This window comes from Quercus lobata, chromosome 12 (assembly GCF_001633185.2).
Source record: "Quercus lobata isolate SW786 chromosome 12, ValleyOak3.0 Primary Assembly, whole genome shotgun sequence".
Lineage (NCBI taxonomy): Eukaryota > Viridiplantae > Streptophyta > Magnoliopsida > Fagales > Fagaceae > Quercus > Quercus lobata.
Window position 1 is genome coordinate 20,296,064 of NC_044915.1, and position 56,425 is coordinate 20,352,488.

The window sequence follows — 56,425 nt, forward strand, 5'->3', positions numbered from 1 at the left end:
TTAGAATGAGGAACGACAGTGGACTGTTGAGAACCAGAACGAAGAAGAATGTTAAAGGATCGAAGGAAACCATAATGATAAAGAATCAGATAGCCAGGCTAATAAGAGGACAAGAGCGTTGAAAGAAAACTCGTCCAGAATGAAGAGCAAGCTCCGTAACATGGGGAGGAAGATGGACGAGCTCAGGAATGCAGTACAAGACAGAGCTGTGGAGAACCTAGACGGAATAATTTGAAGGACAGATTCACCATTCACCACTGAGGTGTTGAATCGCCCTCTCCCATCAAAGTTTCGCCTTTTTTAGCTGGAGTCATTTGACGATTCAAGAGATCCCTTGGATCACATCGAATCGTCCAAGACTTTGATGTTTTTGTAGATGACCCTAGACGAAGTAATGTGCAGGTGTTTCCCAACAATGCTGAAAGGCGCAACCAAGGTGTGGTTCGTCAAGCTACCCTCAGGTACTATTGCAAACTTAGAGCAACTCAGCAAGGGTTTTGTTCGTCACTTCATTGGAAGGCAATGACACAAGCAGCCAACTGGGCATCTTCTCAACATTTGCTAAGCAGAAGGAGAATCGTTAAGACAATACGTGACACGCTTCAATAAAGAGTTGCTGCAAGTGAACAAAGCGGAAAATCAAGTTATCCTGGTGACCTTCCAAGCAAGATTGCTACCAGGAGATTTCTTTTTCTCAATCACCAAGAGTCCACCAAAAATAGTGGCGGAACTACTTCACAAGACCCAGAAATATATGAATGCAGAAGACGTGGTGACCACTAAAGGAGTGACGACCAAAAGGAAGCGAGACGAAGGAACTAGTTACAACCCTAATAGGAAGAAGGAAGCACAAAGCACTGGACATGCAGCAAACAAAAAGAGGAACCTCCTAGATCTTAGGCCTAAGTTCACTAACTTCACTCCCCTAGTGATGCCAATTGAGCAAATATTAATGCAGATAAAGGACAAAACCTTTCTACAATGGCCCAGACCAATTTATGCTCTAGTAGAAGTAAGAGATAAAAGCAAGTACTATAAATTCCACCAAGACCACGGACATCACACTGACGAATGCAAAGATCTGAAGGACCAAGTAGAAACCTTGATCCGTCAAGGGAAATTACAGAAGTCTGTACGAAAAAAGGTGTTGTGTAGATGACAACAGAGGGACGAGAAAGATAAGGAACCAAAGACGGGGGGCAAGAAGGCCCCCATAGGAGAAATAAGGATGATCTCAAGAGGATTGGTAGCGAGAAGATCCTTCAAGTCACTGAAGAAGGCATATGCAAAGGAAGTGAACAGTGTCCATTTACGGTTCCCACCTTCAAAAACGCCTAGATGTAGCGAACTAGACATTGTCTTTTCAGAAAGGGACACTCGCGGCATCAAACAGCCCTATGACGATCCACTAGTAATAATGCTTAGAATTGAAGAATTCAACATTCATCGGGTTCTGGTAGACAATGGAAGCTCAGCAGACATCATCTATCTACCAGCTTTCCAACAGATAAAACTGAGCAAGGAAAGGCTTCGACCATTCACTTCCCCATTGGTAAGTTTCACCAAGGACATGATCATTCCTAAAGGTGTTGTTAAACTAACCATAATTGCAAGCAATAATTCAATACAAGTCTCCAAGGAGATTGATTTCCTCGTGGTAGATTGCCCATCGACATACAACATTATCCTTGAGCGAGCAACACTCAACAAGTTGAAAGCGGCGACATCAACCTATTATCTAAAGGTGAAATTCCCTACAGCCCATGGCATAGGGAAATCAGAGGAGACCAAGTCCTTGCAAGGGAATGCTATCAAGCCACCCTAGTGTCAGGGAAAAATCATACGTGGATGATAGACGAACCTAAACCAATCCTCGAACTATTAGAAGTGCCACAAGAGGTTGAGGTCGTCCCTGGAGATCCATCCAAGGTTTTGAAGATAGGATCTACACTTTCAGCCTCAGAGAAGACAAAGATAACAACCTTCTTAAGAGAGAACTAAGATGTTTTTGCTTGGAAGCATGAGGATATGCTAGGAATCGACAGGGAAGTCATCCAACATCGTCTTAACGTTAATCCAAGGTGCAAACCAGTGTAATAGAGATGGAGAATATTTGCACCTGAACATAATACGGCAGTAGCAGAAGAGGTTGAGAAACTCCTGGATGCGGGTTTCATAAGAGAGGTGTTTTACCTTAAGTGGCTAGCCAATGTGGTGATGGTGAAGAAGAACAACAGCTAGTAAAGGATGTATGTCGACTTCACAAACCTCAACAAGGCATGTCTGAAGAATAGCTTCCCCTTACCTAAGATCAACCAATTCAACTGCCATACACAGGCTTTTAAGTTTCATGAATGCCTTCTTTAGCTACAATCAGATCATGATGGACGAGGAAGATCAAGAGAAGACCGCATTCATCACTAGCCAAGGTTTGTACTGTTAGAAGGTGATGACTTTCGGACTAAAGAACACTGGGGCCACGTACCAGAGGTTGGTAAAGTGCATGTTCTCTCAGCAAAAAGGAATAAATGTGGAAGTATATGTAGACTATATGCTGGTGAAGAGCAATGACGAAGTAGATCACCTGGACGACCTAAAGGAGACCTTCAACACATTACGTAAGTATAAAATGAAGCTGAACTCAACGAAATGTGTTTTTGCTATTTCATCAGGAAAATTCTTAGGCTTCATGATATCTCAACGTGGCATAGAGGCTAATCCAGACAAGATAAAGGTGACATTGGAGAAAAAATCCCTAAAGACAGTGAAGGAGGTGCATAACTTGACGGGAAAAGTTGCAGCCCTGAACAAATTCGCATCTCGGGAAATAGAAAAATGTATGCCTTTCTTCAAAGTCTAAAAAAAGGCCTTTCATTGGATTGACGAATGCAAAGAAGCCTTGATGAAGCTAAAGGAGTACTTGACACAGCCACCATTACTAAGCCTTTCAATAACAAGGGAGAAGCTACATCTTTATTTGACAGTATCTAGCACAGCGGTGAGCTCGACTCTGATCAGGGAAAAAAAGGATATATAGAGGCTATTACACCAGCCAAGCATTTCAAGGAGTCGAAGCAAATTACCAAAGGCTAGGGAAGATCGCCTTCGCCCTAGTAGTAGCCTCCAGAAAACTCCGCCACTACTTTCAGGCACATTCCATCGTCGTCATAACAGACCAACCGATAAGAAAGATGATGAACAAGATAGACGCAGCAAGGCACCTCGTCCAATAGGCCATAGAGCTTAGCCAGTTTGACATAGAATATCGACCTCGGGTTACAACCAAAGCCCAAGTCCTTGCCGATTTCATTGCAGAGTTCACTTACCCTTAAGAAGAAAAAGAGCCCCAAAATAAGACATGGATGGTCTAAACAAATGGGTCTGCCACCAAGAAAGCTGGAGGATTAGGTGTAGTAATATCACCAAAGGGAGAAATCCTGAAGTACGCGGTCAGATGGTAGTTCCTAGCAATAAACAACGAAGCTAAGTATGAGGCACTTCTAATAGGGTTAAGTCTTGCAAGAATACTAGAAGCCAAGACCCTCATCGTCCAAGTAAGAGGAGATTATTAAGCAAAGGAAGAAAGAATGCAGAAGTATTCGAAGATCATCCAAGAACTCCTGCAATATTTCAACAGCGTCAATTTCCAGCAAATCCCTCGAGCAAAGAATGCTGAAGCAGATTTCTTGGCACGATTAGCCTCGTCAAACGACCATGGCTTGTCTCTCGAATTATGCATGGAAACAAAAGGACAACCTAGCACGAAAGGAGAGCAGGTGATGAAGATACAGGAACAAGATGAATGGATGACTCCCATTGTCCGTTACTTAAAGGAAGGACGACTCCCAGAAGATAGGAATGAAGCATGAAAGGTACAGATCAGAGCTACTCGCTTCATCATTATTGACGATGTCTTATACAAACAAGGACACTCCCTCCCCTATCTCTGATGTGCTAATAAGGAAGAGGCCGACTACGTACTACGAGAGATACACGAAGGAATCTACGATAACCATACGGGAGTAAGGTCTCTGGCAGGAAAAGCACTCAGAACAGGTTATTACTAGCCAACACTAAAAAAAGACGCACATAACCTCGTCAAAGCATGCGACCAATGCCAACACTTTGTGAATGTCTAAACACGACTAGGGGAGCCAATGACGCTGATAACCGCAACTTGGCCTTTCGCCCAATAAGGGATTGATATAATAGGACCACTCCCTATGGGAAGGAAGCAATTTAAGTTCCTCATCGTCGCAATCGATTACTTCACAAAGTGGGTGAAAGTCGAGCCAACAACGACGATCATAGAAGCCAATATCACCAGCTTCATATGGAAGAACATAGTCCGCAGATTCGGGATTCCTAACGTAATCATATCGAACAATGGGAGGCAGTTTGACAATCCCAAGTTTCGAAAATTTTGCCAAGACTTAGGCATCAAGAATCACTACTCTTCCCTAAGACAGCCACAAGCCAATGGTTAAACGAAAGTGACGAACAGAAGCCTGCTGAAAATTATCAAAACTCGGCTTGAAGGGGAAAGGGTACATGGCCTGAAGAGCTGCCTAACGTTTTATGGGCGTATAGGACAACCACAAGAGTGCCAACAAGGGAAACACCATTCAGACTGACGTTTGGAACTGAAGTCGTCGTACCAGTGGAAGTAGGCTGACAAGCATCCGGATCAAAGCTTATGAAGAGCAGAGGAACCAACAAGAACTTAACAACAATCTGGATCTGATCGACGAGGTGAGAGACGAAGCTATGAAGCGAATGGCAAAGTACAAGGGAGCAATGGCCAAAATATAAGGTGAAAGTGAGAAGATTTGACATAGGCGACCTTGTCCTTAGAAAAGTCTCGCAGGTGAGTAAGGACCCATCCCAAGGGAAATTAGGAGCCAACATAGGAAGGACCCTACAAAGTAATTCATCATTCCCAAGAAGGATCATAATACCTGAAGACTGTGGACAGCCAAGAACTGCCTTGTCCATGGAACATAGAACACCTAAAGAGATACTATCAGTAAGAATCCCCAAGTATTCCAAAATGCTTTTTTTTATTTAGATGTATTTTCTTCTTTATTATTGTTTACCATCCATAAAATAAGGAATATTTTTTCTCTCTATCAATAAAACATTAGAAGAAGTACTATTCAAAAATTATTTTCGTAGATTTTTCCATTACAAACTATTGGCCAAGTCATCATTGATACATAACTTAGAAAAAGTTATTAATACATAATAACGTCATCATTCATGCATGAATTAGAAAAAGTTATTAATACATAACAACATCGTCTTTATACATGGATTAAGAAAAGTTATCAATACATAACAACATTGTCATTTATACATGAATTAAGAAAAGTTATTAATACATAACAACATCATCATTTATACATGACTTAAGAAAAGTTATTAATGCATAACATCGTCATTTAAACATGACTTAAAAAGAAGTTATTAATTCATAACCACATTGTCATTCATATATGACTTAGAAAATGTTATGTGAAAAACTCATTTTCATCCCCACATTTTCACACGATTCCCACTTTGTTCCCTAACTTTTATTTTCACCGCTTTTAGTCCTTATCCTGTAAAACGCGTCTCGTTTTTGTCCCTGTCATTACATCAAAGACAGAAAATGCACACGTGGCAAATGGAGCCATTAAAATAATAATAAAAAATGTTATTTGGCATTAAAAAATGCCACATCAACATCTAAATTAAAAAAATTAATTTATTAATTTTAACTAAATTAAAAAATTAAAAACTAAAAATCATATGAATTGAGATCTAAGTGTGTCTTGAACAAGAACAACAAGAATACAAACCTAGATCCAAAAACACAAACCCAAAAATTTAAAAAAAAAAAAAAAAAAACCAATAATCTTTGTCGCAAAGAAAGTTTCTGCTTCTCTTGGTTGCAAGAAAACACAGGCAAATGTAGTAAGCTACAACTTCTAACATCAATTTATTTTTGTGAGCTAAGAATTCGAAACCTTCACTCTACAAAGCTTAAAGACTAATATTTAGCTCAACTGGTAGAAGTTATTCACTTTTTTTTTTCTTCAAAACCCAGAACGAAAAAGAGGGTTTTACTATAAAGAAAAGAACAAAGCTTTCACTTTCAAATTATTTTCCTACATTTTCTCAGCAACCAAACAGAGAATGCTTTCATTTCTACTCTCTTTTTCCAAATTTCTCGACTAACCTAGAAAGCTTCCTTACCCATTTCCGCTTGAGAAATCGAAGAGCTGCTAGGACTCCCTTCCAGATGTGCCATTGAAGACCAAACAAACAAACAACGTCGTACAAAGGAAAACAGTGAAGAAGAAGAAAATAAAACCCAGTAAACGAAAGCAAGCTCAAAGGTTAATCCTTAAGTATCAGTAAATCCTTTATTTATTTTTTTGCAACGCCGTCGTTGTCGCTGTCTTCCAAACAGTCACTGAGCTTGGCTTTCTCCATTGCTCTCCATCCTAGCCGGCGATTCTCGAAGCCCTTGGTGGTGATCGTTAAAGCTTCTGGCTCTTTGGATGCAAAGTCGACGGTTTTGGTGGCGGAGAAGCTCGACAAGGCTGGGCTGAAGCTCAAAGAGTTTGTTAACGTGGATTGCTCTTACAATCTCAATCCCAAAGAGCTTTGCACCACGATCTCGCTCTGTAATTAAAACCCAAATCTTTCATCTTCTTAGTTTGCTAATGTTAGATCTTTCATCCTGTGTTTTCTTGCAACCAAGCGTAGCAAAAACTTTCTCAGCGACAAAGATTTACTGGTTTTTTTTTTTTTTTTTAATTTCTAGGTTTGTGTTCTTGTTGTTCTTGTTCAAGACACACTTAAATCTCAATTCATATGATTTTTAGTTTTTAATTCTGTTTTTAATTTTTTTTATTTAATTAAAATTAATTTTTTTTTAATTTAAATGTTGATGTGGCATTTTTTAATGCCAAATAACATTTTTTATTATTATTTTAATGGCCACGTTTGCCACGTGTGCATTTTCCGTCTCTAATGTAACGGTAGGGACAAAAACGAGACGTGTTTTTCAGGATAGGAACTAAAAGTGGTGAAAATAAAAGTTAAAGATCAAAGTGGGAATCGCGTGAAACTGTAGGGACGAAAATGGGTTTTTCACCAAAAAGTTATTAATACATAACCACACCGTCATTCATACATGACTTAGGGTCCGTTTGGTTGGAAGAGTGGAAAAGTGGGATGATGGAAAATTAAAATTAGTGGGAGGATGGAAAAGTGGGAGGATAGAAAAGATTTAGTTTTCCCTCATGTGTGCTTGGTTGGAGAGGTGAAAAAGTGGGAGGGTAGGAAACTTTTTTGTTTGGTTAGAGAGAAAAAAGGGAGGATGGAAAATGTAGTTTATATAAATTGACTATTATGTTCTTGTTATATAATAGTGGGAAAGTGAGAGGGGTAGGTGAGTATAATAAAGTGGGAGTATTTGTGTAAAATGTATTTCTCATCACTTTTCTCTTCTCATTTTCCTCCAAATTTGGGAGGACAAAAAAAATGGGCCCAGGAGGGAAAACTTTCTCTCCTATTTTCTTTCCTCAATTAAACAGTGGAAAACAACATTTTTCACCCTATTTTCCATCCTCCCTATTTTCACCCCAACTAAACACACCCTTAAAGAAAGTTCTTAATACATGACCACATCGTCATTCATACATGACTTAGAAAAAGTTATTAATACATAACTACACCGTCATTCGTACATGACTTAAAGAAAGTTCTTAATACATAACCACATTGTCATTGATACAAGAATTAAAAATGTTATTAACACATAACGGCATCGTCGTTCATACATGACTTGTAAATGTTATTAATACATAAAACATCGTCATTAGAGCAAGATATCAATACATGGCTTAGAAGAAAATCACTCTTACTAACGACATGGTCATGAACACATTATTGTTAAAAAAAAGAACAATGACGAAGGAAAGTGAGCAAAGCTAAAAGGTAAGAGCTAACGATAAAAATATAAACATACTCAGTACCTAAGTAAATTGTTTGCTCAAAACATACGAGCCCAAGAGATTGTTCAAAAAGAAGATACACTCAAAACAACGAGCCCAAAGGAACATAGTTTTTGTCTTACGAAAAAAAAAGTTACAAGGAAAAGCAGAAGATGATGGGTCAACAGCAGCAACTTCACCACCTTCTCCAACTCCCTCTGCGGATTGACGGTCATCTAATATCTCCTTCTCAACGGCCTCCATGTCAAGTTTTGAAAAGTTCAAACCAGGATGATGCTTGGCCAATACTTTCGGAAAAGCTCAAAACCTTCCACATAATTGTCGCACAGCTTGTCCGAGTATTCATCAGAAATTTTAAACTTCTCCACTGCCTCCAAGCCAGCCTTCTCAATCTTTTGAAGAGCCTTATCTACCTACTTATCCTTTAGCTTAGAAAAGGCCCTCTCAGTGTCGATGCTCTTCTCTAAAGTCTTCAGACGATCCTTGTCTTTCTTGGCCTCATCAACAAGAGTAGAGATCTGACCCTTAAGTGGCTCATTCTTAGTAGAGAGGGACTCTACCTTGGACTACATCATCATATACTTCTCTTCATAATCCAAGTACTTCCCAAAGATCTACAAGGATTCGCCCAACACCTACGTAAAAGAAAAAAGAGGCGTTAAAGAAGAGAATACAAAAAAAGAAGAAGGAAAAATTTTATTCACAGTTCATACCTACATGACCTTATGCACATGAGAAGATATCAACTCTTGAGACGGCTTCACCCCCAAGGGTGAAAGTTCGTCAACTGATATTGCCTCATAAGCCTTTAGAACTGCAGCTCCCGCATCATCCCAAAAAGAACTTGTGGGAGCCTTGACCTTTCCTTTGGCTTTGGAACCACCATGGGTAGAAGCAATTAACTCCAAAGAAGAAGTAGGCGAGGCTGGGCGTTGGGACATGGACTTGGCAATGGGTGAAGTCACCATGGGATCGTCCTTAGATGGTTCCATATCCCTTTGGCATTTCCTCGTCAAAAGGCCACTAGTCAAGCTAGCCCTAGCCTTCTTCTCCTAAACCTCGACCAGTTTCGCCTTGTTGAACCTGGTCGTCATTCCTGAAAAAGAAAAGAAAGAGACGGTGATTCCTAGCAAAAAGAAAAAAAAAAATAGAGTCAGTGTGCTTACTCTTCTTGACGGTCTCAAATTCTCAATGTTCTTTCGAACTTTGTTGGAAGGTTTTGGACCAAGAAAATGAAGAAATAGAGATTGGGGAGAAATAAGCTCCTCAAAGTCCTTAACAAACTCAAGATAATCTCTAACCCTCTTAACACGAGTATGGTACCTCTTCTTTAGATGAGGGCGAATGGAAGCTGCAAAAACAACAACACGTGCACATTTATCAGTACCACATCCACTTAGAAAAATTATATACATATCAAAGAAGTTAAACAAAAAGATGCACTAGGCACAGGAGTACCCCAACAACTGAACAATTTAGGAGTGTCATTTGGATCCTCACCCAAAATGAACTCCCAGCCATCACCAAAGACAAAGAAAAAGTTGGTTTTTCAATTTTGGAGAGATGAGAGGGAGTCAAGAACCAACCTTGAACTCCTACCCCATGGTTTAAACTCCTAATAGCTCGGATCCTTGGACTTTCAAAGACAATAGAAGTGCAGAAATTCGTCTATCCTAAGGATGTCTCCGTCATTGACAGACATCCATATCACCATACAGCATGCCACTATTCTCCACAAGTTTGGCACTATCTGGGCTAGGGCAAGTTGTAAGAAGAAGAAAAGCTCTCTAATGAAGGGATGGATGGGGAAACGAAGTCCACTGACAAAGTCAGCCTTATAAAAGCACACTTCGTCAACGTAGGAGTGACAAGCCCTATCGTCACCATCAAGGATCCTAATTTTTGTAGAAGAAGAGAACTGGAACCTATCTCTAATCACCTTCTCGTCCTTCTCCCTAAGAGAACAACATATACCCCCAGCTTTATGAGGGCGACTTCAAGGGCCCCACGGTCCTTAGGCGAAGACAAGCCTATTTCAAGCTCACTAGACCTAACCTCCTCACCAAACATTATCGAGGTTTAAGCAACTCCTACTGAACGGTGAATCAAGGGAAAAAGAAAAGGCAAGATGGACCTATAAGAACAATCTCTCCCTACAAAGGATCCAACCCTAGGACGTTTCCTACCTAAAGACTCAAGCAAACCACACAGATAAGCAAAAAAGAAAGAAATAGAAGGGCAAGCCAACCAAACTAAGGAATGATCTACCATAAGAACACAAAAATAAAAAGGGGAGCTCAAAGAGACTTACCAGAAACAAAAAGGAGTTGATGAGAAAATACTCAGAAGAGGAAGAAGAGCTCCGAGCAAACGAAATGTCACGAAGAGAAAAAATGAAGTGAAAATGGAAAGAAAAGAAAGGGAGGGAAAAAAGCAAAATAAATAGAAGATCGTGCATGGGAAAATGGAGATGAATTGACACGAAGGAGATATCCTAACCGTACACATGTCACGCGGCAGAGGAAACATTAACTCGCAATAAATGCACCGAACACGGAATACAAAGTGATGGAAGGTTATGTTCTTATCTCGTCTCAAAGACGAGAATACGAACAAGGAGGTAGCTAATGAGTCAAAAAATAACCTGGGATCGGCATCCCATTAATGACGATTAAAGCAAGCGTTACACATTTATTGTGCGCATTGATGATGAAACATAACGAACGAAGCAACGGTAGCAATTGAGTTATGCACTTTAGAGCTCCCATTAATAACGTACTAGCCGTTAAACATAAATACAAACATTCATTTTCCATTAAGGCAAAGAACAACTATAAAAGAAAGGAGCAATAGAATCTAAAGGTATACACAAATACTCATCCAAAAATCACTCCAAGCCAACTTCTCTTTAAACAGATTTTCTCCCTTTCTGACTTAAGTATCGGAGTGTTTTTGGCAAACACCACACTGGTGTGTTCTATTTCTTTCCAAAGCTTTCTTGCAGGTTTACATCGGAGGCACAACCAACCGTGGGATCGTCCATCCATTGAGATGAGGATCTCAACTGCTGATTTTTCACATCATTAATTTACTTGCATTTTAAATGGTTCACATATGTACTACAAGAAATAAGATTACAAATTTGTAGATAAAACCCTACTCTCCTTAATGAATGAGTAGGATTGTGTTTAAATACTAATTTGGTTTACTTACATTTTTAATGCAAATTAGGTGTAAATGAATGGTTCACATATATCCTACAAGAAATAACATTACAAATTTGTGATAAAACCCTACTCTTCTTAATGAATGAGAAGGATCGTGTTTAAATACTAATTTGGATTACTTGCATTTTTAATGCAAGTTAGGTGTAAATGGTTCACAGATGTTCTACAAGAAATATAACATTTACAATTTTGTAGGAATGACAATGGACTGCAGAAAAGACTAATTTACTTGTGAGTAGGATCCAGATGGACATTAATAACGGATGGTTTTTTTTTTCTTCCTTCTTTTTGCCTCTTCCATCTGTGCCAAAAAGTAAAATGTTTGGACTTTGAAGCTTGTAAAATATATAGAGGTGGTAAAGATGGGGAGCATAGGATTAAGGTGGAAGAAGAACATGTAGCCGGCCACTGCCATTGTGTTGTACACTTGTACCTTACCAGTAAAAAGTACACAGGCTTAAGCAAGAAAAATTGTTGTTGCACACTCACAATAGTGTCCTCTACATACAAATTTAAATTTTTTTTTAGATACCCACAATAAAATGTGAATAGTAATAGTGTGCACAAAAGATATATATACTAGTAAGCAAGGTCGGACTCTAGATTTTAAGCCAGCCGGGGTCAGAGTATAAAGAAAAAAAAAAACTCTAAATAGGCATTCATATAGTATTAAAAAATTATAAGTACACAAAATCGTTATTTCTAAATATATTAAGATGCAATCATTTACCAACAAGGACAAAAACAAAAACAAAATAATGTTTTTTTTTTTAATACTAGGCTAGCTAGGATTTTTTTTTTTTTTTTTTTTTTTGAAGTTAGATCATTCGCAGTGGTATTGCTAAAAATTTTAGCTTTTAGCATCTCAAAAAACTACTTTATCTATTTTACCACCTCACCTTACAATACACTCAATATCAAATGTTCTATTTTTTTTTTTTATCATTTCATTTAAAATAATATAAACAGCTCTTTAAAAAAATAAAGAAATAAAAAGAATTTGAGTTTTTTTAATTGAAAGAAGAGATATAATCTTAATAAAATATTTTATTTTATTTCTAACAATTTGCTAAAGTCAATTGATATTTATACCAATTTATTGTAGTTGCAAAAAAATTAGTTTTAGTTTCTCCTATAACACATGATTTTTGGATTCTTTGGTGGTAAAATAGTTTTTTTTTTTTTTTCATTTTTTGCTAAAATACAATTGCCATTGTGAATGTTCTTATTGTTTTTGTTAAGTTTTAGGTTAGATAGTTGCTATTTGGGTGAAACTAATTAGACTTATTGAGGAAAATGAGGGCCTAAGGTTTTGGGAGGGAATCTAACTACAAAAATAAGATATATATATATATATATATATATTAACTAAAAGAAATTTGGACCTAGGGGACCTGGGCCCGACCTAGGTCTGTCCTTGCTAGTAAGTACAGTAATCACTACTCAAAAAAATATTGAATAAATTAATTGAGGTGCTCTTTAAATAAGTAAATATTTGAAATTCTTGTCTACATCCATACCAATTGATCAATTAAGTTGTCATTGAAAAATTGTCAACTGCTGTATTAATCTGTTAGTTATCAAATATGAATCAAAAGAATGATACCCTCTAATGTAATACAAATAGCGACAGATAAGAGAGGTAGGAGTTGAACTTCAAATATACAGCAAAAAATACTATTATTATTGAGCTATCACTTAAATTCCAACACTTTAGTCATTAGACCAAGGAAGAGAAATGTTCACGAAAAATAATGTGCTAAACTTTACTAATGGTGACTCTTACCTCCAAATATTGGTTCAAGAATGTGCTAAACTTACTAATGGACATAGGCAAACATGTTTCCCCTATGTGGAAGATACATGGTTGGATCCCATCATTAAGCTCTTTATATAAACTAATTTCTGTGGACTTTGTGAAACCAAGTGAACAGTTTAATTTCTTGGATTCTGTTGGAGTGATTATCACTTGGATATATAGCAAGACCTAAACTCTTTTGTTTCTGTGGGAAGAATAGTGGAATGAACATTTTCTTATCAATATGGAGTCGGTGAATTTACTTATGTTTCCTTCATTTGTCCTCTAGGAAAAAGCAAATTTACCCTAAACAAAAGAGTTATTTTTTGCTACCAAATGAAAAAGGGACACCAAAGATTCTATTTCAATAAGTAGTATAGATAAACAAACAAACAGATAAATGAATAAATTGGTCACTTATTGTTAATAAACCAAAAAAATACTCATCACAAAGCCCTTTTAAGTTTTTTACTCTTTTAGCAGGAAGGAGGGAAGGCACTTTGGGTTAGCCCATAGTTTCTTAAAACGGCCTGGCTCTTAAATCTTAATGTCATGACTAGAGAGGCCGACTTAACTCAAGTTTGCTGAATTAAACTTTGGAGGGACTGGGCTGGGGTATGGGAAAAGGTTACCTCTGACTCGGTTTGGAAAAAACTTCCTCCAAACCACGACTTGGTTAAAAAACTATTTATGTGTACTTTTTAGTCATATATAGTTTTTTAACGAGTTATATGACTTGTTAAAATAAACATATAGATAATTTTATAAATCGTTACGCAGTTGGTTGAAGGAGATTTTTTCAAATTAGTTTGGATAAAAAATTTGTAAAAAAAAAAAAATTATAGTAACAATACTAGCTATGATGACATAAAAAAAAAAATATATATATATATATATATATATATGTTCTTATAATGGATGGATTAATAATAAAAAAGTATATAAATTGAATAATTTTTTTTCAATAATATATTAAAATTGAAAAATAAAATAAAAATAAAAATTTCTTGACAAGCACATGTGAGAGGAGGGAAGACTCCTCCCATAGAGGTGAAAATTTTCTCAATCCGGAACCAATAATTATTCATAGTAAGAAACGATTTTAATAATACATAATACAAGAAATGTACTTGCTTAGGGCTCGTTTGATACATGTGTTTAAACACATATTTTCAATTTTTAAACATTACACGTATTTTCACACTTTTTCACTCACACATATTTCCAAAAAATACAAATATTACTAGAACAACATTACCAAACGAGCCCTTAGAGTCTTTAGACCATGTATCAGTCTTTTTCTCCACTTTAAATTTTCTGTTACAATTTAGTCAAAAAAAAGCATTCAAAGCCAATCTTAGACAGAATCATGATGAAAGACGTTTGCATTTCTTGGACAAGAGCAAGTTTACAACTAATCAAATTTGACAATTTTCTGCTAAACCAGTTTGAATCATTTATACGTATTTCTTAGACAAGAGCAAGATGACAACTAATAAAAAATGCCAGCATTTTCTTCCCTTGGTAAGTACTGCCACGATAACAGTTAATATTTAAATTACAGGTCCCCAAGTCAGATTAAGGAATTTCTAAAAGTACATTACAATCATCTGGGATCATTTATAATAAATTCTACTGCTATTACCACAACTAGACGTACAAAATTGATCTGGATACCTTTTCTAAACCTATAAGGGTTACAAGCAAGATATCAAAAATCATTTCCTTTTCAATAAAGAGGACCCTTTCTTCTTTCTCTTAGCAGAGTTTGTGCTGTGTCTGCTTCCACTACACTTGGGACAAAACCAGTCATCCTCTGGGACCTCTTGAAGTGGAGGATTACAACAATCTATGTGGGTACCAACCCCACAACCAACAGAACTACTTTCATTACCACAAATCAACATGACCTCCCCTTTATCATGAGAGCCACAAACTGTGCAGGCTATATCATTACTACCATTATCATCTGATGGTGTGGAGTCTGTGGACTCCTTGACAATCTCTTCTGCCTTGCTCTGCAGGTAAGCAAATGACTTCTCTGCCCAAGCATGAGTGTTGTATAGAACATGTTTGTCAAGGGAGTACCCAGGCTTGCAAACATACTCGACTATGTAATCAGCTAGAACACAGGGTATCTCATGTTTCATAAACTCCTGGACCCACAAATCAACAAGTGGCATGCCGGGGCTGATAATGGCAAAGTCAACTCGATCATTAAGAAATCGGGTATAAGGAGGAGAAGTTGCCAATATAGTCCCATCTCCAGCCTTCACAGCACGCTTAAGAGTATCCTGTTTGATCACACAAAATGAGATTTATCAAATAGAGTCTACAAACTGTAGTGCCCACTAATTAAGTTCGTACAAGATATATATCCTTTGTAGAATATATGGGAAAATTTGCAAGCAAAAATTGAAAAATGAGATTTTAACAACATACCAAAGTTGGTGCTATGCATTCTCCATATATGATAATGCGCATTCCATAAAATGCACCATGACCTGTTTTCTCCCTCATGTGCCGCCACTTCCTTGGAGCCTCCAAATTGATGGCACCATCTTCATTTAGGCCATTTTTGTACCATTCGTAAGATTCCTCAGCCAAAAATCTTCCTGCCTGACTACAAGCAGTTAAATAATCAGTCTTAAGAATCCACCTGCATTCAAGATTGAATCAATTAGAACATTTGAACATCTATTCAAGATAACAAATCCTATGTAGCATATAGCAAGTTATCCCGAACTTCTCACAAGAATGGGCAAAGTTTTACAGTGTCCCCCAGATCAACGGGAGAATAAACCTTGATGTAAAAATACTATTTTTCTTGGCAAATAAAACACCAGTTGGAATTCAATCAAATAAGTTGCCATTGTTATGCAAAGTTTTGAACTTATTTACATACCTTCCAGATGCAACAGCAGCAAAGAACTTCTCTGTCCTGCGAATTGGGTCTGGGGTTATGAAGTGTGTAGCCTGGTATGACCATTGATGAGAATCTCGGCAAAGTTTTCCTTTCAAACGTCTAATAACTTGTTGAAACTCCTTTCTCTGTAGTTGATGTCCACTCAATATAAACCATGCAGGTTCAGTTTTCACTCTGTTTGGTATATCTCTTGCTGATGTTGAAGAATTTGGACTTACCTTCCCTGCCTTTTGATTGACCTTCCTTGGTGTCATATTAGAATTAACAGATGATTTCCCAACAGACTCTTTTCCCTGACTTATATTTTGAACTGGCTTGTTCTCCTTCTCCGCTTCAACAGAGTTCTCTGACTTATTTGCGGGAATGGAGCAGCTCTTAGTTTTGGTAGAAGGAAGCAACACTCTTTCCTCCTTTTCTGTCCCAGTCCCCTCACTGTTCTCGGTCACAGTCTCTTCACCATCCTTACCTTTCTTAGATTTCATTATATCCATCTTCACCTTGGTTCTACCTATAGGGCGCTTTTTCCCTTTATTCATCTTCCCTTTCACACCATCTCCATCTAAGGTTGATTCAATATGTTCAAACTTCTTGTCACAAACTGCTTTTTCTGGTTCACTTCCCTTGGTGCCTTCCTCTAAAGCCATCACATCATCATGCACACTATCCTTGCAGTTATTTGTTATATGCTGCGTCTTGTCTGAATTCTCTTCCATGATTGTATCTTCTTTATCTGTCAATGTAACCAGCCCAGACTTCTCTTCACTAAGTGGCTTCTCCAACTCATGTTCAAGCCTGTCCTCTGGAGCCTCAGTTTCATCATCCATCAATTCATTGTTATTCTCTCTATCATCCCCGGACTTCAGGGCATCTCTCATCTCCACCTCCTTCACTGGTTCAATGTTATCAGTTGGAGGAGATATCTCAAGCAGCATAGAAACAGAGGACTTCTCATGATCTGCTGTCTCTTTCACTCCAACAGAATGAACCACAGCATCATTTTGGGAGGTAGCTTTATTTTTTTGTATATTATTAGTAGTTGACTTATATCTTGAACCCAGAGTCTTTCTGGCAGCCATCTTCTTCCTAATTGGTTTTGCAAACAAGTCATTTCCTCCTTCAAGCATGCTCAAATTGCCAGGCTTGTCAGATTTCAGAGTCTCCAATTTTTTGTTACTGGGAGAAGACTCCACATTTTGCTTCTCATTCTCTTGCTTCCCTTTCTCTCCAACTACAGATTCCCCCATATCAAAATCTACAATGTCAGGCCTGGTGTATGAGGCAGACTTTCTTAAGCTCTGCAAAGATGATTGAGGTGTCTTCTCATCAACAAAGTTACCTTGCCCAGTCTTTGTGGTCACAATTTCGGAGAAAGGCATATCACATGTTAATGACTTCTCACAAGGAATTGAGGTTTTGGTTGTTAATATCTTAGCGAATGAGTTTGGTGCAGCATTCGGATTAGCAGCCTCATCCTTAGAAAGGTCATTATTTCCCAGTGGAAAATAGCTGTTAGTTCCACCGGGACCATCAATCAGAGTGGTTAGTTCCAATACCTGAATTTTATCACCCACCACTGGACTCCTTGTGATGCATGGTTTCACATTAAGACTCACTTTTGGTGATTTAAAGCCACCACAAGAAACATCCGCCGTCCTCTTTTGGGGTAACAAACCACTTGACTCTCCTCTATCAACTAAATTAGTTTCCTCCATAGATGTTTCAAGATGACCAGAGCCAAATCTGTCTGTCACTTGTTCCATCTTCAAGGAAAAGTTGTAAAAATCATCATTGACTTTACCCAGGGGCATTTTAGAATAATCACTTAAATTTCCTAATACTTCTCCAGAGTACATTGGAATTGAGGATCTCCTTAAAGGACTAAACTTGCCATCACGCTGAGTTGACCTTTCGGCACTTCCAGGAGTAGATTTCAAGTCATTTCCCACCTTTGAATGATCTGGAGTTCCATCAAGTGGGTCAGGTAGCTCATCAGAACTAGTGTTCTGACGGCGAAGTGCTTTAAGAACATCAAAATTATCAAAGCTTGAAGCTTGACCAGGTGATTTCTCTATTGTATTATCAACATTCAATGGACCCTTTGGTGCAATCGAAAGTTCACCGACTGATCTGGGCGGCAATTCAGAGGTTGTTGATACCCCAATTTTTGAATTATGAGGACTCTTATTCATGTCTTTCCCCCCAGAGTGCCTCACAACAGTGTCTCCAGCCTCTTCTTCAGAATCCTTAGCCTCTGCTTCCAATATCTCCAACTCATAGCCACTGTTCAGAAAAATGCATTCAGTAGATAAATTGCCGTGGTATTCATACTTCAATTTACTCATATAGGCAAGGAGCTCAAGAAATGGAAAACAAAAAAAGCAAAACAAAACAAACCATCAGGAACAACGCAAATGTCAGTGTATTCAAAATTCTAAAAATAACATTAAACACATTGATATATGTTGCATCTATTGCAGCAACCAACCAAGATGCTTAAAACTATTCTTATTTTGCTTAATTAAGAATATCAGTACCCATCCACACAAACAACTTCTGCAGAAATCAAGGGTCAACAGGTTCTCACAGCATGTGTGTCAAGGTGAAATCTCCTTCTAAACCCAACATATGGCATTGGAATGCAGAGGCCGAAATGGCTAAATACCACCCTTTTGCAAAATATTTTGCAATATACCACTATTTGTGAAATATTTAGCAATCTACCACCTTTTTGAGACTCGAATTTCTAAAATTCAAGTTTTTTGTATAACTCAAGTTCCATAAACTCGATTTCTTTGAAAAAATAGCCTTCAAAATTGCTGAAAATTTTTTGATGGAACTCGAGTACCATCAAAAAATTTCAAAGTTTTTCCATGGTACTCAAGCTCCAAGAACTCAAGTACCCAAAAAGCAATAGATCCCTACATATTTCTGAAACAGCAATAGATTGATATATGTTTCGGTAAACAATGCTATTGTGCCATTTTGGCCGGAATGCAGATGTAGTTTGGGTCAACAAGCAGAATGTATTATTTCTTCCTTTCTCCTCTTCTTTCTTGAATTATGGTAGAAGACCAAAAATAGGATCCAGAAATATTTCTTAATAGTTCAATTGTGTATCACTCAGGTCATGCAATGATGGGGTCCAAGGCTCCAATAAGTTCAATTGATCATAAATTTCTTTCTTCGTTTTCTGTTTGTCAATCCATCTTGTAGTTTTATGGGTAAATACACAAAATGGTGGTACCTAAGGATAGGATTCAAGGGCTGTTATTGATCCCAAAAAAATAATTTTTTCAATAAATGAACACAATAATTAAAAAGACTAGCTTGTAAGTTGTAACTCGTGTGATGCACTAGATTTTTATTTATATCAATTTTGGTTTTAAGTATATGTATTCTCAATCTAACAAATATACATAAATTAATAATATAGTTTATGTATAATTTTTAGATATCAACTTGGAGTAAATAATTTGTAACAAAAACCTTAGTTCAATAAAATAAAATATATTAAGAACTATTTTCCTCTAAACCAATTTGGAGGAAAGTTCCTCCAACACATTACGTGACAACTCAAAAGGCTATCCACATGTACATTACATGACCTACTTAATAGTCATGTGACTTTTTTACATGATTTAATGAATCATGTGATCTAATACATGTAGATGGTCCTCTAAATTTTCAAGTAATTGATTGGAGGAAAAGTGCACGTGTATAGTCTTTTGAGTTGCCAGGTAGTGGATTGGAGAAACTTTTGTCCAAACTGATTCGTGGGGAAATCATGTCGAGGGATAAATACTTGTTACCAAAAAATAAGGGAGAACATTGATTTATTTTTTAAGTTTAAGAGGAGATTATAACTACACCATAGTTAAGGAAGGGAAGTTCAATATGCTTATTAATTAATGAAATATTAATAATAACAATAGTTAACGTATATAATTATAATATTAGTAGGGGCGTCCGGCGTCCCTACTAACCACACTTTGCATTAAAATATTTGGGTGGTTGTTGTTATTGAATTAATTGTTTTCTAATTAAAAAAATAAAGGAAAAATGACATGTAGCGAAAGTACAAGCCTTAACACAGCCATGTGGCATACTTTTGGCGTTTTGGAGGGTTTTTAGATCTGAACTTTCTCTAAATTGTAGCTTTAGAAGTTTGATTTCTTTTCATTGTAGTTTAAAAAAAATCCTAACAAAGGGGGAAAAAAGTACTTCTTTCCAATGAATCTGATGCGAGAGACGCAAGAAGATTATTATTTAGTATTATTTATGTTTGCAAATCAATTGTATTTTTATGTTTTAGGTCCTATTAGTTTATTGGGCTATTAATATTTTAATTTAGGAGCAAGGTTATTTTTGTAATAAGGCAATTAGGGTTTCCTAGCCAATTAGAACTAGGGTTTAGCAATCCTTTGTAAGCAATCTATTATACCCCTTGAGGAGTTAGTTGATATTTTGATGAATAAAAAAAATGGCCGTTTGGTCTCTTTGGGTCTGGTACTGACTCCAGGTCTACCCTAGGTGCTGACTCCTAAAGGTTTCCTCGCTTGGTGCTGACTCCAAACCAAGCCTAGGTGTTGACTCCTAAGTCATATCCCTTTATTTTATTGTTGTTTCAGTTTTGTTCTGGTTGTCCTGCGTCATATTTGGTATCAGAGCAAACACCAATCTATTTGACGCATCGTCGTAGTCAATCCATATCTAGAAAAATATCATCAAAAAAAAAAAAAGGTGAATGGAGGTTTTTTTTTTTTTTTTCCTGCCACCAGAAGGTTACCCAACAAACCCCACGACCAAACCTGGTCAGGTTCTTTCAAGAAGTTTCTTCACATGCCACCACCCATTGGAAAGCCAATGCTGTCATCCCTCGTCTGTCAGATCACACCACGGTGAGCCCCACCACCATCCTCTTCTTGATATTGCGCCACCATGACCCTCAATTGCCCAGCACCATGCCTCCGCAATCCCTCCATAAACTAGTGATTCCATCTCAAAGGTAACAATGACTAGCCTTTTATTTAATTTTTTTTTTTTTTTTTTAAAAAGTCCCTTATTTTCTATTCAAACTCTTCCCGATCATTTTTAATTTGCAACCCCATAGTGTTTTCCCACTAAGAACAACTTGACCCGGCCCATCTGAAATAAAGAACTCAAATTAAAACCCATTAAACTACCTGACCCAGCCTAAACAACAAACTCATTGTACACTGTGACACAAGCCATATTGCCACCAGTAACATAAACAAACCCTTGCCTGACCCATTTGTTAACAAGCCCAAAGCCCACATTTTACAACACCAGTTTTCTTTAAAAAAAAAAAAAATACAAGACCCAGCCCACGAAATCCAAACCTATCAACTAGCCCAATCCCAGCAAATATCCGTCTAGAGAACATCACACCAGGTTCTTGTTCCAACTGCCAACTATTTGTTGAAGCACTATTTTAGAGAATCATGGTAATATTAGAAGCACCTTATTTTGATGGTTGTAATACTTATCCACGAGATTTTGTTAACTGGATGAATGGGATGGAGCAATTTTTTGATCAAACAAATTTTGCAGATAACAAAAAGATTAGGTATGCCAAGTTGAAGTTAAGAAGTAAAGCACAAAGGTTTTGGGAGAATCTTGAATATTTCCGCTATATGAGGTATGAACCTACCATTAGTGTGTGAGAAGATATGAAAGAAAAGTTTTGTGATGAGTATTTGTCACCATACTATCGAGCTAAGTATCTACCCCAATCTCAATGTGGTACTTTTCAAGTTGAAGCAAATACAATGAGTCCTCATCCTCATCCCATTTCATGTCCTCAACGCACTTTTGAACAATTTACCAAGGAATTAAAATAATTATCTGTAAAGCTCATGAAAGATGTTCAAGACAGGATTGCTCAAATGAAGCAAAAGAAGACTCAATCCGATTCAATTGAGAAACCAAGGATACTTGATCACAATGAACTTATTGCTGCCCCCATAGAAGACAACATTGATGATGATATCTTGGTCATGGAGAATCCTCCAGCAACACCAAAGTCTAATGTTGACACAAACGTACATGCCTCAACAAGTGTTGCTTTAACATGCGTGCAAAGAAATGAATATATTGAAGAGCAGCAAGGTGAAGAGATGGTGTCTAAAGAAAGTATTATGTTAGAGGGTGCACATGATGTGATATTGGAAGCTAATGAATCTACTTTTGATCAGCCTTCCATGGTGCATGAAGACAAACAATTTGCTAAAGTGGAGAAAGTGGATAATATAGTGCTTACAATGGTTCAAGATAAAATTATGTTGATTCCATACATTAATTTTGTTATTCCAGAAGAGTTTGACATAGTGGAATTCAAGGTTTTTCTTTTCTCTATGCTCCCTAGAATGATTCCAGACTTGATGCAAGTGTTACTTGTCAGCATCCTAATCCTTCAACACTTTAGAACTCAAGGTCGAGTTTTCTCCAACCAGAGATGATGCGAGAGACGTAAGAAGATTATTATTTAGTATTATTTATGTTTGCAAGTCAATTGTATTTTTATGTTTTAAATCCTATTAGTTTATTGGGCTATTAGTATTTTAATTTAGAAGCAGGTTATTTTTTTAATAAGGTAATTAGGGTTTCCTAGTCAATTAGAACTAGGATTTAACAATCCTTTATAAGTAACCTATTGTACCCCTTGAGAAGTTAGTTGATATTTTGATGAATAAAAAAAATGACCGTTTGGTCTCTTTTGGTCTGGTGCTAACTTCATGTCTACCCCAGGTGCTAATTCCTAGTGGTTTCCCCGCTTGATGCTAACTCCAACCTAGGCCTAAGTGCTAACTCCAAGCCAGGCCTAGGTGCTGACTCCTAAGTCATATCCCTTTATTTTATTGCTGTTTCAATTTTGTTCTGGTTGTCCTGCGTCAGAATCAGGAAGAACACTGCTTGATTTTTGAAGTTTAAGGGGGCATTACTACTGCATCATAGTTAGGGGAAGTGCAATTTTCCCATTAATTAATGCAATATTAATAATAGTTAATGTATTTAAGTATAACATGAATATCAATTGAGTTTTTAGAAAACATAATAGGTAGATAGAATGCGTTTGGATTGGGATGAAAACTTCTGCGTTTGCGTTTTTTTTTTTTTTTTTTTTTTTTTTTTTCACGCGTTTTGAGTGTTGCGGCTACTGTTCATGCACTGTTCAATGAACAGTAGCCGCAAACTTTGACTTTTCAAATTTTTTTGGACCAATCACAGCACATCGTGTATTGTTCACGAACCCACAAATTTCACTTTTCAGCAACTTTTTCATTAAAAATGGGTCCCACGATACTATTCACACATTTAAAAATTATTTCACTACAGTGTTTTTCAGTTTTCAGTTTTCAGCTGTATCCAAACGGACCCATAGTGGGAGAGAGGGAGTTCAAAAGTGGGGGGTTTGAACCATAAGACATGAGGCACTACGAAGGATGCCATTAATACTGAGCTATCACTTGAACAGATGAACCTAGAAAAGAGAAGAAAAAAAATGACACGTGGTGAAAGTCTAGGCCTTAACACAACTATCTGACATACTTTAGAAATTTCTAGGGTATTTAGAACTGAACTTTCTCTAAGTTTCAGCTTTTACATTATCATATAAGATATCATAAAGAAGGAACAAATATACCTGTGCATGCATGCATAGTATGTAATTAGCTTCTCATCATCAATCATAAAAAAAAATAATAATAATAAAAAATAAATAACCCCAAACCCCCCCCAAAAAAAAAAATACCCTTTTGATGCATGCCATAGAAGTAGCACATTCAAACCCACACAATGTCAGATTCACATGCCTCACCTCTTGTTATAGTTAAGTTCCGGCAGAAGCTTCCAATCCTTTAAGCTGCAGAAAAATAACAGGCCAATCAGATAAAGAAAACCTCAATTCATAAAAAAAGACAGAATCTCATTTTTCAAAGATTCTGAAACAGATAATTTTGTTCATCCTATAGGCTTCAAAATTTCAAAACATAAAAGAATGATAGAACCTCAACATACCAATCTTCCAACCATCGATGACTGACAAGCTTTATCGCATGGATTTTTTTGGCAAGTTCATACTTCTCACCTACATAAAATAATAGACTCCATTAAAATTTAGTGCCACTTAACTACTCATAGTCCACAAAATTCAGATGTAAAGTGTTCAAGAAACCTTAAACCAGATATACCAATAACTCAAACTAAATAATTCACAAACAACCTTCAATTTAATATTATAAATTGATTGTGGCAAAACTTCCCAAAATTAATTTTCTCCAAGTGTCTCTCATGTCATTCAACTAACAAAAACTGCCCATCAATATAAAACAACTTTAAGAAATTTTGCATGAAAAATAATTTGTTAATGCCTTGCAAAATCATCTAATCAAAATTTATTCTATAGGGCCCGCATGTGAAGTCCAATATATTGTTTGGGTAAAAACAATTTTTAATTTGGGTTGAGATCTTAAGTATAATAGTTTTGTAGTTTACTATTCTAACTACAAGTACTAATACCGCTAACACAAGAGTCCTCATACATATGTGTGCTCAATGTACTCGAAGAATAGAAAGAGTTTCTCAATGAAATATTAAGTGCTCAGTATTAAGGCATATTGGCCTTATTATTCTTTTATCCTTTTCTCTTCTCTCTTCCCTTCTCTTTGATATTTTTGTCACAATTCACAAACACTTCTCGTGCAGTATTCACAGTTTGCATAAAGATTCAAGTTTCATTTCTTCATACCTCTTTGTAACCCTAAATCAATTTGCTCTTCCCTGTGATACCATAGTCATTCTTGAACAGTAACCCTTCTTTCTAAAGTAACTAAACCACAAATTCATAAAACCTCCCAACCCTAAGCCTGCCACAAGCAAAGATTTACCAGAATTTTGCAGTATTAATAGAGCAGCCACTCACACAAAGTCCACCATAACCGTATAATATATTGACCACAAATTTCAATCCTAAGCCATGTTTGGATGCCATTTTCAGACTTAGATCAACTGACGCATTCCACTAATCATAGGATCATGACTACAATAGAATTTCTTTTCTGAAAAACCAAAAAATAAATGAACATGGCTCAGAAATATACGGCTTCTGCTCACTCAAAATGCATAACAAGGCTACCTAAAAAACTATGCAAGAAGGAAATTCCATTGAGGAACACCCAGGAAAACACACACTCTCACTAAGAAAGGAAGATTAGTAAATGCAGCATGATATGAAATCGTAAATCATATTTCATTGTATACACCCTTTGTTACTGGGAACATGAGAAACGCACCCTCAAATTTATAGCATATGAGATGAGTAACCTTGTTTGCCACCAATGGCTTAGAGAATTGAGCACCCATCAAGTTGACCATTGTCTGATACGAAAAACAAATTCAATTCGTTATGTCCTTTCAAGAAACCACTATCTATAAATAACTACTTGTAGGAACTGTACTCAAAAATATAAAGCAGCAGCAGGATGAAACAGGCAAATGCATACCATAACGTCATCTCGATCTTGCCGCTGATAGCCAGTTAAGCATATGATTAAATTTTTTGCACCCGGTATACCATTCAGATCTTTGAGTGGCCTGTACATGATCTGTTAAAAAGTATACATAAATATCTAATACTAGTACACAGTAATACAAGAAAAGAAAAAAAAACTTTTAAGTATCCAAAAGAAAACATAGATTAAGAGCTTTTTTTGTTCACTGATGGTTTCTAAAAACATGGGTGGACACAAATTCTTTATTAAAAAAAACTTTAAAGTTTCACACGAGTCCACCCAAATCAAAAATATAATTGTAGGCAATTGTGCATGATGTTGATGTCTAATCTCCCTTATGTGCTTTGATTCAAATATTCATATACAAAACTATGAAAATAATTCCAAACTTCAAAAATCACAATAAGCAAAATCTCCCCTAGCTCATGCTGAAATTTTTTTACTGTGAATGTGAATGAGATATATTCAACTATGTGCAATTGTCTTACATTTAAAGAGAAAGTTGCAAAATCAATCATAATATAAGGAGGATAAAAAAGAAATTTTAAAAAAGTAGCCCATAATGCTTTTAAGTTATAGCAATATATAACTTCAGTCTTTTTTTTTTCTATAAGTAACATATAAATTCAGTCTTTTTTCAAATATACAAAGAGAATTTGATAAGAAACATACTGAATTGGCATCAACGGGCATTCCGATATCAAAGGTATGCTCAACCCATAATGCTGTCACAAGAGTCTTACCATCATTTCGAGCCGCAATACATACAGGATTATCCTAAGCAATTCGACAACAAAATATAAATTAAATAATAAAACAGAATTTTGAAATTAACAATAGACTGAAATGTACTTTGCGTCCCTAAAGTTTAATCCAAGTTCAGTTCTTATTTCTTAGAATTAAAAAGTTACAATTTTATTCTTTATGATGTTAAAAGGTATCAATTTTTTCTGTTCATGAGATGTTAAACTTACTCCAGATCACATCAACTTTTTATCATGCCACATTACCACTGCATCTACCAGGTATGCAATTATTTTACAATGAATATGTTAACAGATGCCCTTGTGTATTTGTTCATAACGCTAAAAAGGGGTCCCAAGTAACAAAAAACTAATAAACAAATATCCTTTAAACTAAAGTGGCTCAACCCCCCTGCAGAAAAAGTCAATCAATTACAACACAAAATTCAACCTTAACCAATGTCCTTGGGTACTCTTTGTTTAACAACTATTGAAATGTGACATGTTATGATTGGCGTATAATAAAAATAATGTTAGTTACGAGTCCAAGTGAAGATACCTTTGCCCCAATCACTACTTGTCACTAAAATAAGTTACTAAAAAAGTTATGAATTTTTATGAATAAAGCAAAGAAAATAATACCTATAAAAATTTTGAAGTACCAAATTGAGTGACAAAACTTGGAATAAAAAGTATATTTCAACCTAAACAACAATAATAATCAAAGTCCAAATTAAGTGAAAAGAAACAACAGAATAGGACTTACATAAACAATCTTATCGACAATTACATGAGTACAACTTTGGTTGTACTGACAAACATCAACTCCGCCGCCATATACAAGTTTACACCGAACCTAACATAATTGCAACATTTTTATCAATTAAATAACAGCAACGTCAAAAATAATCTGTAAATAAATAAAAAATTTCCATTTTCAGAGAGAAAGAGAAAGACCTTGTTTTCATTGACGGGATCGAAGCCGAAGAGAACGAAACGGACACCGAGAAACGCACTGGACGGAGAATTGCTTTCCATTGAAACGAATTTCTCTTTGAGGAAATGAAGTGAAGGAGTATGCAATGAGAGTTTAAATACGAATCTGAAGCGTAAGATGGAAGAAGAGGAAGAAGGGGGTTCTGTTTTGTTTAGTAAAGTATATAATATAAAATAAAAACTTGTGGAGGAAGACTGAAAGAGATAGTGAGAGAGGGAGGGAGATTGTTTTTTGTTTCACTGATTTTTGATTTTTGGTGCACTGGCGGGACGACTAAAACATTGTCACCACGTGGCACGTCGGATTTGAGACACGTTTTGAGCTCAAGTTATTGATTGTCACCACAATTCACAAATACGCTATTTCCAAACAACTATCTCATTAAAACATGGGTAAACTATCATATATGGTCCCTATCCTTTATAACATATTTTAATTTGATCCTTAATATTTTATTTGTGTCAATTTGGTTTCTAACCTTTCAGTATCGTGTCAATTTGGTTCCTAACCTTTCAGTATCGTGTCAATTTAGTCCATGTTGTTATATCTTGGATGAAAATTGATAACATGTCAAATAGCCAAAATAAAATTTTATTGTATTGTCATATCAATGAAAGCTAATTTTTTATTTTGGCCATTAGACGTGTTATCAATTTTCATCCAAAAATTATTAGTAAGGACTAAATTGACATGATACTGAAATGTTAAGGACCAAATTGACACAATTAAAAGGTTAGGGACCAAATTGAAATATGGTGTATAAGATAGGGACCAAATACGTAGTTTACCCTTAAAACATTTATTTCATTGCTTTTATAAAATTTAATAAATAATAATAATAGATGGTTAGAGAGACCTATCTAACCAAGACCTCTCCCTCGTAGGAGCCCTTCCCTCTCGCTATAGCACAAGTGCTCTCTCCCCTCACGGGATCCACCTGGGTCTTGGTAACCCAAAAGCTTACAAAACCTCCTCACAGTCATGGATCATGCAGTTCTAGACGGCATCCAACATCTCAAACTCACCAAGGATGAAGAAGAAGACATCACTATCTCAACCATCAACAGATCGGACTTGCTTGAGGAATGTGCTTTAAGTTTATTTGGTCGGCTACTAGCTGAGCGACACCAAAACCTACGAGCCCTAAAAAGCACACTACAACCAACCTGGAAAATGGGTTCTGATCTACGAATCGTGGAAGTTAGGTAGAACATCCTACAATTCAAATTTAACTCAAGGTACCAAATGGAGTGGGATGAAAGGAATGGCCCATGGAACTTTGACAACAATCTCCTGCTTCTAACTAGATGGAGAAAAGGGCTCTCTGTGGCCACCATAACCTTCACCCATTCTCCATTTTGGGTCCAAGTCTAGGATCTTCCCTTTGATTGCATGTCAAAAGAAGTGGGAAGAGAACTGGGCAGCAAGTTGGGTAGATATATTGAGTCAGACAAGCGCTCCTGGCTTTCGAAGCAAGCTAAGTTTAATAGAATTCGTGTGGATCTGCCCATTGACAAACCACTTCGAAGGGGTGGTAACATAGTCAATACAGAGGGTGAAACATGATGAGAAACATTGTCAGGTGCCACCAAGTGACTTAGGCAACACTAAGCAATATGGGGACTGGCTACGGGCAAATGGTTCAGCTAAAATCAGTTTGGAAAAATCAAAAGTCACCTTCAATGGTAGATCTAAGGGAAGAAAGGAAGATAGTTCAAAAGATAGAGACACTTTAGCTCAAGCAGCTTCCAACTCCATGGACATGGAGACGGAACAAGCTGAGCTCCTAACCACTCCGAGAAGCTACACGTTGCCCAAGAACAACACGGCACTAGGAAACTCTGACACATCAAATCACCTTATAGCGAACAATCAGCTGAGAAATGGAAAAGTAAGTCCCTTGAACCCTGCGCCTCAATCTAGAATATCTCAATTTGAATTTAAAAAAAGCCTAGAACAGGAAAGGAAATAGGGGATGTCTCCTCCTCTGTAGGCCTTCTAAGACCCTCCCCACCCGAAGCCCAAGAAATCTCAAGTCCTTTAAAACCTCCTAAAGAGGCCCACCTCACTAGCAAGTCACCATGCACCCAACGAGGTCTAGGTAAAGGGAATTTGAAAAAAATAGCCAGAGCCCAAAGGCAACAAGCCCCAAATCCCAACACTTATGCTAAAAACCTTAGTGGGCTCTCAGGATCTAAAAGATCATGCAAGCTTGTTTTCTCTGACGAAGATGAAGAAAAACTCCATAAGAAAATTTGTGACACACCCCTTACAATTGCAAATAGCTCTCAAGATGGATCGGTGGTGATTGCAAAGTAGCACCGCCAGGAGCCACGAATTCACTATGCTAGAACTACCGGGGAATTAGGAACCCCCGGACAGTTTTCACACTTCGTGACTACGTGAAGCGCTGGAATCCCAAACTTGTCTTCCTACTAGAGACAAAGCTAAAGAATAAGCATATGGAGAAGGTGAAGTACAGATTGGGCTTTTCAAATGGCCTAATAGTTCCTAGTAGAGGCCGAAGTGGAGGCCTGGCTCTTTTGTGGTCTAGTGACATGAACCTAGAAATCAAAAGCTACTCTAATTTCCATATTGATGCCACAATCACTGAACCAGAGAATGGCTTCTCTTGGAGGTACACTGGATTTTATGGGCACCCAAAAACTCACCTCAGGGAAGAATCTTGGAAACTCGTCTCCTTTCTTAATAGTCAATATTGTTTGCCTTGGTTTTGTTGTGGTGACTTTAATGAAATTCTCTCTATGAATGAAAAAGCAGGTGGTGCCCAACGCCAAGGGGTTTCGTTAAGTGATAAATAATTATTGCTTCTAGGATTTGGGATATTATGGGCCAGACTTCACTTGGAGTAACATGAAGGAAGGCAACCAAAGAATTGCTCTCCATCTTGACAAGGCTTTTGCCACGTCAGAGTGGATAGAATTTTTCAGGAATCCAAAAGTCCACCATCTTGCTGAATCAACCTCTGATCACTGCATCCTTGCAATTTTTGATTCTTCCCCACAAGTTCACAAACGCAAATGCAAATTTCATTTTGAGGCAATGTGGGCCAAAGAGATGATTGTCGAGAAATCATTTATCCGGCTTGGAACTTGGGCTCTCTCTCCACCACCCTTGAGGATATCTCCTCCAATCTTCAAAAATGTGCCATGGCTCTAACTAGTTGGAATCAAAGAGTGGTGGGCAACATTCCAAAGAAAATTTAGGAGAAAAGGAAATTGCTCAATGCTCTTACTACCAATGACCAACAAGGAAACTTGGGGCAGAGATCAATCAACTCAGGAAGGAGATCAATGATCTTCTTGATAGTGAAGAAACCATGTGGCATCAACACAGCAAGGTAGACTAAAACACCAAATTCTTCCATGCTCGGGCATCTGACAGAAGGAAAAAGAACACTATCCTTGGGCTCTGGAATGATGATGGTCAGTGGTGTGAAGGCAAAGCTGAAATTACAACCACTGCAGTGGCCTACTTTGAGAAAATCTACACCACCACTTATCCCACTAGAATAAATGAAGTCATTGGCTCTATCCCCAGACGCGTGACAGAGGACATGAACTCAGAGCTCACCAAGACCTTCACAAGAGATAAGGTTCTCAAGGCTCTGAAGCAAATTCACCCGATAAAAGCCCTAGGACCTGACAATATGTCTGTTGTTTTTTTCCATGATTATTGGGACATTGTGGGCACTAATATTACAAATATGGTTTTAAATGTGTTGAATTCCAATGCTCTTATGGCAGAGATTAACAAAACCAATATTTCCCTCATCCCAAAAACCAACCACCCCACCAGAATGACGGAATTCCACCCTATTAGCCAATGCAATGTGACTTATAAACTGATATCCAAAGTCTTGGCTAATAGACTTAAAACTGTCATGCCGAGCATCATCTCTGAAAACTAAAGTGCCTTCATCATTGAATGCCTAATTTTTGACAATGTCCTAGTAGCATATGAGTTCATGCACTATCTAACAAATAAAAATGGGGGAAAGAAAGTTTTATGTCAATTAAACTAGATATGAGTAAAGCCTTTGACCGGGTTGAATGAGACTTTATTAGGGGGATTATGATGAAGTTGGGATTCAATAACAAATTGATTAATCTTATTATGCATTGTGTCTTTTTTGTATCTTATTCAGTGATCATAAATGGTGAAACTTTTGGCCACATCACCCTAACCCGGGGTATTCGGCAGGGTGACCCCCTCTCCCTATATGTGTTCCTTCTTTGTGCAGAAGGTTTGTCGGCTCTTATTCACGAAGCAGCCCAAAATCAGCAAATCTCAGGAGTCTCAATATGCAGGGGCTGCCCTATAATCACCCATCTCTTCTTTGCCGACGACAGCCTTCTATTTTGCAAAGCAAACGGGCAAGAATGTCAAAAACTTGTCAACATACTCCAAAGCTATGAAGTAGATTCTGGACAAAAAATTAATGCGAACAAGTCCTCGGTGTTTTTCAGCCCAAATACCCCTCAAGAAACAAAAGAGTGCATATTGAGATTACTTGGGCTAATGCAGGACTCGAGGCATAACAAGTACTTGGGGCTTCCCTCCATCATTGGGAAATCAAAAACCCAAGTGTTTGCTGAAATCAAGGAACGAGTGGCAAAAATGCTTGCTAGTTGGAAGGGAAAGCTCCTTTCAATCGGTGGGAGGGGGATTCTCATCAAGGTAGTCGCACAAGCAGTCCCAACTTATACCATGAGCTGTTTTCAGCTCCGTAAGACTCTTTGCACTGATTTGGAAAATATGATGCACAATTTTTGGTGGGGGCAGAAAGATAAATAGCACAAAATTGCTTGGGTTAGTTGGAAGAAAATGTGCAAGTCAAAACTTCAGGGTGGGATGGGTTTCCGAGACTTACAAGCCTTTAATCTAGCCATGTTAGCCAAACAAGATTAGCGAATCCTCACCAACCCCGACTCTTTGGTGGCTCGAGTTTACAAAGCCAAGTATTTTCCACATGATGATATTCTCAACTCAAAAAAAGGCTACAGCCCGTCCTATGCCTGGCGAAGCATTCACAATAGCCTTGAGGTGATCCGGAAAGGAACTATATGGAGAGTGGGAAATGGTCGTAATATCCATTTATGGGAAGATAAGTGGCTACCAATGCCAACAACATTTAAAGTAATCTCCCCACCTTCCGACTTTCGAGATTTCCCAATGGTGTCGTCTCTTATAGATGAGGACACTAAGTGGTGGAAAGCTGATATAGTCTACTCACTCTTCCTACCTTTTGAAGCCAACACAATTTTGTCAATCCCACTGAGCTACATTCTTCCCGAAGACATTCTAATTTGGACTGGTAATAAACATGGGACCTTCACAGTTAAAAGTGCCTACCGTATTGCCTTAAGCATGGTGATACCTCCAGACGAAGATGAATGCTCTTCAAACAGCTCAAACTCTCTGATCTGGAAAAGAATATGGCACCAAAAAGTCCCCCCAAAGCTTAAAGTTTTTGCTAGGAGAATCTGTGTTAATGGTCTTCCCACCATGGAAAACTTAAGTCACAAGGGCATAGCGTGTTCTAGCTTCTACCCCATCTGTGACAAAGCAATAGAGACTACAACCCATGCTCTTTTTTACTGCAATCATGATCATGCCAAGCTAACGTAGGCTCATTGGTTTGATTGCCCTGTAGACCTTTCACGCCCAATCCGTGATCCTGTTGATGTCATTCTAGACATCATTGTAAGGGGCACCTCGCATGACATGGAGATTTTCTTTGCAACAGCTTGGTCTATTTGGTGGAATCGTAATCAAGTAGTGCATGAGGAATCGAGTTCTCCTCCAAGCCAAAGCTGGGAATTGGCCAATAGAACCCTCATTGATTTTAAGGATGCTTGTTCCCACCCCCCACTGCCCCATTCCCCCCCTCCCTGCCCTCAAATGGAAAGCTCCTCCCTCTGGCTTCTTCAAAATAAATGTTAATGGAGCCACCTCTAATGATGGTATCAACGCTTGCATTGGGGTGATTGTTCGGGATTGCCAAGGCCTTCCTATTGCAGCTTCTAGCGAAGTTCTTCAATCTTCCTACTTGGAAGAAATTACTGAAGCCTTTGCTCTATTACATGGTGTGCTTCTTGCTTTGGATTTGAAAATTTCCCATGCTATCTTTGAGTTAGATGCCCTCTCTATTATTTAAGCTCTTAACCATGGAGATGTTGATGGTGAGATTGGTCTCATCCTTCAAGACATTAAAAGTTGTTCGGCCTCTTTTAGCTGGTGCACATTCCAACACTTGAAAAGGGATGGCAACAGAGTTGCCCATGAACTTGCAAAAGCTGCTAGACTATCAGGTTTTACTCAAATTTGGAAGGGAGTTAATCCCAGCTGTGTAGAACACCTAATCCTAGATGATATCTGACTAGTTTTCAACTTCTGTAATTTCCTTTCTCTGTTGTACTCCAATTTCAACTTGTTGAATGAAAGATTGTCTGATTCCCCATCAAAAATAATAATAATACACACATCCAGGCCTTTTTTTTTTTTTTTTTTTTCCTTTCCTAGAATTTGATAAAACATTGCAACTGAAGTGGAAACTCTTTTCTAGTAAAATAAATGACAAATTTTATATAGTATAAAATGTTTTACACTTTATTTTTTTTAATTAAATGTTTTCCGCTTTTAAAAAGTTATCCAATAAAAATAGAATAAGTCATGTGCCACATAAAGTGGTACAATAAATGCCACAACTCGCCCATGTGGCGAGTTGTGATTGGTGGAGGGGTGTCCCCACATGGACCCACCACCACCCTTCAACCAACCACAACTCGCCACATGGGCGAGTTGTGACATTTGTTGTGCCACTTTATGTGGCACAAGACTTATTCATAAAATTATGCTTGAGACTGTAATTTAAAATCCAAATCAACTTGTCCAATTAGCCTATCTACAAGCTAGGGATTAAATCCCTACAGTCATGATATATATATATATATATATATATGTATATGCATATGTATATATATATATGCATATGTATATACATATACACACATGCGTGCACGAGAAAGTGAGTGTGAGAGAGAGAGATAAAGAAAGATAAAAAGTAACAAATGATACATTTTGCTAGTCTTGCAACTGTGAGCAGAGCTATTGAGAAGAGCATAATTACTAGGACTGCAAAGTCGAGGGAAGCATAACTACAAGCGCGGTTGAGAAGAGCTAATGGTCACAATATATCTTTTGGTACTTGTTTTAGGAAAAATAAAATTAGATATTATTTTTATAGAATGAGTTAAACGAGTTACAAATTTTAATGATTAAGGTTTTCATTTTTTGTTTTTTAATTAGATTTTTATTGACAATTTTGTTTATTTGTTATTATTTGGGCTATTTTTGCAGTTATTTGAGCTAATTTTTATTGTTATTATACGGGCTTGTATTTATTTTTTGTTTAAGAGTTAATAATTATGTTTGAGAAGCCAATATTAGTTTTGTGAGCAATATTAGGGACACAACAAAGTTTCACAACATGTCTAAATGGTCATCCAAGCTAGGTACTAGGTATACATAGAAGGGGTGTTCACCAAACCGCACCAAAACCGCCAACAAAATGACATAACCACACTGTATTGCATGATACAATGCAGTTTGCGGTTTTATAATAAGAAATCCGCACAAACCGCACCCTATATATATATTAATATATTTATTTTTTAATATTAAATATATTATTAATAGTTTAATAACCCTAGTTTTTTCAACAAAAAAAAAAATATATATATATATATATAGTTTAATATATATATATATATATAGTTTAATAACCCTAGCAAGTGTTGATTAGAAAAACTAGCCAAAAATAAAGAAAAACTAGCTCAATAGTTTAAAACTTTGCCCAAAACAATAAGAAAAAATCAGTTTTGAGCTAGGTAAGAAAAACCCAAAATTTGAAAAATATACTGTTTTCAATCCATTCAAACCACATCTTACACATCGCATCACACATGTGACCGCAAAATGAGGTGCAGTACGGTTATGGTTTTAGTTAAATTCTAAACCGCACCACACTGCACATGTGACTACAAAAATGAGGTGGATTATGGTTTTAGTTAAACTGCACCACAAAGTACGGTACTAAAAATAACCTAAAATCACACCGCACCACATTGCAAACACCCCAACATAGAAGCCATTCCTAGTTGGCCAAGCTTGATATCTCCTAAATGCTCATCCTTTACCTTCCAGAATGCAAGTATACATAACTCTCATTATATCCATTTTAATTTTCTTGTTGGCCAAGCCAAGTATCCATAAATACATCCTTTTATGATAGAAAAATGCTCATCCAAAATGCAAGTACCCAATCGCGTATAGAGACATATTATAAATTAAAGATGACACTTTCTAGTCTATATATCTATATATATAATAATAAGTGAAACTGAGATAAACTTAAATTAGAATCCCAAATTAGAGTTCTAATTTTGCGACATCTGTCCTAAATTATTTACTCTTAAAGAGTTTTATTTCTTAATTTTAGAATTAAATGTGAGACCACATCATAAATATTCATTCAAGTGAGTTATTTAGTACAAAACCCGAAGAGTCTAGAATAAATGAATTATAAAAAAAAAATGTGTTTCACAATAATTTTAAAAAAATGGACAATTTACATTTTATATCTAATACTATCCTTACAAATTTTTTTAAAGAGTTAATAAAATATAAAAATGACTATCAATAATATTTAAATTATATATATAAGAATTATATTATGTATCTTATCATATATCTTTTAGTGTATCTATACATTTGCATGGGGTTACAAGCTAGTCTATATATATATATATATATATATATATATAAAACCGAAGCCTCTGTTGGCACCATCGTTTTCCACATCAGCACAATATTTAAAAAAATATATATATATATATATATATTATAACTCCTCAAAACCCTAGCAACCTTACCCCTCTCTCAAGTTAAGAAATATAAAGCCACGGTTTCTGCAAACTCTCTCTCTCCAGACGCAGGAAGCCCTAAACGCACGATATAGCATTCAAGGTTAGTTTTGTTTATATATTAATTAATACATAGTACTTTGTTCACCATTGAATACTCATATAATCAATTTCCAATTCAGTATTCAAGAACCAAAATTCTAACTGCACTATCATAAAATATTATTATTAGTATGAATTTTGTGGAGTTGCGGTGTTCAGGAATTAAACCAAAATTCTTTTAAATTATCTATAATATTTTGTCCTCCGAAAATTTTCTCTCTTTAATTTTATTATCTATTATATTTTGCCCACTCTTATGGACTAAATCAACTTATTCTCCAGTCACCATCATTAATAAATGAGAAATCAAATCAAGGTTATAGTTTTTCTATTTGGTTGCTAGGGTTTTTGTTCATGAAATTGCTATTTTCTATTTAAAAATTGCACCTATGGATCAATAATTATATTTCTTACCTTGACATTTTGCACCTATGGCTAAAATTTGTGTAGATCTTTGGAAGTTCAAAAATCTTTTCTCCATTCACCATGGTTTTTCATTGAGTAATTTTTTTCTCTCTTACTCCTCTTGACGAGTTTTGTTTTTGACTAGAAGAAAGCTTTTTTGCTTTGAAGGTCATGCAGCACCTATCTCATTTTATTTGTCCTCACCACAAGAAAAATATATAGGTAAGGCAAATAATCTATTTTAAAGTTTGAATGGAAACTACCAAGTACAAGAGGTAAATCTTTAAGGGATGAGCTTAATTGTTTCTTATTTTCAATAATAAATCATTTTATTGCAATACCGGTAATTGTTTGAGAAATCCAATATGTTCATATCTCTATAGAATAGAGATAGTAGAAGCCAATTTTATTACAACTATTTAAATTAAGTTGACTTAATTCCGTACAATTACAAAGTATAGCATGAAAGATAATGAAATTAATTGTTGTAATTTTTATTTTCTTTCCATGTTTTGAATTTCCTCTATATTGTTATTACAACTAAGCAAAGATTGAGAAAGTAACATTACTACTCTAATTTGAAGTTTAATGCGTCTTTCTCAAGTCATGGTCTTTATTTATATATTTGTAGTTTATATTTCTAACCGTTGATGAGAAATTAAGGCTTCGTTGCACAATATGTGTAAATTCTTCAGAAGGTTACTTTAAATAGTAAGTCAATGTGTCTCTTACATTTGGGTATTAGTTAGAATTGTTTTCAAATGATTGTACCAATAAAAGTGAATGTGTATAAATTTTGTTTAATTATCCCGTGCATCGTACGGGTTAGCGACTAGTTTTTATAATAGCCAACATTTTAATGTGACAGACACAAGTATGGGCACACACCATTTAATTGGGCCTCTATTATATATATATATATAGAAAAATGTTATACTTTTTGTTGTACTTATAATATTGTGTCACGTAAGATTCGGAGGCCTCATGTGTTTACATGTAAATATTATATAATATGTAATTTAAAGTCAACTTTAAATTTTATTATAATTAAATCCTCAATTATAATATTTGGTAAATCATATTTTATTTAAATAGTAATTTATATAATTCTATATGCAAATACAATCACAATAAATTTTAATAGAGGAATATATAATTCTATATACAAACAAAGTCATAATAAATGTTTACATAGGGGCGAATCTAGGATTTTAAGCTAGGGGGGCCGAAATATAAGAAAAAAAATTAAATAGATATTCATATAGTATTATCAAACTATCAACTAAGATAAATACACAAAATCATTTTTTCTTAATATATTAGGTGCAATCATCTACCAACAACGACAAAAAACACAATATAATTTTGTTTCTTAAGAGCATCAGTTATTGAGCATTCCTAAAAAAAAAAAAAAATAAATAATAGAAAAAAATATTTTAAAAAAACTTCATTATGGCATCATTCCTAGCCGAATTGGGAAGAGATAGATCAAAAAAGAGAAAAAAAAAATCATTCCGATATCATTTCTGCCTTAACCAGATTGGGGCATTCATAAAAAATTAAAAATTAAAAGATAAAAAATAAAAAAATAAAACTTCATTCTGGCATCATTCCTAACTGAGTCGGGCCGGGACAGATCGAAAAAGAGACAAAAAATTCGCTATGGTATCATTTTTGCTCGAACCAGGCTAGAGCATTCCTAAAAAAATTAAAAAAATTGTTCTAGCATCATTCCTAGACGAACTAGGTCGGGACAGACTGAAAAAGAGAAAAAAAAAATTGCTTCGATATTATTTCTGCCCTAAACGAGCTAGGGAATTCCTTAAAAAATTTAAAACAAAAAAAATAAAAAACTTCATTCTGGCATAATTCCTAGCCGAACCAGGCTGGGACAAACCTTAAAAGAGAAAAAAAAAATGTTCCGGTATCATTTCTACTCGAACTGGGTTGGAGCATTCCTAAAAAATTTTTTTAAAAAAAAGAGTCATTCTGGCATCATTCTAAGTGGAACCGGGTATCATTTCTACCCAAATCGGGTTGGAGCATTCCTAAAAAAAATTTAAAAAAATCTAGTAAAAAACTAAAAAAATTCATTCTGGCTTCATTCCTAGCCAAACCGGGCCAGGACAGACCTTAAAAGAGAATTTTTTTTTTTTTTTTTTGCTTCGGTATCATTTCTACCTGAACCGAGCTAGAGCGTTCCTAAAAAAATTTTAAAAAATAGAAAAGAAAAATTCATTCTAGTACCATTCCTAGTCGAACAAGGCTGAGACAGTTCGAAAAATAGAAGAAGAAAAAATTTCATTCTCATATCATTTCTGCCCGAACTAGGCTTGAGCATTCCTAAAAAAATTAAAAAAAAAAAAAAAAATCATTCTGGCATCATTACTAGCCAAACCGGGTCGGGACAAACTGAAAAAGAAAAAAAAAATCATTCGGTATCATTTATGCCCGAACCGGGTTGGAACATTCCAAAAAAAATTATTAAAACAATAGTTAAAATAAAAAAATAAAATAAAAATTCATTCTGGCATCATTCCTAGCTGAACTTGGCTGAGACAAATCAAAAAAGAGGGAAAAAAAAATTCATTCTAGTATCATTTCTTCCTGAACCGGGCTAGAGCCTTCCTAAAAAGTTTAAATATATATATATATATATATATATATTCATTCTAGCATCATTCCTAGTCGAACTGGGCCAGGACAAACAAAAAAAAATGATGATGAGTTGTGAGTTTTTCCACAAAACATTTCACAAATATTGAGGTGGCAAGTTGTGTGAGGTAAATGATAAAGCGAAGTCTAGTGATGAGTCCGGATGGGAACCAATAAAAACTTATCAAATCAAATGTTGTGAAAATGATTGTTTCCAACATTACTTTGCTATTATAAGCAATGCAATGGCAGCCTCCCAAAATAGTCTACTTCTTCTATTTTAATTAAAATGATAGAATTTATTTTATGATTCAAATTTTATTTTAAATCCGATATTGTATGAAGCATCACATCAATTAAACTTTAAATAAAGTGGAATGAATACTTCTTAAAATTCAAATTATTTAATAAAAAAAATGAATAAATCTATTTTTAAATGGACATGATGCTTTTCATCTAAAGCATGCTGCATTTATAATTTTGCTTTTTCTTAGTTGGGATTAGGAGTACAAGCATCAACTCTTTTAAAAAATTTAGTATTTCACTTGTCAAAAAGATACTTTATATATTATAACACCAATTTAAAACTCACTCTACATCACAACATCACATCTCTTATTTTTCATTTCTATTTATTTTTTTTATCCATTTCAATCTCTCTCTCTCTCTCTTTCTCTCCCATATTGCAAATCAGCTAGTCAACCACACCCCCACAACCCTCCACCACCATACACCCACCACCACAGTGAAACCCAAAATTGCAACCACCGAAAATCTACCACCACCACCAAAATTGCAACTCACCATCATCGAACCATCACTGCAAGCCTTCACAAAACCCAAATCAAATCAACAGCCCATTACAAAACTTAAATATAAAACTTAAATCCAAATAAAAAAAACCTAATCACCGATTTGAGAAATTTACAGTGGAGCAAGGTGGCTATGGCCATGAAGAAAACCACAAATATAAAGAAAATCAACCAAAACCCTCATCCAAAACCACAGCACTAGTGACAGTTCTAAGAATTTTTTCCAGAGTGGTGATTATGAATTTTAAATTATACAAAATCTAAGGAAAAGATAACTTCATATGTTGAACAAACAAAAACACACAAATACATGCAAATACATAAAGTCTTGCAAATTTTTTCTACGAGTTTTCTTATTTTGAAATCGTTACATGATAGTCTCATTATAAATGTTGCAAACTACATATCTTTCAAAATTTTAGTTAAATAAGATTTTAATTTTAATCTAAAACTTTTTGTTTGATAATTATCACATGGAAACAAACTTCCACTAACACAACAGTTGAGTATTCATACTTGTAATGGCAGGCTTTTGTCCTTAAGTCCAAAAGATGAATGGATTAAGACCCAAAGAGCCTAATACAATAAATTTGTAAAGAGTGGGCCAACAAGCTAGGCTTCAATGAAATGGTCGACGCCCTTAATGGGCTAAGGATGGTAAGAAAGTGAGGCAAAGCAATAAATAGACAAATGTGATGCATAGAAATTCTTCCTCAGCAATGTCCGAGGAGTGTAGTTCTTTAATATATTTCTCTTAGATTTTATTACAGTTACCTTTCTTAATACTACAATGTTTTCTCTACCGATTTTGTGTCCTCCGCCTTTTGGGGGGTTTCACCTATTATATAGCCCCCTTTAGGCGATCTTAGCCCTCCATTTATTGATTGTTCAGTCCACCACTTGAGTGCTTGTCCCATCAAACACCTTCCCAAACCCCTTGTGAGTTACGGTGGCCAAGGCAGCGCTGTTTAGGGGTTTTCTCCACATAAATGCAGTTAGGAGGTTTGGTGGGATGCATTGAATGTGGGGGCAGCCACCATCCCTCCAGTAATGTCAGGGCTATCCCCCTCTTTGAAACTTTTTCTCAATAATAAGACCTCATCTGGCAATGTGCCACTGACGTGGCCTTACTATCGGAGCGTGTGGCCTTCTCGGCACGATAATGGGCTCATCGGCCATGGATACAACACATGACACAGGTACCTTATTTGAATTCTTGTGCCACACAATAACCCCTCAAAACTTCGGTTTTTTTTTCTTATCCAAGGAGAAAAATGGGGTTTTGACTTTGGCATACTAATCCTGCACATTTCTTTGACTTTCATACGTGAAAGCGCCACTTCGTGTGTCCCGCAACTGTTTTGGCGCTTTAGAGTCCGCGACGTCTCATTAAATGCTCCAAGCGGCGCTTTGTTCACCACATCCTACGATGAGATGGAGATCCTACGGCTAGCGTTTCTCCTCAAATTTTGGGCAGGATAACTCCCACCGAGTTCCACCCCTTATATAAGGCGCCTAGGGGAGTCATTTTCCCCACTTTACAAAATTGAGCTCTCCAGACTTCCCAAACTCTTAAACCTTCAAGGCTTTCCAAACTTCTAAGTCTTCCAGATCTTTTTGAAAAAAAGTTTTTAAACCTTTAAGAAGTTCAAGAAGCCACCCTCGTGCTTATTCTTGTAAGTTCTTTCTCTTTTAGGTTATTTTCTCCTCGCCCTTCTATTCTTTATTTCCTTTCCTTGAAAGTTTCTTTCACTTCACCTTAGCCTGCTTAGATGGGTAGGTTCGCTCACCTCGTAAACTCTCCCACCAGTATGGAGGGATTTAGGGCTAAATACCACATTCCCCAAGGAGTATCCCTGCGGTACTGTGCTCTGGATCAGGTGCTTATCCATAGGAATGATGGGGAGGTGGTCATTCCCATGATCGCCTTCATAGAAGGGGGGAAGACACTTCCCATAGGTAGGGTAACCAGAGATTAATTAATCGGCCATAGGCTTTGCCCCCACCAGTGTGCACCCAACCTCTTTAGGATTCTGGGTAGTGTAGATGCTCTCAACGAGCAAATGAGGCTAAACCTCACTTAGCACAACGTTGTTTGGATGTACAAGTGGCACCTGCTTGGAGACGCAAGGTATTATCTTAAGTCTAGATCCTCGGTTCTCAGGCTCGTCTCATGCCTCCCTAAATCCAATAAGGGTATGAATGACGACTTCCTAATAGCCTTGGGTGAATGGCATGACGGTTTTCACTGCCCAATCCGGGATGGAGAGCCAAGTGGGGTACCTTAGGTTTAGGTCTCCTTTTTTTTTAAAAAAAAAAAAAAAATGGGCATTGGCTTTGCGATTTCACCGTTTTCTTCTTTCTTTTAGTATTCTATTACTTTTGATGGATGGCTTCGTTATCTTGACCGTGTTTTGCTTCTCAGATGTTTTTGCAGATAAAAGACACGTAGCTCCCAACCTCAACCTCGTCAACATCTCGGGTCTTAACAAGGTGCTGAGGTCTGAAGTGTTTGTGAGTGAAGATAGGCAATTGCGAGCTGTCCACCTTATCCTCAACTTCGAGCCCTTTTCAGATAAGTTCCAGAACATAGGCCATGAGGTAAGAGCAGGCGATCCTCAGCTAGCCCGAATAGACGTCTCAGTGCCTAGTTTTCTTGCCCGAAAAGATCTCCCGCTAGTTGAGCTGCCCTTCCATCGTTCCCCCCTATGAGGTAGCAGTTCTAAGGGAAGAGACAACCTCTTCACGCTTGTCACTTTAGGCCGAGATAGACCAATTCCAACTCGAAGAAGAGGGAGAAAAGCTAAGAGAACTGGTGGTTCAAGTCTCGGACTTAGAAGATGAGCCCGACAGGTTTTCCAGTGTTCATACCCCTTGTCTCGTCATCGTACGCATAGACAAAAGCTTAGAGGACGAAGAGAAAATGGCCTTAAACAGGAAAAAAGGCCTGAAAGAGCTCCTCGCAAAGAGGAATAAGGTCACCTCAGGGGTCCCAACCTTTACCTGCTCTCCCCCCCTCCTCTTACAGTCGGCATGCTTCACATCCCCAACTTGAAGAAGAAAAGGAAGGAGAAGGAGATAGCTGAAGAGGGGGAGGTGGGGAGGTGGTCCCCTAAAGGGAGCCCAAGCAACAAAAAATGGTCAAAGACAAAGGGCGGACCTCCTCAATGGAGAGTAAGGAGGCCGAGCACTCGGTCGACATGCGCCATCCAACTTGGAATCCTTGGTTGGAGTTGGATGGCGCGGCGGTATCATGGAGCTCCTTCATCAGGGAGTTCTAGAGAGGCTACGCCTATTACGTGGCCGAGGCTCTGGAGTGTCCTCTCCTGCTACTCAAGGATAAGGATGCTTTGAAGCACATGAGGCAGCCTGACCTCTTCCCTTAAAGAGGGATCTTGCCCTGGTAAGTTCCTTGGTACGCTTCACTAAAAGTGTTTTCCTCTTTTTTTTTTTTTTTTTTTTTTTAACGTACTCCTTTGTTGTTTGTGTGTAGCCTATCCAGGAGATTTTTGTGGCTGAAGAGTGGGATAAGGATGCCAAGAATGAGGCTAGGGTTGAGGCCAACCTCTGTGCCGAAACCAACAGAATTTTGGGAGCCGTTAAGCAGAAGAACCAAGAGCTTAACGCAAAGCTGATCATGGAGGAAAGGGCACAGAAGAGTGCTGAGGTCGGTCTGAAAAATGCCTAGGACCAGGCTGAGGATCAACACAAAAAGCTCTATCATACCGAGATAGAGCTGGCCATAGAGAAACAGCTGGTCTTGGAGCTGAAGGCAGAGCTGCAGAAGGCCAAGGAAGCAGCTCGGACGGCCAAGGAAGCTGCAGAGGCTTTAGAGCAGGCATCCTATGACCGAAGGCTGCAAGAAATTGAGATCCGGCTAGTAGAGGAGGTGGTGGAGGTTTACAGGGACTACTACAAGGAAGGTGGGCAGAGGCGCTCAACTGGGTAGGAGTCCCTATTGCCTTCGAATGGAGGAATGCTGAGAATATCTTCTACCCCGAGGACATCCACGAAGTTCCAGTTGTGCTCCCTCCTCCTGCTGCTCCTGCCCTAACCTCCTCTAAGCAGCCCTCTACCACCCAGGCCTCTCTTCTTCCCCCTAAAGTCTCCAAAGGCTTGGCAAGGCTGGTGACCAAGGGCAGGAGGCTGAACGTGAGAGACTACGCCCCCGGCCCCATTTTTTATAGGATGTTAGGTTAAACCCACGTGAATGGGTGGAGTTGTGGTATTGCCTCTCAAAATGGAGGTTCGACTAGTTATATTTTCCCCTTTAAATTAAGGGTTTTATAATGGAGTTGCCACTTACTTAATTATTGGGATAAATAAGAAAACCAAAATTGAAAAATTCCTTATTTTATTTATTTGAAATTGAATTTACGTTGATCATAGGAAAATTACATGACTTTGGTCCTAGATACAATTTAGGATAAAGTACATAACTTTGTTTCCTAGTTACAATCTAGAAATCAAAAATTACATGGATAAACATTTGATCTACTGACCCTTGATTTAAACTCGAAGGCTATGTTACAAAGTGGGAAGGTGTTAGGCACCCACCTTACCCGGTGAAATCGGTCTTCTAGACTATGATGACCAACATTTATATTACATCATCCAATATGTTATCAATCAATTTGCATGTTGAATTTAAAGTGTGTGCATGTGATAAACCCTAATTAAATTTATTAAGCATTACATTTAGATTGAAAGATAAATTCAAGTGAATGTGTGTGGATGGTGATATCCTAGATTCAAGAATTTAAAAGAATTATTAAACAAACATATTTTTCATGTTTTTGATGTGGATTTAAGATCGAAACTAGTGTTATGCATGAACATGTGAAAAACATATAAGAACAATTAAGAATATTCTAACATATTTAAAGGAATTTAAATGATTATTATCATGTTTTAATCTTAAACTCTCATCATGGCAACACAAAAAACAATTAAGGTAAGGGATTATACCTTGAGTCTCACTCAATACCTTGAGTCTTAAAAAGACTAAGATATGACAAGACTACTCAACTTTCTAGAACTCAAGAGAGGAGAAGAGAGGGGGTTTTTATCTCTTGGAATGGAGGAGAGGGGGGGTTATACAATAGTTGTTGAGGAAATATGAATGGAATGTCATTTAATGAGGGTTGATAAAGAATCATGAACCTAGACCTCATTTTAGCTTTTGGAAAAATCTGGTGCATAATGGAAATATTGGTGAGAGTAAGGAATAAGCCAAAATTCGGTTTTCCCGTAGCTGCTGTAACAACCTTTAAAGTCAACTTCGAAAAATCATATCTGACTTAATTCTAATCAAAATTGTCTCGTTCTTGTGCTCAAATTGAAGCCCCAGATGTCTAATTTCTGAGAAAATTAATCTCATTCATAGATTCAAAATAGTCTGAGAGATATCAACGAAATGGTGAGCAGAGGTCATTTGTTAGAAAACAATTAAAGCACAATTAGCATTAATAGATCCCAAATTATTTTCAATTAACACTAATAGGCTCCAATCACTCTCATTTTAGACCTAATTAGTTCCAAATTTACCATAATTAAAAGATAATTGCACAAATTACTCATTGAATGATTAATGTTTAACTATTTAGTCAATTAGGTGTGTACAACGCTATTATAAAATGTATTCCTAACCAATCAAATTATGACACATCATCGATCATAAATTGATTATACTTATAATTAATTGAAATCAATTGTTCATAATCACATATAGTCAGACTCAATTTGTGATAGTGTATCTCAACTATTAAAACTTGATTTGATGATAACTTTCAATCTGGTGGTCCAATTAGGGCTTATGACCAGTCAATTTGATCGTTACAACATCAAGATCATTTTGGTGAAATGATATTAAAGATCTAATGATCAGAATCAAGTTGCATATTTCGAAAGTGAAATTACCCTTTTACCCTCCATGTGAGGTTAAATGCGGGTTGCAAAATGGAGTGTCAACAGAATGCCCCTCATTGGCAGAGCTTAAAAAGTGAATGTCAATGTATGAAAGAGACACTTAACTTTGCAATCAGTATTTGACCGTGGTGAATGTATGATGCATGTAGATAAAAATGCAGATGGTCATGTTGTGGATCAAAATGTGGACCGAATCTCGAGGGAGATTGCCTACGTACCTCTTGGTGGGGGATCATGTCCAAATGTAGTTCATGCATGCAAATTTTTTTTTTTTGAATGAGTACAAGACATGCTTACCAGTGGTCACGACAAAATGAGGATTTTAGTCGTGCTTTCCAGAGGACCAACGATCTTGAATTTTGGACGTACTTCCCAGAGGTCAAAGGATTTGAATTTTGGACATGCTTCCTAGAGGTCCAATGGATTTGAATTTGGACATGCTTTCCAGAAGTCCAATGGATTTGTGGAAGGTAGGAGAACGAAAGTTGATCCTATGAATTTTAAGATAATTATGGTCGATCCCTTAGAGGTAGGAGAGCTACTGTCGATCCTACAGTGTATAGGAGAACTAAAGTCAATCCTATGGGTTTTAAGATAACTATGGTCGATCCCTTAGAGGTAGGAGAGCTATTGTCGATCCTACAGTGTATAAGAGAACTAAGGTTGATCCCTTGAAAGTAGGAGAATTACTGTCGATCCTACAGTGTATAGGAGAGTTAAGGTCGATCTTATGAGTTTCAGGAGAACTAAGGTCGATCCCTTGAAAGTAGGAGAGCTACTGTCGATCCTACAGTGTATAGGAGAACTAAGGTTGATCCTATGGGTTTCGAGAAAACTAAAGTCGATCTCTTAAATGTAGGAGAGCTACTGTCGATCCTACAATGTATAGGAGAACTAAGGTCGATCTTATGAGTTTCGGGAGAACTAAGGTCGATCCCCTTGGAGGTAGGAGAGCTACTGTCGATCCTACAGTGTATAGGAGAGCTAAGGTCGATCCCTTGAATGTAGGAGAGCTACTGTCGATCCTACAGTGTATAGGAGAACCAAGGTCGATCCCTTGAATGTAGGAGATCTATTGTCGATCCTACAGTGTATAGGAGAGCTAAGGTCGATTCTATGAGTTTCGGGAGAACTAAGGTCGATCCCTTGAAGGTAGGAGAGCTGTTGTTGATTCTACAGTGTATAGGAGAGTTAAGGTCGATCCTATGGGTTTCGGGAGAACTAAGGTCGATCCCTTGAATGTAGGAGAGCTACTGTCGATCCTACAGTGTATAGGAGAACTAAGGTCGATCCTATGAGTGTCGGGAAAACTAAGGTCGATCCCTTGAAGGTAGGAGAGTTGTTGTCGATCCTACAGTGTATAGGAGAACTAAGATCGATCCTATGGGTTTTGGGAGAACTAAGGTCGATCCCTTGAATGTAGGAGAGCTACTGTCGATCCTACAGTGTATAAGATAACTAAAGTCAATCCTATGAGTTTTGGGAGAACTAAGGTCGATTCCTTAAATGTAGGAGAGATATTGTCGATCCTACAGTGTATAGGAGAACTAAGGTCGATCCTATGGGTTTCGAGAGAACTAATGTCGATCCCTTGAATGTAGGAGAGCTACTGTCGATCCTACAGTGTATAGGAGAACTAAGGTCAATCCTATGAGTTTCGGGAGAACTATGGTCTATCCTTTAGAGGTAAGAGAGATACTGTCGATCCTATAGTGTATAGGAAAGCTAAGGTCGATCTTATGGGTTTTAGGAGAATTAAGGTAGATCCCTTGAAAGTAGGAGAGTTACTATCGATCCTATAGTGAATAGGAGAACTAAACTTGATCCTATAGGTTTCGAGAAAACTAAAGTCGATCTCTTAAATGTAGGAGAGCTACTGTCGATCCTACAATGTATAGGAGAACTAAGGTCGATCTTATGAGTTTCGGGAGAACTAAGGTCGATCCCCTTGGAGGTAGGAGAGCTACTGTCGATCCTACAATGTATAGGAGAACTAAGGTCGATCTTATGAGTTTCGGGAGAACTAAGGTCGATCCCCTTGGAGGTAGGAGAGTTATTGTTGATCCTACAGTGTATAGGAGAGCTAAGGTCGATCTCTTGAATGTAGGAGAGTTACTATCGATCCTACAGTGTATAGGAGAACTAAGGTCTATCCTATGAGTTTTGGGAGAACTAAGGTCGATCCCTTGGAGGTAGGAGAGTTATTGTTGATCCTACAGTGTATAGGAGAGCTAAGGTCGATCCTATGGGTTTTGGGAGAACTAAGGTTAATCCCTTGAAAGTAGGAGAGCTACTGTTGATCCTACCTGGTATAGGTCATGCTATTTTTTGTGCTATATGAGGGTGCATATCTGAGATAACTTGTGTTGAATGAGAAAAGGATCCTTCACTTTGATTCCATTGGGGAACATGAAAGAAGATCACGGTCCGCCATCATTGGTTCCTGTAAAATAGCTTTCTTTCTCTAGCTTGTTAGAAACCAATTATCATGAAAACATTTTTGGCCAATGCCCCTAGTGTGGAAATGCTTGCAAAAAAATGGATTAATGCCTTAAATAAAAACATGCTTTCATGCGCGAAGGACATATCTGCACACAATATAAATAGGCCAATGCCCCAAGTTTGAGCATGCTTGATGCAAAACAAATTAGCTTAGCCTAACATGCACCCAAACAATTTTGTCACATTGTTTTGAATTTGTTCCCCAAAATTGTTTGGGTGATTGGGACCGGGCCTTTGAAAGGCTGCCTACATACCTCTCTCGTAGAGGATCAAGTCAAGACGTAGTTCAAGAGAACTGGATTTTGGAAAAGAATGATTTTTTTTTTTTTAGAAATGAGATTTCTCTTTCTTTCTTCTTCTTCTTCTTCTTCTTCTTCTCTCTCTCTCTCTCTTTTTATTATGAACAAGAGTTTATGAACAAGAGGTGATCCTTTGAACAACCATTTTGGCAAATCAAAGTGTTTAAGAATCAAACAAATCTTTTTGATTATGAAGGATCAAGATCATTAAACTCATGTAATCAAATTTGTTTCATCATTTTGAACATCGTCAGATTAAGTCTCCAAAGGCAATCATGAAATGAAATGTAATAATATTTATGAATCACATTGTTGGGTGCAAACAAAGAGAGTGTTCCAAGCAAGTTTGGAAGTTCTTTTGAGTCATTTTGAGGATTTGAGAATATGAGAAAATTTGTCCTCAGACATATAATCCTGTGGGGTTTGACAATTTTAAGCATTTTTCCTTTTTAATTCAAGAGAAAAATATTATTAGAATTTAAGATGCACCTACAATTAGCAAGACTCCAAGGAGGTCTTATTCATGGGTTGTAATGTAGGCTAGATTTAGGTTATGAAATGAATGATATAAAAAGGCTCAAAATTCCTTATGATGTTCCCCCAAGTATGCATTACTCAAAAATCAAGTATTTGAGGAGTTTTCTCATTTCCTCGTTGTCATCTTCTCACTAGTCTTCATTGGTCACTTGTATCAACATTTGTTTTTATGCTCATTCATCTTGAATCATACCTCTAGACTTTCATTTTGTAAAATTCTTCTCTTTTTAGGTTACATCCTCAAGCTTCCAACTTGGTAGGATTTTCCAATTTTTTCTTTTCTTCTTCTTCTTTTCTTTGGCCCTAACTTTTGCCTAGACCGCCCTTTTGGGTTTTCAACCTAGTAGGCTTCTTTTCTTTTCCTTTTTTTTTTTTTTTTTTTTTTTTTTGTCTTTCATCTCTTTATTGAATGAACTTTTGGGGACATTTTTCCCTCCTTGTTTTTCTCAGATTAATGATTTTTGGTCATTTTGATGCACTCTCTCTCTAGACTCCTTTCTTGTCTCGATGCACTTGCACCCTTTTATGCTTGATGAATCTTTCATTTTTTGATGAAATCTCTTTTAGATGAATCTTGTATTCTTCTTGGCATGATGAATTTTAGACTCTTCAAACATGATGCACATTTTTTTTTTCTCACATTGATGGAATTTCATTTCTCTTTTCAAGATTGAGTGAAACCTCATTTTTCTTTGATGATCTCTTATCTTTAGCTTAATGAATTCTCTACTTGTCTTTCATGTCTTCTAGGAAAACTTTATCAATTAGTTTCAAAACTATAAGGTTGAGTCCTCTTCAACATGAGATTTAAGTATGCATAACTTGATTTTTCCCACCCCAAGTTTAGATTTTAGTGGGTTCATGCAAAAAAAGGCTAAATGTTTAAAGGCTCAAATGGGCTAGCAATAGATAATGAACATTCTAGGTAATAGGAAATAACTTGGTTTAATCAAAGATGACCTCCTATCCCTAGTAATGCTTGTTTGTAGATACAATGATTCAAGCTTTTTTAATAAATTCATCTTAAAAGAAAAAGTATGAATGCTCTAATGATGTGAAATAAAAGACTTTTGAAAATTGGATCAAGTGCATGGATTCTTGGAATTTTTCGTTGGATGGATTCTTTTTGATTGCCTTTTAAGACCATTTCTTCTTATATTCTTAGTCAACTAGCAAAAGTCTTTACATGGATCAAATGAAATTAATCATTCCTTGGTACAAGTTGATTGCTCAAGCTTTTAAACATCAAGATTTAGAAAATGTTTTGTCCAAAAGATCCTCGTGTACCATTTTGAAAATGAGACTTCTTCCTTTTTTTCTTTTTTTTTCTTTTTTTGTGGGAGATTTGGGAATCTTGATTTTTTTTTTTTTTTAAATATATATATATATATATACATGAACAAAGTACATCAAATGCTACATGGATTTTTAGAATTCAAAGAAACATAGAAACATGGAACAAACAAAAAAACTTTAAGTTTAACCATGATGTTACAAACCAAATGTGGAGTGAGGCAAAGTTGGGCCACTTGCTTCTTCATGGTCCATTGGGTATGCTTGAACCTTGATTATGATGAAATGATTTAGGATTGCACTTGGAAGGCTTGAACCTTGATTATGATCTTTTGGTATTTGCTTGAAATGGCTTGGGCTTACACGGAAGGCATGCATCTTGTGAGCTTTTGGCCTTTGATGTTGATCATGCATATACACTTTTGATGGGCTCAACCATTTCAAGTAGAGTTCAATCTTAGGCTTTTGGGTTTGAGTTCATTCACAACATACAAGGTTCAAACAATCATGATAGGCTCATCATAGTTCAAATAACGGCTAAACATGCATAATGCAATGCAATTTACATGGATTGACCTAAAGGTAGGTTCTATGGGTCAATACAACATGGATAGAAGGTAGGTTAAAGGTCCCCACAAGTTAGGACGACGTACCTCCCAACTTGTGACGCCAGGAGCACCGCGTTGGTCCGTATGGTACAATTTGTCCCTATGAACCACCATGGAATAACCATGATGATCTTTATCGCGATGGGTGGTAGGCTCACCGCTGGGTATGTGAGTCTCAGGAAGACCACAATCCACAACTAATACTACCGGGCTTCCAGGCTAGCACACAAATAAAATAAATTTTATTCAAGCAAATGATGCATGACATGGAATATAATGACACATTAGACATATTATATACAAAAAAAGCAATTAACAAACAATGACATGGTTAGCCACCATAACCTAATTGAAACTTAGCCCTCAATATTCCCAGTGGAGTTGCCACTGTGAGAGACCGCGTCCCCGGCCTCCTTTTTTATAGGATGTTGGGCCAAATCCATGTGAATGGGTGGAGTCGTGTTATTGCCTCTCAAAATGGAGGTTCAACTAGTTATATTTTCCCCTTTAGATTAAGGGGTACAATGAAGTTGCCACTTATTTAATTATTGGGATAAATAAGAAAACCAAAATTGAAAAATTCCTCATTTTATTTATTTGAAATTAAATTTACATTGCTCATAGGAAAATTACATGTCTTTGATCCTAGATACAATCTAAGATAAAGTACATAACTTTGTTTCCTAGTTATAATCTAAAAATAAAAAATTATATGGATAAACATTTGATCTACTAACCATTGATCTAAACTCAGAGGCTATGTTACAAGGTGGGAAGGTATTAGGCACCCACTTTACCTGGTGAAACCGGTCTTCTAGACTATGGTGGCCAACATTCATATCACATCATCCAATATGTTATCAATCAATTTTGCATGTTGAATTTAAAGTGTGTGCATGTGATAAACCCTAATTAAATTTATTAAGCATTACATTTGGATTGAAAGATAAATTATAGTGAATGTGTGTGGATGGTGATATCCTAAATTTAAGAATTTAAAAGAATTATTAAACAAACATATTTTTCATGTTTTTTATGTGAATTTAAGATCGAAACTAGTGTTATGCATGAACATGTGATGAACAACCAAGAACATGTGAATAATATATAAGAACAATTAAGAACAATTAAGAACATTCAAAATATTTAAAGGAATTTAAATAATTATTATCATGCTTTAATTTTAAACTCTTATCATGGCAACACAAAAAACAATTAGGGAAAGGGATTATACCTTCATGCAAGATTCATATGGTGGAAAATGAGACTCTTGAGGGAGGTCCTAAGGATGGAGGAAAAGAAGAGTTAGAAGAGGAAGAGTGAGTTTCACCCAATACCTTGAGTCTCAAGAAGACCAAGATATGACAAGACTACTTAACTTCTTAAAATTCAAGAAAGGAGAAGAGAAGGGGTTTTTGTCTCTTGGAATGGAGGAGAGGAGGGTTTATATAGTAGTGGTTGAGGAAATATGAATGGAATGCCATTTAATGAGAGAGGTCCTAAGGGTGGAGGAAAATAAGAATTAGAAGAGGAAGAGTGAGTCTCGCTCAATACCTTGAGTCTCAAGAAGACCAAGATATGATAAGACTACTCAACTTCTTAGAACTCAAGAGAAGAGGGTTTTTGTCTCTTGGAATGGAGAAGAGGGGGGGTTTATATAGTAGTGATTGAGGAAATATGAATGGAATGCCATTTAATGAGGGTTGACAAAGAATCATGAACTTAGACCTCATTTTAGCCTTTGAGGAAATCAGGTGCATTAAATGGAAAGATTGGTGGGAGTGAGGAGCAAGCCAAAATTCGGCTTTCCAGTAACTGTTGTAACAGCCTATAGAGTCAATTTCGAAAAATCATATCTGACTCAATTCTGATCAGAATTGTCTCGTTCTTGTGTTTAAATTGAAGCCCCAGATGTCTAGTTTCTGGGAAAAGTAATCTCATTCACAGATTCAAAATAGTCTGAGAGGTATCAATGAAATGGTGAGAAGAGGTCATTTGTTAGAAAATAATTTCAGTACAATTAGCATTAATAGGTCCCAAATTAGTTTCCAATTAACACTAATAGGCTCCAATCACTCCCATTTCAGACCTAATTAGTTCCAAATTTACCCTAATTAAAAGATAATTGCACAAATTACTCATTGAATGATTAATGTTTAACTATCTAGTTAATTAAGTGTATGCAACCCTACCATAAAATATATTTCTAACCAATCAAATTATGACACACTATCGATCTTAAATTGATTATACATATAATTAATTGTTCATAATCATATATAGTTGGACTCAATTTGTGATAGTGCATCTCAGCCACTAAAACTTGATTTGATGATAACTTTCAATTTGGTGGCCCGATTAGGGCTTATGACCAGTCAATTTGATCGTTACAATATCAAGATCATTTTGGTGAAATGAGATTAAGGATCTAATGACCAGAATCAGTATGCATATTTCTAAGGTGAAATTACCCTTTTACCCTCCATGTGAGGTTAAATACGAGTTACAAAATGGAGTGTCAACACTGATGCGGCCAAGGGCAAGGGGGTTGGCCAGGATGGTCCTCGGCCTGAGGACAAAGGCAAAGGTAAGGAGGTTAAACCCCTGCTAGAGGCCAAGGGTATAAAGGCTACTCTCACGATTAAGGATGTTGTATCCAAGGCCAAGGATGCTTAACCTAAGTCCAAGGCAGCTGATCCTAAAAATGACCCTCCCCAAGCCAAGGCATAGTTTTAGGAGGCTTTTTTTTTTTTTTTTACTCTACTCTTTTTTTTTTTTTGTACCTTTCCTTTTGTTGTGGCGATTTGCCACTGTGTATAATGTACCTCTCTTTTGTTCAATGAAAAGATATCAAAATTTGTTTTATGGATCTTTATGTTCTTTGTAATATTTATCTATGGCTGGTGTAGTTATCATTTTGCCCTCTAATGAGACTTGAGATTGATGATGCCTTTAAGGGTGAATACCCAAACTTTAACAAAAGCTAACAGTAATAAATTGTTGCTAATTCAAATGAATTAAATGCGTATAAACAATGAGAAAAATGGCTATGTGCTGGTACTGAAAACTGTGCAATCAACAGGGGGGTCTAAGTTTTTAAAGAGAAACATAACACTTAGAGAAATAATGGGAAGTATTACTTTACCCAATGCATGCGGTCTGAGGAGTCAGACATAACCAAGGTTCTTGTTTAATACTTAGAGATGTAAAGTGAAGCATTAATTTACCCAAGGCATATGGTCCGAGGAGCCAGGCATTACCAAGGTTTTGTTTAACACTTAGAAAAAATGTGAAGTATTAATTTACCCAAAACATGTGGTTCGAGGAGCTAAGCATATCTAAGGTTCTGTTTAATACTTAGAGAAATAATGAAGAGTGTTAATTTACCCAAGGCATATGATCTGAGGAGCCAGACATAACCATGGCTTTGTTTAATACTTAGAGAAATAATGGAGAGTGTTAATTTATCCAAGGCATGTGGTTTGAGGAGTCAAGTATAACCAATGTTCTGTTTAACACTTATAAATAATGTGAAGTATTAATTTACCTAAGGCATGTGGTCTGGGGAGCCAGACATAATCAAGATTCTGTTTAATACTTAGAGAAATAATGGAGAATGTTAATTTACCCAAGGCATGTGGCTCGAGGAGTTAGGTATAACCAAGGTTCTGTTTAACATTTTAAAATAATGTGAAGTATTAATTTACCCAAGACATGTGGTCCGAGGAGCCAAGCATAACTAAGGTTCTGTTTAATATTCAAACAAGCAATAGATGCAACATATAATCTCATAAATGAAAACATGACAGAGCTACCTTTCATTAATAATAGTACATTCGTAGGTTATTTACATTCCAAGGTCGTTGCACAACTTTTTCGTTTAGATCTTCTAGGAAGTATGCTCCTACGCTTACTACCGAGGTGATACGGTATGACCCTTCTCAATTAAGCCCTAACTTCCCCCATGTTGGGTTTTTTGAAGTGCCTACCACCTTTCTCAATACTAAGTCCCCGGAGTTCAATGGTCTTAACTTCACACCGGAGTCAAACCCTTGTTTGAATTTTTGCTGGTAATATGCTAATTGAACCATGACATTTTCTCTTTGCTCCTCAACTAGATCTAGGCTATTTTCTAGTAGGTTGCCATTGCTGTCTGGAGTGAATAAGCTAGTCCTCAGCGTTGGGAATCCAGTCTTCAGAGGAATCACAGCCTCGGCCTCATAGGTCATTGAAAAGGGGGTCTCCCCTGTCGACCTACGAGGGGTAGTCTGATATGTCCAGAGGACATATGGAAGCTCGTCCACCCATTTGCCTTTTGCATCATCCAACCGCTTCTTGAGTCCGTTCACTATAACCTTATTGACAGTCTCGGCTTGCCCATTCCCCTAGGGGTAGGCTGGAGTGGAATACCTATTCGTGATACCCATATCACAGTAGTACCTTCTGAAAGCCTTGCCATCAAACTTAAGTCCGTTGTCCGAGATGAGGGTATAGGGGATTCCAAATCGAGTAACAATGTTCTTCCACACAAACTTTTTAGCATCCATGTCCTTGATGTTTGCCAGTGGGTCAGCTTCAACCCACTTGTTAAAGTAATCAGTGTTGACCAAAAGCCATTTCCTGTTTTCTACTGCTTTGGGGAAGGACCCTACAATGTTCAAGCCTCACTGAGCAAAAGGCCATGGGCTAGATAGAGGGTTAAGAACGCTCTCGGGCTGATGGATGTTAAGAGCAAATCTCTGACATTGGTCACACTTCTTCACGTACTCTTGTGCCTTTCTTTGCATATTGGGCCATCAATATCCCTAAGTAAAGGCCTTGTGAGATAAGGATATGTCTCCTATATGGCTCCCACAAATTCCTTTGTGCAACTCTTCCAGGAGTAGCTCCACTGCTTCGGGGTGGATACACAGTAAATATGGCCCTAAAAAGAGCACTTGTACAGCTTTTGGTCCTCGAACAGCTAAATCGAGGAGCCTTTCTCTACACCTTTTCAGCCTCCCTCTTCTCCTCGGGCAAGATGTCATCCTTAAGGAATAGGACAATAAGATCCGTCCAACTAGGCCCCACCCTTAATTGATGAATCTGGACCTTCTTCTTCTTCGCCTC

The 56,425-nt window shown here is 36.9% G+C and overlaps 1 protein-coding gene across 2 annotated transcripts; it reads right to left on the reverse strand.

The window, feature by feature from the left end:
- Positions 1-14,524: 14,524 nt before the first annotated feature.
- On the reverse strand, positions 14,525-27,455 carry LOC115971520 (BRCT domain-containing protein At4g02110). Of its 2 annotated transcripts, XM_031091489.1 has the most exons (10): positions 27,188-27,455; positions 26,997-27,086; positions 26,160-26,264; positions 25,479-25,580; positions 25,269-25,353; positions 23,995-24,064; positions 23,795-23,839; positions 15,937-18,237; positions 15,474-15,690; positions 14,525-15,325 (listed from the first exon to the last, which is right to left on the reverse strand). In XM_031091489.1, the coding sequence occupies exons 1-10, from the start codon at positions 27,266-27,268 to the stop codon at positions 14,750-14,752; spliced, it is 3,672 nt and encodes a 1,223-aa protein (XP_030947349.1). In that variant the 5' UTR covers positions 27,269-27,455; the 3' UTR covers positions 14,525-14,749. The 2 variants fall into 2 exon arrangements, with proteins under 2 accessions (XP_030947349.1, XP_030947350.1); XM_031091490.1 differs by lacking the exons at positions 26,997-27,086; positions 27,188-27,455 and having other exon boundaries at positions 25,479-25,569; positions 26,160-26,251.
- Positions 27,456-56,425: the final 28,970 nt, after the last annotated feature.

What these genes read in the sequence shown, in the direction of transcription:
- LOC115971520 (XM_031091489.1), bottom strand. Translation starts at nt 27,268, where the DNA reads ATGGAAAGCAATTCTCCGTCCAGTGCGTTTCTCGGTGTCCGTTTCGTT. An exon ending in GAACTTAACTATAACAAGAG is followed by an intron (nt 18,238 to 23,794) that starts GTGAGGCATGTG and finishes TTTTCTGAACAG; the next exon opens with TGGCTATGAGTTGGAGATAT. An exon ending in AATGCATAGCACCAACTTTG is followed by an intron (nt 15,326 to 15,473) that starts GTATGTTGTTAA and finishes GTGATCAAACAG; the next exon opens with GATACTCTTAAGCGTGCTGT.